The sequence below is a fragment of the Engystomops pustulosus genome, chromosome 10, assembly GCF_040894005.1.
Source record: "Engystomops pustulosus chromosome 10, aEngPut4.maternal, whole genome shotgun sequence".
NCBI lineage: Eukaryota > Metazoa > Chordata > Amphibia > Anura > Leptodactylidae > Engystomops > Engystomops pustulosus.
The window spans coordinates 11,341,422-11,413,510 of record NC_092420.1 but is presented as its reverse complement, the minus strand read 5'-3'; the positions used below and the strand labels follow the sequence as shown (position 1 = coordinate 11,413,510).

The 72,089-nt window shown below is 44.3% G+C and overlaps 2 protein-coding genes across 3 annotated transcripts; one reads left to right on the top strand and one right to left on the bottom strand.

Annotated features, from left to right (window-relative positions):
• Positions 1-18,344: 18,344 nt before the first annotated feature.
• On the top strand, positions 18,345-43,286 carry LOC140105061 (NUAK family SNF1-like kinase 1). The gene is made up of 7 exons (XM_072128939.1): positions 18,345-18,932; positions 29,305-29,425; positions 32,112-32,263; positions 36,159-36,224; positions 38,625-38,744; positions 38,913-39,045; positions 40,096-43,286. The coding sequence occupies exons 1-7, from the start codon at positions 18,663-18,665 to the stop codon at positions 41,040-41,042; spliced, it is 1,809 nt and encodes a 602-aa protein (XP_071985040.1). The 5' UTR covers positions 18,345-18,662; the 3' UTR covers positions 41,043-43,286.
• An 8,369-nt stretch (positions 43,287-51,655) lies between these two features.
• Positions 51,656-70,916, bottom strand: IHO1 (interactor of HORMAD1 1). Of its 2 annotated transcripts, none has more exons than XM_072128940.1 (8): positions 70,774-70,916; positions 69,039-69,106; positions 66,700-66,868; positions 63,578-63,738; positions 56,841-56,889; positions 56,650-56,737; positions 55,652-55,755; positions 51,656-52,821 (listed from the first exon to the last, which is right to left on the bottom strand). In XM_072128940.1, exons 1-8 carry the CDS (start codon positions 70,840-70,842, stop codon positions 51,784-51,786), a joined length of 1,746 nt encoding a protein of 581 aa, XP_071985041.1. In that variant the 5' UTR covers positions 70,843-70,916; the 3' UTR covers positions 51,656-51,783. The 2 variants fall into 2 exon arrangements, with proteins under 2 accessions (XP_071985041.1, XP_071985042.1); XM_072128941.1 differs by lacking the exon at positions 70,774-70,916 and adding an exon at positions 70,272-70,367.
• Between the last annotated feature and the right edge of the window lie 1,173 nt (positions 70,917-72,089).

Genomic DNA, 72,089 nt, shown 5'->3' with positions numbered 1-72,089 from the left:
GTCGGGTTTCCGTTCGGCTACGCCGCCCGATTTCCGTCGCATGCATGCCAGCGCTGATGCTCCACAATCCCATCGCGTGCGCCAAAATCCGGGGCAATTCAGGGGAAATCGGCGCAAATCGGAAATATTCGGGTAACACGTCGGGAAACCGCGAATTGGGCCCTTAGTAAATGACCCCCACTGTGTTCAAAAGATCTTTTAACTGTTTATGAAATATGTGCAACTCACAGCTGATATGTTCTTCCTAAAATTAGCTGCCACGCTCTTCGGGCATGGGGACAGTGGTGTCTGTCTCGGCGTCCTCCAAGTTCGTGTGCGCATGCGCAGGACGGCTGCACTCTGTCTAATCACGGTCTCGGCGTTCAGAGCTGTCAATCTCTGGATCCGAGGTAACCAGGTAAATGGAGGATTTAAAGGAAACCTACCACTTGTAGTGGCAGGTTTCTGATGGAAATACCGGGCACCAGCTCAGGGTGAGATCAGGGTGAGCTGGTGCCGGAGCTTATTTTAGTTAGTGTTTTAAACCGCGGTATCGCGGTTTAAAACACTTTTTAAACTTCATAGCCGGCGCAGGCAGGTACGCGCTCGGCGCTTACCGTGCGCGCGGCTACATAGGAAGTGAAGGAGAGCTGCGCGCATGGTAAGCACCGAGCGCGTACCTGCCTGCGCCGGCTATAAAGTTTAAAAAGTGTTTTAAACCGCGATACCGCGGTTTAAAACACTAACTAAAATAAGCTCCGGCACCAGCTCACCCTGACCTCACCCTGAGCTGGTGCCCGGTATTTCCATCAGAAACCTGCCACTACAAGTGGTAGGTTTAATTTAATGGATAATTTAATGTTCTTCCTGGTTTGTATTGTTCGTGTCTCTAAACATTATTAGCGGCCAGGACTTGTCTCTCCGTAATATTATCTCTACGGCACGTAGACGCGTTTCAGAGCCTCTTCTCGGCTCTTTCCTCAGTAGCTTCTTAGCCCAGCCAGGGATCTAGAGAGATATTATATATATTCATATGTTCACACTATGTTTCCAACTGCTATTATTAATATGCTATATCGGTTATATAATTAGATGTGTAATTCATTTAGCATATATCTATTTGTGTATCCCATTTGATGTTTTAAGTAATAAATATATTTCATATTAGCATTTATTTCTTACTTACAGTGTGAACTGGTGCTTGGTGCGATTTTTTTCTTTTTCATTTTAGCTTAATACAGATAGGCACCTGTATATCACCATTAGCACACCCACTGTCAGTTTATCCCAAGATCGATATCAGGGTAGTGCAGAGATCTATTTTTTCTTTTTCTTTTAGAATAGAAAATATGGTCCAGACATTGATAAGGTTTTAATTTATTTTTTCATTTGAAATAGTAAATTTCTCCTCCAATTTTTGCTTTCATCAGAGAATGCTCCATTTGTTGCGGTTCCAGCATTCCTGACCTTTGACCTCTAGCTGGTAATTTGCTGAGGTAATCTGGAGAAATGTCACCCCATGCTTCTAGAAGCCCCTCCCACACGTTGGATCGGCTTGATGGCCACTTTTTGTGTATTATACGGTGAAGCTGCTCCCACAACAGCTCAATGGGGTTGAGATCTGGTGACTGGACGGTTGCTCCATTACAGATAGATACCAGCTGCTGCTTCTTTCCTAAATAGTTCCTGCAAAATTTGTAGGCTTTGGATCATTGTCCTCTTGTAGGATGAAATTGGCTCCAATCAAGCGCTGTCCACAGTGTCCACAGTGAGGCTGGAGTCGCCTCTTCACTGTAGGGAGAGAGCCTGTGCGAGTATACAACATTGTAGTAATTCTTCATTTTCTTAGCAATCGTGAAATGGAATGGCCTTCATTTCTAAGAACAAGAATAGACTGTTAAGTTGCACATCAAAGTTCTTTTTTTTGGCCATTGTGAGAGTTTCATAGAACAAACAAATGTGATGCTCCAGATTCTCAACCAACTCAAAGGAAGGTCAGTTTTATAGCTTCTGATTAGCCAAACTGTTTTCAGCTGTGCTAGCATACTTGAATAAGGGTTTTCAAGGGTTTTAGCCTTTGCAAACACAATGGGGCACATTTACTTACCCGGCCCATTCGCGAACCAGCGGCGCATTGTCTGCGTTGGATTCGGGTCCGGCCGGGATTCACTAAGGTAGTTCCTCCGCCGTCCACCAGATGTCGCTGCTGCGCTGAAGTCCGCCGAGACCCCGCTGGAATGCCCGGAAATTCACCGGCCTATTCCTGGTGAAGGTAATTGCAATTTTCGCGACACATTTTTTTTTTAAAATGTGGCGGTTTTTCCAAATCCGTCAAGTTTTGGTTCGGCCATGCCCCCCGATTTCCGTCGCCTGCATGCCGGGGCAATACAGGGGAAATCGGCGCAAATCTGCTGACCTTGCTCCTAATATCGCCATTACCATGGACCACTCAAGCCCAGCGGACCCTAGAATGTGCACAGGGTTGACTAGATGTGTTCGGGACATGTCAGTATGGAGGGTGGTAGACCACTGAAGATCATCAGAGGTGGATGTGATCATAGTATTATGATGGGGACACATAGAAGTATCTCCATAGACAAGAGGTCTGGGAGGTGAGATTGGGTGTAAGATGTTATCGGGAGCCACCATGGATCTTGTTTAGAGGAGGTTGTTGTCATAGTCCAGATTCTTGCTGTAGATAAGAAACACAGAAATGACAATAAGAGAGTCCGCCGAGGAATGTCTGTCCCATTAACATGCCACCTGCTCAGGGTGATGGAGAGCTTCTTGCTGCAGGCACTTGTAAAGTGTGATTGTATTAGGGCCCGGCCTACATGACCCGAGCGGCTGACCCCGCTGATTCAGACACATTCCAGCCCCCGCAACTCACCTGCAGCTCAGACAATCCATTCTTTGCTTCTTCTTCTGTGATTCATAACATGGGATCCCTGGGAAAGTTGCGTCTGGATATCCTGAAAATACGAAACTTCATCTCACCAGAAACTGAAGCCGGGGCCATGGAGTGTTTACCGCCATATGGTGCTCTGCATGGACAGTCAGTGATTGTGTCTTTGTTTTCTTGACCTGCACATTCCCCTGTGGTTATGTTTGTATGTCCTGCAACTAAAACACCTCCAGGCATCACAGAGGGAGGGTTAGCTGTTACCTGCTATGGAGTTTAGTCTGAAGTTACTAAAATCTTTCTGGAAGTATAAGCCCCATCCAGAGGGATCATGGAAGGATCCCGGTCTATGCCAGACTGTGCCACTGCTTCACCTCCGAATTATCCAGGGCCATGCACTACCTTCTTCTTCTGCATTGTGCACCCCAGTTAGGACACATCTGTCCTTCCAAAGTATAATTTGGTCAATCACTTCTGGCCTAGCGTGCTGATCTAGACTCTCCTCCAGTTCTTTTGCTTCCTCTTCCATACATATAGAGTGAATAAATTAACTGTATGCAGGAAGTCCCTGAGCTCCTCCTAGTGGTGGCAGCAGAAAGTGAGAATGATATTATTGAACTTTACTGATGCAGGGGATTTAGATTTCAGTATCAGACTGATATAAAGATATTGGGGCACATTTACTAAGGGTCCGAATCACGTTTTTCTGCTGGGTTTCCAGAATTTTTCCAATTTGCGCTGAGTTGCCCGGGATTTTGGCGCACGCGATCAGATTGTGGCTCATCGGCGCCGGCTTTCACGCAACAGAAATCGGCGGGGCGTGGCCGTCAGAAAACCTGCGGATTCGGAAAAAACGTGGAATTTAAAAAATAATTTGTGCCGCAAGATCAGCACTCACATGCACCGGGAAGAAGAAGGTGAACTCCGGCGGACCTTGGTGCAGCAGCGACACCTGGTGGATATCGGGCGCACGACCTTAGTGAATCCTGGCAGACCCCAATCCACGTCGGAGAACGCGCTGCTGGATCGCGACTGGACCGGGTAAGTAAATGAGCCCCATTATAACAAATGGATGAGAAGAAGCCTGAATGGATTATTATGTACATTCACTGAAAATGATTGTAATATTAAGTAATATTACATAAGACTGGATAGTGAATGCTTCGTCTGAGCTCCTGGAGATGATATTGTGACCTTCTCTGTCATTGGAAACCTTTGAGGGCTCTTATCTCTTCTTCCCGCTGCCGCATCATCGCATAATGAATGATATGATCAAAGCCATACGTGTAAATGTTTCATGAGGCACATCTGTTGTGGACGGCACATAATGAAAGAGCAGAAATAATTAACCAGCGACATCAGGAATTCATCAGAATTTACCGTGGATAATTCATTAGGGTACACAATCCCTATTCCCTGGAAAGTTTCATATTGCAATGGCACACACTCACCACTAGGGATCAAATCATGCAGGAGCAGTTTTTCAGATATATTGAACATCTCAGCTGCTGCAGAACATCATATAACCTACCTAAGCTGCTGCAGAACCCCATTAAACATACCTCAGTGGCTGCAGTCACCCTAAATAAACCCTATAAACTATTAAAAGTCACCTGTGTTTTCCAAATTCTTTATAAATTTACTTAGCAGGGCGTATCCTTCTGTTGGAGGGCTTATTCCATACAATAACTCATACTAACAGCAGGTGGCGCTATGTCCCACCTCAATATAAAGTGATGTGGTTGATCTCACGCTTAATAGTTTCCTAATGCTGCAGTTTTTCCCCTTGAGACGGGCGCGTAACCTAAACATGACATTCCTCACATAACTTCGGAATAACCCAAACATATATGGGAGCTTTAGGACAATGGTTTATAAAAGTATCCAGGCTGAGTGATACCCCCATCCCCATGTATGATCTACGATGTCCTCTGGCTTGGTTTAAGTAGAGCGCGTGCCAGAACCAAGCTGCAAACCCACATTGCAGATATAATGCAGTGTACATAAAGTAGACTAGTGCAGAAATCTTCTTAGCTCCTCCTGCTCTATAACATGCTTCCTGCAGATAGGACACCATGTACAATCTGCTTAGCTCCTCCTGCTCTATAACATGCTGCCTGTAGATAGGACACTATGTACAATCTGCTCATCTCCTCCTGCTCTATAACATGCTGCCTGCAGATAGGACAGTATGTACAATTTGCTCAGCACCTTCTGCTCTATAACATGCTGCCTACAGATATGACACTATGTACAATCTGCTCAGCTCCTCCTGCTCTATAACATGCTTCCTGCAGATAGGACACCATGTACAATCTTCTAAGCTCCTCCTGCTTTATAACATGCTGCCTGCAGATAGGACACTATGTACAATCTGCTCAGCTCCTCCTGCTTTATAACATGCTGCCTGCAGATAGGACACTATGGGCCACATTTATCACTTTTGTGCGCCTAAGTGTAGTAGTTGCGCCTAAATTCGGGCGCACTGTTTTGCCAGAATTATCACAAGCTACAACCATCTGTGATAAGTATATTTCCTGCCTCTTATTAATCACTTTACTTTAAAACAGTTTAGGCGCAATTTTGGCGCAGTTTAGGCGCAATGTTAGATTCAGGCACTTACATGTCATCCTGCTACAAGCTCCTCTCTGCTTCTCCCACAGCCCAGAATGAAGATAACACTCACAGCAGCACCCAGGTGTGTGACACCCTGCACCCAGTGACCTCCTCAGCAGCACCCAGGTGTGTGACACCCTGCACCCAGTGACCTCCTCAGCAGTGGCTTCTCCTGGAGGGGATCCCCCAGTGCTGATCTCCTGCTGCACCCCTGTAATTCTGCACAGTATCCCCCTCAGACACTGGTGATACTGTGCAGAATTACATGGGGGACACTTGTTTGTAGTATCTGCAAACCTCTGCAAGCTTCTGCAAACTTGTGCAAACTTCTCTTGCTCTTGCTGTGAGCTCAGCGTTTTGCAGAATATTTAGTAAATAGAAAGTGATGAACTGTAAATAGAGTCTGCAGCTCCTGTCTGTAATGTATCTAATGTATCTATTATATGTTCTAGTGTCTGGCTGAGCTCTGCTGCTAGAAATGAGCTCTTCTGCAAAGGGGCTCAGTGCTTTCTTCTCAGATAACGCCACCTTCGGGCTGGAGTGTTTTTGCGCCTGTTTTTGCGCCTAAATGCAAAAGTCGCCCGTGATGAATATCATTAGGCGCAGCAAAACATCTGGAATAGAACGATAGATGTGGTTATTTTAGCTGCGCGGCTAATTTGACGTTTAATCGCAAAAATGGCGCAAAAACGGTGCGCCTAAACGAAAAGGCGCAAAAACAACAGAAAAAACAAGTGATAAATGTGGCCCTTTATGCTCAGCTCCTCCTGCTCTATAACATGCTTCCTGCAGATAGGACACTATGTACAATCTGCTCAGCTCCTCCTGCTCTATAACATGCTGCCTGCAGATAGGACACTATGTACAATCTGCTCAGCTCCTCCTGCTCTATAACATGCTTCCTGCAGATAGGACACTATGTACAATCTGCTCAGCTCCTCCTGCTCTATAACATGCGGCCTGCAGATAGGACACTATGTACAATCTACTCAGCTCCTCCTGCTCTATAATATGCAGCCTGCACATAGGACACAATTTACAATCCACTCAACACTTCCTGCTATATAACATGCTTTCTGAAGATAGGAAAAATGGGGCACATTTACTGACAAAACTGCAGTGTGTACTATGTGCAGTTACCTGTGTAGAGTGCATGGGGCGCCAGATTCAGGATTTCTGGCACCCGTTCTTCGTGAATCAGGCGCCCCCTGCACTGCTCCAACAAAGTGCACCAACTTTTTTTTTGGTGCACCTTTAACATGGGGCAGGCAACACAATTTGTCGGACTTTGCATGATAAATTTGGCGCACAGTCTGATTGAGCACCGAAACGCCCCCTTCAGTACAGAAATTTGTGTCACGTGAAGAATAGTGCAGCCACGACACAAATGTGGGGCAGTCACTTCTTAAATTCATGTACAAGAAGTTTGCACTAAAAAGAAAGTCCGACAGAAAACTGGCGCAAGGACCTTAGTATATGTGCCCCATTATGTATAATCTACTCAGCTCCTCCTGCTATATATGTTGTGTAAAGAGCAGATGGACCCGTGTATTTTATAACCGGTCCACTGATTATAATAGGTTTAGTTATTATATAAACAGTTCTTCATTAATAAGTGGCATAACACATTGCCCGCCCCTTTAATAGCTCTCATTGTGGAGTTATTACTGTAGTTCTCCATTGTACAGGAGACACAATTAAAGATCAATTATAATAAGATTATTGCAATTAATCCGCTCCACCTTAATCAGCTAATCACTACCTCCCGCCCCGCATTGCACATGGGATTATACAAGTTTCCTTATGGAGTGTGTAATATCCAGGTCTATGGGAAGTGAAGGTATCAAGAAAAGTTACTGAGACCTTCCCAGATGTCTGACTGGTGAGCCCATCTGTCAGCACCCAGATGTCCACATCAAACAGGGAGACTGAGACAATCCGTGCTCAGCGATGGTGTAGTCTGTACAGAACCGTAAGCGGGATGTGTGCGAGACACCAGAGACTACGGCACAGGGATAATGGGAAACAGAAGGAGAAGATAGATACATAGGAGATAGATACGAGACAGACCAGAGAATAACTAACAGAGCATTTTGAAGGAACAAAAGTAACTACAGGAGGTCCCCTACTTAAGGACACTCGACTTACAGACGACCCCTAGTTAAAGACGGACCCCTCTGCCCACTGTGACCTCTGGTGATCTCTCTGGATGTTACTATAGTCCCAGACTGCAATGGTCAGCTGTAAGGTGTCTGTAATGAAGCTTCATGGATAATCCTTGGTCCCATTACAGCAAAAAATTTTGAAACTCCAATTGTCACTGGGGCAAAAAAAAATTTTTTGTCTGGATCTACAATTATAAAATATACAGTTTCGACTTACATACAAATTCAACTTAAGAACGAACCTGTGAAACCTATCTTGTACCTAACCCGGGGACTGCCTGTACACTGATTCTATACAAAAGTTAGAAGGAACAACTGCACCTGAATCAGTGGATCCTCATCTATTAAACTATGGAGGTGTGAAAGGTCTTTAAACATGAAAACAGGCATCTTCTTTGCGTAGAAGAAATGGTTTCCAAAAAAAATCTTGTTTCCTTTTATACTTAGGGTTAAATTATAAAAGTTTATCTACCCACGGCCACCACTAGAGGGAGCTTAGTGTATTTGCGATTCTCCAAGTGAAATCAAAAGCTCCCTCTAGTGGTGGCAGTAAAAGGTATCAAGGTTACAAAATTGGAGCACTACCTATTAAGATGTATTCTATACATTGTAACCATTGAGCCTGTTCTGATACATTGTCTACATATCTCAGACACCGCACATTGTATCTTCTGCACCTTATCCATCAGTAATCTCTCTAATTATTACTGCAATTACTGTTCTCCGCTCCTCGATCACTTTCACTGGATCCGTGAGTTTTAGTTACTTTGAAGCACAACATTCCCTAGGTGTTGATGTCGAGGCTCCTTGATGGAAGGTGGGTACATTCTTTGAATTTCGCCTTACAAGATGAAGCGATGTGTGAGAGAAAAATGCCAATAACTATGCGGGTTACATAAATGCTCTGTGAGATTCCTGGCGTGTGCATTACATTGTGATGAAGAGCTCTGACAGCTGCAGTTAAACATCCAGACGAGAGAGCGTGTTTAGGCATCATCCTTACCAGTTCATGGCTGGACGACATGTCGAGAGACATCAGCTGCCGCCAGAGCCCTTTACCAGGAGACAGAGCTACAAATACATTATCAATATCTCCACCTGTACCTGACACTTGTCTAATATATCTCCAATACACAGAGAGGCAGAGATGTATGTATTACATGTATAAAAACAGCATTGTGCATTATACTTCAGAGCTGCACTCACTATTCTGCTGCTGGTGCAGTCACTGTGTACATACATGACATTACTTATCCTGTACTGATCCTGAGTTACATCCTGTATTATACTCCAGAGCTGCACTCACTATTCTGCTGCTGGTGCAGTCACTGTGTACATACATGACATTACTTATCCTGTACTGATCCTGAGTTACATCCTGTATAATACCCCAGAGCTGCACTCACTATTCTACTGGTGCAGACACTGGGGCAGATTTACTTACCCGGTCCATTTGCGATCCTGCGGCGCGTTCTCTGCGGAGGATTTGGGTTCTGCCGGGATTCACTAAGGCAGTTCCTCTGACGTCCACCAGGTGTCGTTGCTGCGCTGAACGCACTGGAGTTCACCAAGCCGGGCCAAGTGAAGGTAAGCGCGTGTCCGGCGACACTTTTTTTTAAAAATACGGCGGTTTTTCCGAATCCCTCGGGTTTTCGTTCGGCCACGCCCCCCAGTTTCCGTTGCGTGCATGCCGACGGCGATGCGCCACAAGCAAGAATCGGCGCAAATCAGAAATATTCGGGTAACACGTCAGGAAACCGCGAATCGGGCCCTTAGAAAATGACCCCCACTGTTTACATACATTATTCTGTAACACATATCTGTCTGGGTAGATGACAGATCAGCAATGTGCTATCCCTATTCCTACATTGTTTTTCTACTGACCTTGAGGTGGACTGCGGTTTGTACCCAGTAGTCTTCCTAAGCAAGCACATGGTTATACAGGAGGAAGATAGCAGCGGACAGCGTCTTTAATAGCTGCTTAAGATTATCCCAGTATACAATGTCTGTAGTTATGTCCTAAGCAAAATATTTTAGAAAAAACACTTTAAAATTTATATTTTATATAATCTTCTTTATAAATTTTAGAAATGACACAGAAATGGTTGTAATTTTCTGGTCGGCCCCTGGGGAAATTTCAAGGCATCCAAAAGAGTCTTGTCACATTCTTTTCATAGTACATTCCTGTCATTTATCAGGAGAGTTATGTAGTCATTGTCAGAGGCCTCTGTAGCCCAATACTAATCCCTGATAAGTGATCAATGTAGAAATAACCTATTTTGGACTCCCATCTATCAGTCAAACTAAGGAGCTGCTGCACAGATTGGGGCAGATTTACTTACCTGGTCCATTTGCCATCCAGCGGCGCGTTCTCTGCGGTGGATTCGGGTCTTCCGGCGATTCACTAAGGCAGTTCCTCCGAAGTCCACCAGGTGTCGCTGCTGTGCTGAAGTTCCCCGAGGTCCGCCGGAATGCACTGAAGTTCACCATCCTATACCTGGGATTTTGGCGCACGCGATCGGATTGTGGCGCATCAGCGCTGGCATGCACGCGACGGAAATCGGGGGGAGTGGCTGAACGAAAACCCGACGTATTCGGAAAAACCGCCGCATTTAAAACAAAAAATCTGTCGCGGAGCTTGCACTTACTTTCACTCGGCCTGGCCGGTGAACTCCAGCGCATTCCGATGCTTTTCAGCGCAGCAGCGGAGGAACTATCTTAGTGAATCCCGGCCGGACCCGAATCCAGCGCAGAGAACGCACCGCTGGATCGCGAATGGACCGGGTAAGTAAATCTGCCCCATAGTGTTATGGATCTGACTTCATTTTCTAGTGAAGTCATTCAAGTAGGATTTATTTAGGCAAGACAGCGGGTTGTGGGGAAAGTGATTTTAACATGGTCACATGAGGATTGAGTTGAAAAAGAATAGTTGAATATAGTTCTTTTGTATTTCTTTAAGACTTGTAGTCTGAAAGGTGGGGGGGGGGGAGTTTCTTAAATATTGTTAGGCCGCAGCTTTTCACTTTGAGCTACAGACCAGATGACCTGACACTCATGTTTTTCTATTTTATTTTGCATAATTTGAATGTTCCCATAGGCTTCTACGGGGATTACAGACCGGAAATACAAGACAAAATAAGGCATGCACTATATTTTTTTACGTAACGCTCACAGTACAGTACGGTGGGCAATACGCTGATCGAATGGATGACCATATTGCCCATTGTAGTGAATGTGGTCGTATCCTACCCATATGAAAAGGGTTGTTTCTTTTGTGTTCTTATGTATTACTATTATATATTCATTGCATGTTGTGTTGGTGTTGAGAGGTTAATGTCCAAGACTATTGCGGGAGAAATCCCTACTATGTACATGGATGAAGAAGGAGGTGTGGGGTTAAAAGTACAAAGAGACATCTACAATACCATCCAAGCATCGTATGTGACCCCCTAGAAGCTATAGATAGAATCTGACTTCCCTTTGTGCAAATCCAGTAGGAAGGAGGCTATCCATTAGGGATGGGTTGTTTCCAACCTGGTGAAGAGGAGGCCGCACAATGGGACAGATTGTTAGGTCATTAGATAGTTCTTGAAAACCTTCAAAGTGGGGACTGTTATGTATTTGACTTGATTTTATTCCATTTTTTGTACTATGGCGAGACTATATGTCTTTCGTGACGTTGAGGAAGCACATCATGTACATTCCTTACTCCAGCGCCATGAGAAGTATATATGTATACATCTCATATGCCAGTCATGTTATGCTATCCTGCTTCTGTGCAACTGCCGAAAAGGGTTGTATCTAAGGTCAACTACCTTCTCCTATGACAGATAAATGATAATAAATTATAGAATCTTACTTGGAGACTGTGGGTGTCTGGTTCTATCTACGCAACCAGAACTTAATATCTAATATAGAGCTGAGATCCATACATTGGGCCACATTTATCAAAACTAGTGATATCTGTACTATGTGCAGTTGCCTGTGGAGTGTGCAGGGGGCGCCAGATTAATCAAAACTGATGCAGGGTCTTTATGAATCTGGCACCCCCTGCACTGCTCGGAAAGTTGGCACCAACTTTTTATTTGCACCTTTATCTGGAGCGTGCGACACAATTCTTCCGAGTTGCAGTAATAAATGTGGTGCAGGGTCGGAGTCTGCACCGGACGCCCCTTGAGGTGCAGAATTTCGTGGCGCGGTGGACATAGAGCAGCCACAACACAAATCTGGCGCAGACACTTTATATTATACATGTACAAGCAGTTTCCACTTTCTTTTCAGAGCAAAGTCAGACAGAAAACTGGTGCAACACCAAAATAATAAATGTGGCCCATTACGAGTAGCTGATTGACAGTGCTTCCAGCAGGGGGCACCTTCTTTATCCCATAGGGTAGCAAATGTGAAGAACCACATGATGTGGTTTTAAGCAAAGATTACAGAAATATTGATGTTTCTGAGAAAAACACCTACATGTTTTCCTCAAAGATTACTTTAAATTCAGGGAAAAGGAGTGTTCCCTGTGTGTGTGGGAACGGAGGCCGATAGGACATGGCGTGATATTATGTGTCCAGGAGTCGGATTGGCCACTGGGGACCACTATTTCTAGTACAACACAAGCAGCGGAGATACATCCCTGAACATAGCAAGGACTCCACACTTCATTCCTGTGACAAAAAGAAAAACAAAAATAGTCAGGGTGGGGTCTGGCCAGGTCCCGTGTCACCCCCTCGGAGAGCTCCGGCACATGTTTGGCAGATGCTTCCTTCTACAAAACACTCCTTCAATTTGTAGCAATAACTGGGCAAAGCAAACAAATACAGAGCGAGTTCTACAGGAGCCGAGAGAACAGATGGTTCTGTACCAGAAACTTCCCAAACTGATGAATACTTCCAGGAAAAATGCACTTTTCTGTTATTCTTTTAAATTGTTTTGCAGCACAATGGAGAAATTTACAAAGTTAAGTTGGATCGGAAAATGTAGTTGTGTTGTAAGCCAAACGCTGAACACCCCCTATGAGGGAATTCAGAAAATCCTAAAATTTCTCATTTAAAACCCTCATTTATCAGCCAACAAATATTGCATCTTGCCCCGGAGAACCCTCTGCATGTCCTACACTACACAGAAAATGCACTAATTTTTTTTAACGACTAGTATAATGCTTCATTGGGCACATTTACTAAGAACAGCGCAGTGTGTACTATGTGCAGTGTCCTGTATACTAGGTGCAGTGTCCTGTGTAGTGTACAGGGGGCTCCAGATTCAGGTTTTCCGGCGCACGTTCTTTATGAATCTGTATTGCCCCCTGTACTGCCCCAACAGAGTACACCACTTTTTTTTTGGTGCACCTTTAACATAGAGGGGCAGATTTATCAAGCTGTCTGAAAGTCAGAACATTTCTAGTTGCCCATGGCAACCAATCACAGCTCAGCTTTCATTTTACCAGTTCTCATGAATATTTTAAAGGGTAGCTGTGATTGGATGGGCAACTAGAAATATTCTGACTTTCAGACAGCTTGATATATCTGCCCCAAAGCGTGCGACACACTTCTGTCAGACTCTGCATGATAAATGTGGCGCATGGTCTGACTGAGCACCAGAGCGCCCCCTTCAGTGCAGAAATGTGGCGCAGACACTTCTTTAATCCATGCAAAGTCCGATAGAAAACTTGCACAAGGACCTTAGTAAATGTGCCCCATTGTCTCCTCTGCAGGGAAAATTAATGCTTGTTCCAAACGGCGGGCAGGTGGTGGTGCTGGGGGAGAGGAGTAGTGGGTGAGCGCTTCTCACCCCTGCCTCTCTATATAGCGTACCGTAATATGGTGCACGTGTGTGGCACCGTTTCACCCTGTACGGCGGCGTGCACCCAATGCCGTCTATGCCTAAAGCTGATTGCCAGACATCTTAGCTGGAGAAACCCTGAGATTAAATTTTGGGAGACCCTTATACGTGATGTGTGATATATACCATGGAGACATCAATATAAAGGCTCCCATACTACCACTGACTTACCCATAGAAGTTGATTGCTGGTGGTACAACATCCCGAGCTGTGTTCTTCTGTCTCAGATGATTGATCCATCTTTTGTCTGACTTTTTACATTCTTTGCAGTGTAAACTTCTTGCCCTGTATTTAAGAAGTGTCCGCGCTACATTTGTGTCGCACGCAAACATTTTGTTTTGTGACTGTGCTATTCCTCACGCGACACAAATTTCTGCACTGAAGGGGGCGTCCGGTGCTCAGTCGGACCGTGCACTAAATTTATCATGTAGAATACGACATAAGTGTGTCACTCGCCCTATATTAAAGGTGCACCAAAAAAAGTTGCTGCACTCTGTGTGGGCAGTGCAGAGGGTGCCTGATAGGGCAGTTTGTACTGTTTTTAGTACATATGCCCCAATGTGTTTTCCTGCTACACAATAACCTCTACTCTATGGAGAAACCCCAGAGTAAATGGTCAGTTACCCTGCAGCTCCCCCGCAGGTAAAATACAGTATTAAAGTGTCAATTTATATCCAAGGACATTGCTTTTATAATGTAAGGGGCTTGCAAGCTTTTGCACCCCCACAATCAACTATGGACAGTAATTTTTAGCTGTACGGGTGTCTGGAAAACTCTTTTGATAAGTGCATGATGTCTTCCGATCCCAGCCTATATACAAGGCCAATGATCATAATGTGTATCTAGAAATAAGAGAATTATGGTCATTATTGAGCAGTTTCAGGCAGCTGTCACCCTCTATCCATCTTATGGCTATAACTAGTGGACCTCCCGGGACCTAATCAGACGGACTTAGATCTTCATTGGGTCTTATGGTGATCTAAGCTCAGGTACTGCAGCTGTAGCATAGAGCCTACAATGTGACCCCCCCCCCCTTCCCCCAATCTTCATGGCTCAGCTGTAATACCATTTGGACTCCCCTCTGTTAAAGAAAAAAAAATAAAACCTTGTTCTTGCCCCTGAAGACACGAGAGCCGTCATTATCCCAGCATGGGTCCAGGAATGTTGATAGGGTCCTGTCCCTTTAAAATCTCCCCCCAAATAATGCAATCTTAGGTAGGAAAACAAAAAAATCAGTGAATGTGGCATGAGCTTCCTTCCCAAAAATCCTAAACTTTCCAAGAAGTTTTGGGACGGGCAGGGACAGGTCTGCATACGCTCATGGTGTAGAATGTGCCCTGGATGTGCCGGATCTCTGGCAGGAGCAGCTGTCTGCCGCAGCCACAATGGCCACTTTCTTCTGCACTGAGAAAAGGATCTGGAATTTGCTTGTGGCCCCGGGGCGATAGACAATGTTTTGCACCCAGCTGTGTGACTCAATAGGTGCCTCTCTCCCTGACTCACCTCTTATCCCTGTGGCCTGCAGATGTCCTTACAGGGCAGACACAAACCATTAAGAACACAAAGGGGCACATTTACTTACCCGGTCCGTTCGCGATCCAGCGGCGCATTCTCTGCGCTGGATTCGGGTCCGGCCGGGATTCATCAATGCAGTTCCTCCGCCGTCCACCAGGTGGCGCTGCTGCGCTGAAGTCCGCTGGAATGCCTCGAAATACACCGGCCTACCCAGGATGAAGGTGAGTGAAATTTTCGCGACACAATTTTTTTTTTAAATGCGGCGGTTTTTCCGAATACGTCGGGTTTTCGTTCGGCCACGCCCCCCGATTTCCGTCGCGCGCATGCCGGCGCCGATGCGCCAAATTCCGATCGCGTGCGCCAAAAACCCGGGGCAATTCAGGTACAATCGGCGCAAAACGGAAATATTCGGGTAACACGTCGGGAAAACGCGAATCGGGCCCTTAGTAAATGACCCCCATAGGCGGAATATAAGGTATGTGTGGTCAGGGATCCGCTCCAGATAAATCGCCAAATTATCCATGACATTAGCGAAAATGAATCCCTCCCCCCACTATCCGAGACCTAAATTGTTGTAATTATCAAGCACTTTGTTAACAAAGGAAAGAAATTTGTGGTGGTAATATGAATGTCGTCCTAGGAAAGAGAAGAAATGATGTAATGGAGGGAGCGGGTTTATCTGAGGTTATAGAGAACTGCATATAAAGCAATTCCCCAAAATCTGCATATCCTGTTACTGGACTTATCACCTCTTACCTGATCTGTCCTAATAAGAAGTGGAGAGATGTCTACTAAGGTTATGGAGGGTCTGGTTCTCCTTGTGGAGATCAAGCTAGTGTAATGCAATGCAATGCTTGCTGGGAAAAGGTATGCAAATGAGCTCTCCTCCAGAAAAGAAGAAAACTGTTTACCACTAAGTCAGTCGATGTCCAGTCCATTCTGTGAAAGTGAAAATACAACAGGGTTGGACATTGATCCATGGATTATACTAAGGTAATGTTAAAATTGTGCCAGAAATCTGTGTCAAATAGCGCATCAAAATCTGCTATTGGGCTTTCTGCTACACCCTTTACATGAGGAAGAAGCACAAAATAGCCATTTTCTGACCAGACACTTCCTTTACCCCCGATATCTATGATACTATACCATATGACCATGTAAGGATGCGTTCACATTATGCATCTATATGGTGCACAGGTTCTTGCAGTTCCTCTGCTATTCAGAGGTGAACAAGGACTGAGCTATGACTCGGAGGAGTCATACGGAGCACATAATCCCCCAAAAACCCACAAAAGTAGTCACTAAGTTCTATTAGTTGCCATTTTTGGATGAGATGGTCTATTTTGGGGTTGTGATCGGGGTCATAGCGTGATGTTGCATCCTCATCATTTCTGGCTTTCCCCACAATCAATCTTCTCAGTCATCCTCCTGTGATACATCCACTACTGTCAGCTCCATACGTTGTGCAACCGGCTGCTCAGGACCGGTCTGATCCATGGATTGTGTGAGTAACAGGGACGTTGCATCAAATGCGAGACTCATGGAGGATAGATCTGACCCAGACTGTTTACGGCTAAATATCTGCCCCCTGGGTGGTGGCGTGAAGCCACATGTACAGTCCATGAATGGAGATCAGCGGCTGGTAGTGCGCATGGAGATCCCACCGTGTGTTTAGTCTTCATATTGATGATTAGTGATGGGAGAACTTTCACTATTTCCCCCATAATGAGGAGCGATTCTCCATGGTGTCAGCCCTGGGTCCATGTGCCTCTGATGACTTGTGACCGTCTGTCCCTGGTGCTGTTTTTGGCAGCCTGTCCCATGTGAATAGCATCTTCCAATGTCCTTCAGATACTGTATATAGGACGTATAGGTCACCAGCGATCCTGCAGTCCTATGTAAGGTCACAGTGACATGAACCCAGAATGTGGTCTCTGCTTCTACAACGCTGTGTTGGGTTGCTCTGGATTCACCTATAATTTTATCCACATGTTTATTGCTGGGGGTCCAACACAGAATAGGGACCACCATCAATCATGTCAATACGGTCCAGTTCCCCTGGAATGACAAGTTGAGCTTGTGTTTTGTCGCCCTATTCACTGTCTATGGCAATGGCGGAGGAAACCCATCGCGGCAGTACCATAGAGAATGAGTGGAGCTAATTTATTCACTGAAATGGGACCCCCAATTCTTGTGGTCTATGGAGGTTATAGGGAGGAAATTATAATATTATCTTCGTCAGGGAAAGAAATATAAGGGAAAGAATTTAAAGGGATAGTCTACTCACAAAGCATTGGGATTGGACCATAGTATAAGGACCCCAGAACAGATCTTACAGAAAGCCTCTCAGTTTTGGGTCATACAGTTGGGTCCTAATATGTTGTGCAAATACCCCAATAAGACACATGGGCATGAATTGTGGTAACACCTGTAAGTTACACAAGGGCAATGCGTAAAGTGGTTGTCAACTTTGTTAACAAGAATAAGAGATGTTGCACTTTTCTTACGTACGCACCTACCATGGCTGTATAAAGGTGCTTATAGGGGGCACAGAGGTGGATAAATGGGGTACGGAGGAAGCTATAGGGAATATAGAGGTATCTATAGGGGATACAGAGATACTTGTACTTGGGGTACTGAGGTGGTTAAATGGGTACAGAGCAGTGGTTTTAGGAGTATGGAGGAAGTTATAGGGAAAACAAAGGTGGTTATAGGGGTACAGAGGTGGTTATCGGGGTACAGAGGTTATGGAGGTTATCTATAGGGGGTATGGAGGAGTCTATAAAGGCTTCAGAGCTAACTCTAGGGTTAGAGAGGGGGTTATAGTGGGCACAGAGGTGTTTGTAGGGGGTACAAAGGTGGTTGTAGTGGGTACAGAGGTGGTACAATGGGTACAAGTATCTATAGCTGTAGGGGGGCATAGCAGTGACAGTCACTGCTTGGTCCTGGTGTCCTAGTGGGGGCAGTGAAGGATAAGGTATCAAGTATATTGTGGACATTGGTACAAGCTGTGCAACTTAATAGAAGCCGGGATTTAAGGGGGGCACACTGTCACCCCAAATCCATTTCCTACAGTCCGTCATAGTGTATGTAAATGTCTGTGCTAATGAATCACATGGCTACAAGTAATTACAGACTGTTAAAAAGCTCAGCGCCCCCTCCAGTCCGCGTCCGCCACTGGCTACTACAGCTAATCCTATAATGTGACAACCCATCACCCCCAGCAGCTGCAGCAGCAGGTACAAGAAGTGATTATAACATCAGTCATCAGGCGGCCGGGGACGAGGCCTCTCCCACTTCCCAAATCTGTCTCCTCCCAGTCATACTATGAGAATGCAAGGCCAGGCTCCAGCTCAGTACATACTGACACCCCGGGCTCATACACACACGAGCTCAGGAGCAAGAAGAGGAGCAATGCCTGCAGCCTGGAGACTATAGCAGCTGCTGGGGGACAGATGCTTAGGAAAGGGGTGCAGCCATAAAAGACCCTGCGCCAGGATTCAGGCACATTGGCAATTAATAGAAACAACTTTTGCAAACTTCTCCATTGAAGTTTTGCTAACTGAATCCATATTTTCTTAATTTATTCGGATTATTTAATTAGTATTTATTTAATATTATCGCTGCTGATCCATCAGACTGACGCTATGACCGGGGTGACCAGGGAGGACAACCCAAAGGAAGGGGTCATGTTAGGTAACAAAGTATCAAACGGGTATAGAAGGGAAGAGGACAGGTCCCCGAGCTGGGACAGGTGTGAGCGTCACAGGGTGTCAGACGCCGCTGCGGGGTCAGGTACCGTAAAGAAACACCATCACAAGCACAGCATCAAGCACCGCTACCGGCTCCTGGAGACACTGGGAAGAGGAACCTACGGAAAAGTCAAGCGCGGGGTGGATAAAAGCACCGGCATGATGGTAAGTGACCGCCAGGTATCACTGCTTCTTATTGTCGTGTATTGGAATTTCTCATGCTGATGTAGCAGGGCTGAATTTGTAGCAGAACCTCTAGAATTGTGCATTTTGGCAGAGCCCAAAATTATTTTAAAAATCCCATAATTTTAGGGTTTTGTTAAAAAAGAGATAAGCAGCATCAGCCACCGCTGATTCACCCAATGCAGATAATGACTTCTTCTCTGCTACATATAACTATGTCTCAGCACTGCTGGATCTAGATAGTCAGATAATCCATGGGAAAATGTTTCCCATTCGCTTTGGACGGTTACATATAGAAATGTTCCTCTAATTCGGGATGGGGGGGCGATATGTCTACAGTCAGGGGGCGCTATGGTTTTAGGGCATATGTAATTGACATATAAATGCCTTGATCTTTGTTGGGGGTAACGCCTGCTGCATGATGATGATAAGCACCAATTTGGGATAATATTTTTTGAAACTTAATATCCTTCACTAATTGTAGAAAGACCCCAATAGAAACTAGGGGGTAGATAGCAGCATGGTACCCAGTCCATTATACAGAATGTCCGGTCTGGGGTCTATATTTAGGATTTTTACTAAGGAACGATGTATTTTCTGCAGACAATTCTCAGATTGCCAGTGTTTGGGTGATTATGAGCTGAAGCATCTGCAGAATGGAGCTGGAATGCGATGAGAATGAGCGCGGCGTGCGCCGGCCCCGGCTCTGCCAACTTAAATAAACTGTTTGGCAAAGATGTAAATACTGAGTCAACTGATAGCCCTGCGCCTTTCCAAATATACCAGACCCCAGAGCAGAACAGCTGTGCGGAGCGTAGATATCACAGCGGGGATGTATGTGCCAGCGGCAGCGTGTATGGCAGGTGGAAGGGCATTGTACAGCTGAGGCTGGGGGTAACACCTGAGGCTGGGGGTAACACCTGAGGCTGGGGGTAACACCTGAGGCTGGGGGAAACACCTGAGGCTGGGGGAAACACCTGAGGCTGGGGGAAACACCTGAGGCTGGGGGTAACACCTGAGGCTGGGGGTAACACCTGAGGCTGGCGTCACCCTGTGCCTGGTCTGGGTAACCTATGGTTAGAGTTGATGCCTCTGTTATTTAAAGGGGTTGTACCAGCTTCCATTGTTCTTAACCATCTTTAAAGAGGGTGTCCCAACTTTTATCGTTAGGGGGTCTAACAATCTAAACGATGGGAGTCCGACTGCTCAGAACCCCACAGAACGGGAATCCCAACTTTAATGAATGGAGCAACAAGATGAACTGTTATTGAACTATAGGGTCCATTTATAGATAAGTGAGAACAATCAAAGTGGGTTCAACTTTCAATTACAAAGGTGTTGACCCCAGCCATAGGATACCAGAACATGCGCCAGTTATGGGCTCCAGGATTTATAGTTTATTGTACCCATCTCAGTACTGGTGGTCCTCGGGTTACGTACAAGACAGGGTCCATTAGTTTGTTCTTAAGTTGAATTTGTATGTAAACTGTAATATTTTATAATTGTAGATCCAAACAAAAAAATTTTTTTGTCCCAGTGACAATTGGATTTTCAAAATTTTAGCTGTAATGGGACCAAGGATGATCAATAAAGCTTCATTACAGACACCTTACAGATGATCATTGCAGCCTGGGACTATAGTAACATCCAGAGAGGTCACAGGGGGCAGAGGGGTCCGTCTGTAACTAGGGGTCATCTGTAAGTAGGGGGCCGCCTGTATATAGAATCATAAATAAATAAGATCAAAGTACCAAATCCATAAAAATACATAAATCTTAATTCATAAATAACAAGGCAATCAATTAACCATTAAAAAATACATATCCAAAAACCACAAACATGTGGTGGGGGTCAATTCATCAAATATACTCAGTCACAATGTAAGAACAAACTGCAAGGTACATTATATGATACAAAGAGTTTTATGAATGTTACTAATTTACAATCATTTTGAACATTCCATGAGACAACAGCTTTGAAATATGCAAATGTAAGGCGAAGACAAAAATTCCCCAAAATGTGTCATACAGCGGGCAAAGGGTGCTGACTCGTCTAAACACGCTCCGCGGCTGTGCCCACGTGAGCCACCAGACAGCTGCAGCCGGAGTGCGCCAACAACCAGACTAATTACTCAGGAATGATGCGCAAATCCACAGCAACCTCATGACCTGTGCCAGGGTTGCATCAGCTGCATCAGAGTGAGACAGAGCTGCAGTACCACATACAACCTGCAGGGAGGTGTGGCGCTGTGCTCGGAAGAAATTAGCTATGTCTATACAGTATACAATTGATTTATTAATCTAGAAAGTCTGATAATTCAGCATAATATAGTGTGAGATTTTACCCCTAAACCATCGAGGACCTATTTTAAGGTCAGATGACATTTAGTAACCCATAAGTTGCAAGAAAATCACAACGTTGCTGAAAAAGGAATTTGCTTATTGAGGGATCTATAATCTGCTGTGCCCGGCCAGTAATCCGGAATATTTGAAACTTGCGCGGGTTGATGCCAGATTACAGGGACTTTGCCTCATGCAGTGTTTTTTATTGTTTTTTTTCGACAATATATTTCCCTGATGCTGAGATCAAAGTCGCCACTTTGGGTTTATCTTAGCAGCATGAGGCTTTTTCCAGTTCTCCTTCGCAGTTTTCCCACCTTTATTCTCTCCATATTCTCAGCCCAGAATGTGCTAGAAGGAATCTGAATGACCGCGGCCGCTGCCAACATTCCAGCAGAATTCCCAGAGCAGACGGGAAGAATTTTATATAAAGAAATATTGGAGTCTGAGATTCCTGGGGGATAGAAAGAAAAACGTTCCCTTTCATGAATGGTGGTCCCAGAGATGCGGCCAGCTGTGCAGATGTCACACGGACCCCTGTGAGGCGTAGATAAATCCAGATTTACAGATAAGGACACAACAATCTTGGGAGCTGTAGATACATTGTATTCACTTACATGTACAATAGAAGCATGTATATGTGTACCCCAGAGCTGCACTCACTATTCTGCTGCTGGTGCAGTCACTGTGTACATACATGACATTACTTATCCTGTACTGATCCTGAGTTACATCCTGTATTATACTCCAGAGCTGCACTCACTATTCTGCTGCTGGTGCAGTCACTGTGTACATACATGACATTACTTATCCTGTACTGATCCTGAGTTACATCCTGTATTATACCCCAGAGCTGCAGTCACTATTCTGCTGCTGGTGCAGTCACTGTGTACATACATGACATTACTTATCATGTACTGATCCTGAGTTACATCCTGTATTATACTCCAGAGCTGCACTCACTATTCTGCTGCTGGTGCAGTCACTGTGTACATACATGACATTACTTATCCTGTACTGATCCTGAGTTACATCCTGTATTATACTCCAGAGCTGCACTCACTATTCTGCTGCTGGTGCAGTCACTGTGTACATACATGACATTACTTATCCTGTACTGATCCTGAGTTACATCCTGTATTATACTCCAGAGCTGCACTCACTATTCTGCTGCTGGTGCAGTCACTATGTACATACATGACATTACTTATCCTGTACTGATCCTGAGTTACATCCTGTATTATACCCCAGAGCTGCACTCACTATTCTGCTGCTGGTGCAGTCACTGTGTACATACATGACATTACTTATCCTGTACTGATCCTGAGTTACATCCTGCATTATACTCCAGAGCTGCACTCACTTTTCTGCTGCTGGGGCAGTCACTGTGTATATACATGACATTACTTATCCTGTACTGATCCTGAGTTACATCCTGTATTATACTCCAGAGCTGCACTCACTATTCTGCTGCTGGTGCAGTCACTGTGTACATACATGACATTACTTATCCTGTACTGATCCTGAGTTACATCCTGTATTATACTCCAGAGCTGCACTCACTATTCTGCTGCTGGTGCAGTCACTGTGTACATACATGACATTACTTATCCTGTACTGATCCTGAGTTACATCCTGTATTATACCCCAGAGCTGCACTCACTATTCTGCTGCTGGTGCAGTCACTGTGTACATACATGACATTACTTATCATGTACTGATCCTGAGTTACATCCTGTATTATACTCCAGAGCTGCACTCACTATTCTGCTGCTGGTGCAGTCACTGTGTACATACATGACATTACTTATCCTGTACTGATCCTGAGTTACATCCTGTATTATACCCCAGAGCTGCACTCACTATTCTGCTGCTGGTGCAGTCACTGTGTACATACATGACATTACTTATCCTGTACTGATCCTGAGTTACATCCTGTATTATACTCCAGAGCTGCACTCACTTTTCTGCTGCTGGGGCAGTCACTGTGTATATACATGACATTACTTATCCTGTACTGATCCTGAGTTACATCCTGTATTATACTCCAGAGCTGCACTCACTTTTCTGCTGCTGGTGCAGTCACTGTGTACATACATGACATTACTTATCCTGTACTGATCCTGAGTTACATCCTGTATTATACTCCAGAGCTGCACTCACTATTCTGCTGCTGGTGCAGTCACTGTGTACATACATGACATTACTTATCCTGTACTGATCCTGAGTTACATCCTGTATTATACCCCAGAGCTGCACTCACTATTCTGCTGCTGGTGCAGTCACTGTGTACATACATGACATTACTTATCATGTACTGATCCTGAGTTACATCCTGTATTATACTCCAGAGCTGCACTCACTATTCTGCTGCTGGTGCAGTCACTGTGTACATACATGACATTACTTATCCTGTACTGATCCTGAGTTACATCCTGTATTATACCCCAGAGCTGCACTCACTATTCTGCTGCTGGTGCAGTCACTGTGTACATACATGACATTACTTATCCTGTACTGATCCTGAGTTACATCCTGTATTATACTCCAGAGCTGCACTCACTTTTCTGCTGCTGGGGCAGTCACTGTGTATATACATGACATTACTTATCCTGTACTGATCCTGAGTTACATCCTGTATTATACTCCAGAGCTGCACTCACTTTTCTGCTGCTGGTGCAGTCACTGTGTACATACATGACATTACTTATCCTGTACTGATCCTGAGTTACATCCTGTATTATACTCCAGAGCTGCACTCACTATTCTGCTGCTGGTGCAGTCACTGTGTACATACATGACATTACTTATCCTGTACTGATCCTGAGTTACATCCTGTATTATACCCCAGAGCTGCACTCACTATTCTGCTGCTGGTGCAGTCACTGTGTACATACATGACATTACTTATCCTGTACTGATCCTGAGTTACATCCTGTATTATACTCCAGAGCTGCACTCACTTTTCTGCTGCTGGGGCAGTCACTGTGTATATACATGACATTACTTATCCTGTACTGATCCTGAGTTACATCCTGTATTATACTCCAGAGCTGCACTCACTATTCTGCTGCTGGTGCAGTCACTGTGTACATACATGACATTACTTATCCTGTACTGATCCTGAGTTACATCCTGTATTATACTCCAGAGCTGCACTCACTATTCTGCTGCTGGTGCAGTCACTGTGTACATACATGACATTACTTATCCTGTACTGATCCTGAGTTACATCCTGTATTATACTCCAGAGCTGCGCTCACTATTCTGCTGGAGGAGTCACTGTGTACATACATGGCATTACTTATCCTGTACTGATCCTGAGTTACATCCTGTATTATACTCCAGAGCTGCACTCACTATTCTGCTGCTGGCGCAGTCACTGTGTACATACATGACATTACTTATCCTGTACTGATCCTGAGTTACATCCTGTATTATACTCCAGAGCTGCACTCACTATTCTGCTGCTGGTGCAGTCACTGTGTACATACATGACATTACTTATCCTGTACTGATCCTGAGTTACATCCTGTATTATACTCCAGAGCTGCGCTCACTATTCTGCTGGAGGAGTCACTGTGTACATACATGGCATTACTTATCCTGTACTGATCCTGAGTTACATCCTGTATTATACTCCAGAGCTGCACTCACTATTCTGCTGCTGGTGCAGTCACTGTGTACATACATGACATTACTTATCCTGTACTGATGCTGAGTTACATCCTGTATTATACTCCAGAGCTGCACTCACTATTCTGCTGCTGGTGCAGTCACTGTGTACATACATGACATTACTTATCCTGTACTGATCCTGAGTTACATCCTGTATTATACTCCAGAGCTGCGCTCACTATTCTGCTGGAGGAGTCACTGTGTACATACATGGCATTACTTATCCTGTACTGATCCTGAGTTACATCCTGTATTATACTCCAGAGCTGCACTCACTATTCTGCTGCTGGTGCAGTCACTGTGTACATACATGACATTACTTATCCTGTACTGATCCTGAGTTACATCCTGTATTATACTCCAGAGCTGCACTCACTATTCTGCTGCTGGTGCAGTCACTGTGTACATACATGACATTACTTATCCTGTACTGATCCTGAGTTACATCCTGTATTATACTCCAGAGCTGCGCTCACTATTCTGCTGGAGGAGTCACTGTGTACATACATGGCATTACTTATCCTGTACTGATCCTGAGTTACATCCTGTATTATACTCCAGAGCTGCACTCACTATTCTGCTGCTGGCGCAGTCACTGTGTACATACATGACATTACTTATCCTGTACTGATCCTGAGTTACATCCTGTATTATACTCCAGAGCTGCACTCACTATTCTGCTGCTGGTGCAGTCACTGTGTACATACATGACATTACTTATCCTGTACTGATCCTGAGTTACATCCTGTATTATACTCCAGAGCTGCGCTCACTATTCTGCTGGAGGAGTCACTGTGTACATACATGGCATTACTTATCCTGTACTGATCCTGAGTTACATCCTGTATTATACTCCAGAGCTGCACTCACTATTCTGCTGCTGGTGCAGTCACTGTGTACATACATGACATTACTTATCCTGTACTGATGCTGAGTTACATCCTGTATTATACTCCAGAGCTGCACTCACTATTCTGCTGCTGGTGCAGTCACTGTGTACATACATGACATTACTTATCCTGTACTGATCCTGAGTTACATCCTGTATTATACTCCAGAGCTGCGCTCACTATTCTGCTGGAGGAGTCACTGTGTACATACATGGCATTACTTATCCTGTACTGATCCTGAGTTACATCCTGTATTATACTCCAGAGCTGCACTCACTATTCTGCTGCTGGTGCAGTCACTGTGTACATACATGACATTACTTATCCTGTACTGATCCTGAGTTACATCCTGTATTATACTCCAGAGCTGCACTCACTATTCTGCTGGTTGTGTCTGTATTAACAAAGGCTTAATAGCTAAAATCTCCCAGCATTTGAACTATAGGGTCCATTTGCTCTGGGATGTGTGGTCATTAGCAGCTGTCAAGTAGGAAACTTTGAGGCGACATCCTGATAATTTTTTTTTGGTACAAAGCACTTTTATGTTTTTTTTATATTTATGTTTATTAAGTGTTTGATTGTCAGGGGTCCTGCATCTATTTAGATATAGTATAAGAGTTGTTCATAGGATGGGGTTGTTACCGTTATATTTGTGGGCGCTCTTATACAGCGTATACAGTCACTTTCCTGGATGACTCGGAGGCTGTTAGGAAAGAAAGGAAAAGTCCTGGACCATTATATCTGGGGGAAATGATTGAACTGAATGCTTTACAATAGGGATCACAAGGCGCAGAGTTATGCTCCATTTATAGTCCTGAATTCCTCATGGATGAGATGGGAATCTTGCAGAGAAGTATCTGCGCCCCTTATCACATGACCCCGGTGACGCAGCAGACGCTGCAGGAGGATATGGTGAAGTGTTCCGGAAGTTCTGAGTAGTCTGCTGTTAATGGGCCACAGATAAAAGCTTCCTACAGCTCAGAGTCAGAGATCAACATCTGTGCAGAAGTCGCTCCAGCAGTGACACCCCGGCAGCATTGCAGCACGGCCACTGGGGGCGCTATTACTGAATAATCATAAACTACCAGGTTATAATATTCAAGAACAATCCCATCAACAAGGAAGAGCGGCTTGTCATGGAGCCTATGCCTACAGATAGGGGACTATAGGGGCACCACGTCAAGAGGCGTCACTTAAAGCTGCACATAGCGGACCCCAGAATAACCCTTTAAGATGCTGTCATTGACTTGAGAGTCACACAATATATAAGTTAGCCTCCCAGCATCTGCTCCTAAGTCATCCCTCAACCTGTATTATCCGCACAGGTAGCGCCAAACCTAAAATTTACAGACCTTCTCATTCAAGTTTAGCAAAGATTTGGTATTAGGTCATCCATTAGCTCTAGTGCTCCCAGTTATCAGCCACGTCAGTCTGGGAAAGGCTTCCTATATAAACTTTTTTATGGCCGGGTTTTATTACTGCTTATTACACCTCATTAACTTGACGGATCTTTCATTAATGACATCACTGAGGATTTATATGGTGACTGTGGGTCCATAACATCGGTTATTACACCCAAAATCCTCCAGGGACATTGCCCGTCCTGTAGTCCATGATACTAAGGTGCACTGAGCGCCATTGAGCACTGCAGGACCCCAGCACCTAGGAAATTCAACATTTCATTAGAAACCCCCTATTTTCCATCTATATTCTACTACAGCTGCATAACTACAACCCCCAACATTACCCATATACATGACCATTGAAAGTTGTAGATTCTAAGTTGGACTGCACATTGCATTTTGTGGGCGCGCCCTCCAAATTTTGCTTTCTGGTGGTACAAGGGACCCCAGTCCTACGCGGAGGTGGGAGACCACAGACACCGAGCAGCGGTCACTCCTCTGCCCGTGCCCAGCTCTGGGGTGATGTATATTTAGGCATCAGGCTATTTAGTCTGGATTCTTTGCTGCCCTTGACGCACTTGGTAAGAAATTTTGTGCCAACTTCAAGAGTAAAGGAAGTCGTCTTCTCGACAAGCAGCTGCGGTATAAACATAAAGCCCTATCTCTAAGAGCCATCAGCATCTAAGGCCTTCTCACAGCTGAGGGTTTGCTACAGTTATATGCAGCCTACACCACCCTTCATACAGTACATCAACATGCTCAATCTGGAACCATAGGACTGTGTAGTCTTGATGCAACTGTAACAAATCTTCAGCTGTAAACCGGGACTAATGTTGACAAGAATGTAGCTTTTTTTCCTGGAGGTAAACAGAGATCTGGTAAATGAGAGAAGGGAATGTGTTAGAGGTGGTGGGGGGGGGGGGGGGGGGGCAGGTTTTGTGTTGATGTGACAGGGTGTCCTGGTGTTTACTAAGCTGCTGCTGTTTACAATGAGCTTGTGACCAGACAGGGATTGCAAAATGAGGGTAAAATTAGAACCAGGGCCGGCATGACGGTGATGATGTAACTGTGTGGTCTTGTGGTCTGGCACCTGCAGAACCCCCTGCTCCAGTGTACATGTATACTGGGGATCAGCACAGGACAGGACACTCTCATGTGTCCATCTAATATATAAAGCTATGTGTATGTGTGTATGTATTTATGTATGTGTGTGCGTGTGTGTATGTATATATGCATGTATGTATGTGCGTATGTATGTATGCATGTGTGTATGTATGTATGTATGTATGCATGTGTGTATGTATGAATGCATGTGTGTGTATATATGTATGTGTGTGTGTATGTATGCTTGTGTATGTGTGTATGTATGTATGTGTGTGTGTGTATGTATATATGTGTGTGTGTGTGTGTATGTATGAATGCATGTGTGTGTATGTAAGCATGTGTGTGTGTATGTATATATGTGTGTATGTATGAATGCATGTGTGTTGTATGTATTTGTGTGCCTGCTAAAGGAATCTTGCACTGAGGAGAGGTGTCCGTCAGCAGACTCGCCATAAATCATTACATAGCAAATATATTTGATACTGCAGAAAAAACCTGGGGTGCAGATAGCAGAACCCCCAGAACTTTCACTTCACAACTTACTAATAAACCGGACTCTTGTGTTAAAAAGTTTTCTGAAATCATTTATACTTTATAAGATCTCTGCTTGCTGTCAGTACGTGTGAATGTCCTCTTTGGCCTAATACCCCTTAGAATCTGAACTCAAATGACTTACAATTTACTATGTTTGCAATCTCTAGGCTCCGGATAGTTTACTACAAGATATCGTTGCAGATACAACATTGTACTTTATGTTGTGACGTTTACATGGAAGTGTCTAGACTGGATACAATTGTAGCAAACCTCAGCTCTGTACACAGAGATGTTTTCCACTTGTATATGTAAACGTAAAGGTTTCCAGCAAACTGAAAAGAACTTTTAAGACCTTTTCATTAGCAATAGACCCTCTGGGTAATTACTTTGTTTTGCTTATTTTAAGGTTGCTGTGAAATCCATTCAAAAAGACAAAATCACGGATGAGCTGGACCGAGTCCATCTGCAGCGAGAGATTGAGATCACAGCCCTGCTGAAACACGAGCACATCATCCAGGTCTTCGAAGGTCAGTAACGCCCCGGGCGCATGTCACAGAGTGCGTCACCGGCCCAGGATTCCCCCGCCAGCATACATCCCTCTATTCAGCTGGATTAAGGGGTTCAATTGTTCATGGAGGCTCATGTCTGCCACACCAATGGTTCAAAAGTGCAGCACATTCTTACTGACCTCTACCCAAATTCTTTGACTTCTTATTGAATTTTAAGGAGTTTTACAAAAAATATTCCATAATTGTGTTACACTGGTCTAGAGCTACAATGACAATTTACCAAGATCCACTTATCAGACCCTCATATCTATATATAAGATTCAGTATCTGCCTAGGATCTGGAACAAACAGATGTGAAATGCCAAGATTACATCTGCCACCTGACACCTGGGGGTTTAAACACACACATCCCCATCAGTCACTGTTCTTACATATTACATAGAATATGTACTCTATGCTCCTATGTACAAGAATATATTTACTATAATACTGCCCCCTATATACAGGAATATAACTACTATAATACTGCCCCCTATGTACAAGAATATATTTACTATAATACTGCCCCCTATGTACAGGAATATAACTACTATAATACTGCCCCCTATGTACAGGGATATAACTACTATAATACTGCCCCCTATGTACAGGAATATAACTACTATAATACTGCTCCCTATGTACAAGAATATAACTACTATAATACTGCCCCCTATGTACAAGAATATAACTACTATAATACTGCCCCCTATGTACAAGAATATAACTACTATAATACTGCCCCTATGTACAAGAATATAACTACTATAATACTGCCCCCTGTGTACAGGAATATAACTACTATAATACTGCCCCCTATGTACAAGAATATAACTACTATAATACTGCCTCCTATGTACAAGAATATAACTACTATAATACTGCCCCCTATGTACAAGAATATAACTAGTATAATACTGCCCCCTATGTACAAGAATATAACTAGTATAATACTGCTCCTATGTACAAGAATATAACTACTATAATACTGCCTCCTATGTACAAGAATATAACTACTATAATACTGCCCCCTATGTACAAGAATATAACTACTATAATACTGCCCCCTATGTACAAGAATATAACTACTATAATACTGCCCCCTATGTACAAGAATATAACTACTATAATACTGCCCCCTATGTACAAGAATATAACTACTATAATACTGCCCCCTATGTACAAGAATATAACTACTATAATACTGCTCCCTATGACCAAGAATATAACTACTATAATACTGCTCCCTATGTACAGGAATATAACTACTATAATACTGCCCCCTATGTACAAGAATATCACTACTATAATACTGCCCCCTATGTACAAGAATATAACTACTATAATACTGCCCCCTATGTACAAAAATATAACTACTATAATACTGCCCCCTATGTACAGGAATATAACTACTATAATACTGCCCCCTATGTACAGGAATATAACTACTATAATACTGCCCCCTATGTACAGGAATATAACTACTATAATACTGCCCCCTATGTACAACAATATAACTACTATAATACTGCCCCTATGTACAACAATATAACTACTATAATACTGCCCCCTATGTACAAGAATATAACTAGTATAATACTGCTCCTATGTACAAGAATATAACTACTATAATACTGCCTCCTATGTACAAGAATATAACTACTATAATACTGCCCCCTATGTACAAGAATATAACTACTATAATACTGCCCCCTATGTACAAGAATATAACTACTATAATACTGCCCCCTATGTACAGGAATATAACTACTATAATACTGCCCCCTATGTACAAGAATATAACTACTATAATACTGCCCCCTATGTACAAGAATATAACTACTATAATACTGCCCCCTATGTACAAGAATATAACTACTATAATACTGCCCCCTATGTACAAGAATATAACTACTATAATACTGCCCCCTATGTACAGGAATATAACTACTATAATACTGCCCCCTATGTACAAGAATATAACTACTATAATACTGCCCCCTATGTACAAGAATATAACTACTATAATACTGCCCCCTATGTACAGGAATATAACTACTATAATACTGCACCCTATGTACAGGAATATAACTACTATAATACTGCCCCCTATGTACAAGAATATAACTACTATAATAATACTATAATTACTATTTTGTAGATCTCATGAGGCTATCAGTACTGTAGGAGTGGGAACAGGGATGTGCTCTCTTCTGAGACAGTGAGACCATGACAAATTTTACCAGCAGGGAATGATGATAACTTTGAGGTGTAAAACTGTATTTCACAGTCCTTGACAAACCAGAGCGCTGAGTTTGGTGGAAGTACAATACACGTCTATGAAATTACTGAGTGTCACGGATGATCTTTTCAAGTGAAAAATACTTCTTGATCCATCCATGAACAGATCTTTGCATTGAAAGTTTACGTTTTATAGGTTTCCCTTAGGGGCTGCGATATTATAGTATAAGACAGTTGTATACATAGTATTTCTCTTACATTCTATGAGGGTAAGTAATGCACTGGGTTAGATGCAGAGGGGAGTGGAGGGGATGCAGCTTCAGTTTTCTTCTCTGTGAGTGTATACAGTGAGAGGGGAGATAGAGCTGCGGATAAGAGATGTTGGAGAACACAGATTATAACAGATTTTCCTCTTCTCCTGCAGTGTTTGAGAGCTCGGATAAGATCATCATCGTCATGGAGTACGCCAGCAATGGAGAATTGTACGACTTCATAAACAACAAGCACCAGCTGCCGGAGAGCGATGCCCGCAGGTTCTTCAGACAAATCGTCTCCGCCGTTCACTACTGCCACAAGGTAAACACGTTGGGAGATGTCCCGCACTACACAGTTATGTCACAGGAGCTTTCATGTGTAGTGATGCCTACAGCACATTGCTGACAGCTCCGCTGGTCACATGATGACGGATGATGAAACTGTCAGCATGGAGGGTAACTGTCACAGCCGGACCCCCTGATTTATGTCACTGGGGGGGGGGGGTCTACTTGTTCAGATCTTCATGTTGTACTGGAAATCAGATCTATATGCAATGACTCCATGGGGGCTTATGCATTTATACCATAGCCAATCAGAACAGACAGAGCTGGCGTGTAAAATTTGTGGTTATCGATTTGCACCCTAAAAAGAAAACATTAGTAGGTCCAAGACCCATACGGACATGTATATTGAATGGCAGGATGTAGGAGGTGAATCTTATTTTCCAAATAAGCAGATTTTTAATCTTTAATGACCTTAGCCGGGTCACTTGAGGACGAATGACATCTATCTACCGAAATCTTTAAATTTCCCTTTAAGGGGTTGTCCACTTTAAGCACATTCCAGCAAATAATTGATATTGTGTATTTGTGTAAAGAAAGTGACACATATTAACAATATACTTTTATGTATCAATTCTTTACAGTTTTTTCTAGATCTCTGCTTGCTGTCATGCAATCGGAAGCTCCATTCTCTACTTGCTGTAGATAAACACGTAGCTGTAATATAACTGGCCTTGCACCTGTGTGACATCACGTGACCAGCGACCGGTGTTCATCTACAGAAAGTAAAGGATGAAGCTTTACTTTACAGCAAGCAGAGATCTAGAAAAATGGTAAAGAATGGATAGAAAAAGTATATTGGAAAATGGAAAATTGTATAACTCTTCATTACACAAAAAAAATATTAATTATTTGCTGGAATGTGCTTTAAGTGAACAACCCCTTTAATACTAAAATATAAAAGTGCTGAATAGTATAACGTCTACAATGTGCGCGTGGTACTTCATACTATAATACCTATAATAATACTATACTGTAATAGGAAGTTATGGCTGATTCCTTCCAAAAACAGCTACTCTCCTGACCATAGGTGGTGTGCGGTACTGCAACTAAGCTCCATTCATTTCTATACAGATGAGTTGCAATACCGGCACCAACCATGGTCAGGCGCTGTTTTTGGTCAAGAGCAGCCATGTTTTCCTACCCCTGATAACCTGTTTGGGGCATTTGCCCCATTCACATTGGGGACCCCTGCAGGAGCTGTGGGGCCCTGACTTTAGCAGCCAATCACAATGATGTATCGGATATGGGATGTAGTGACCAGGAGGCGTCTGCTTTACATCTGAGCCTGAGGATGTTTTCGACTCCAGATTTAAGTCCCCGGACCATGAAAGAGTCTGAGTTTATAGAAGAGACGTGTGAGCGGTGACTCAGCCGTATACAATGTACCTGCACCGCCACCGCCATGTGTGGGGATGTATATATCATGGCCGGTGGCCCAGGAAAGTTTATTTCGGGACTCGGCCCGGGAGGAATTTGTGATTGGATTTACCCAGAGTCGAGGAGACCACAAGCCATAGGACCCACCAAGAAGAAATATTCATCATCAGCCGGGTCACTTCTCCAGGGTTTACTAGATCTCCCTGGTCACGTGATGTCACACGATGACCTAGGATATACACAGGTGGCATCACATGACCAGGGATATAACGAGTCGTGCACCTGTGTGACATCACATGACCAGGGATATAACGAGCCGTGCACCTGTGTGACATCACATGACCAGGAATATAATGAGCCGTGCAGCTGTGTGACATCACATGACCAGGGATATAATGAGCCGTGCACCTGTGTGACATCACATGACCAGGGATATAATGAGCCGCGCACCTGTGTGACATCACATGACCAGGGATATAACGAGCCGTGCACCTGTGTGACATCACATGACCAGGAATATAATGAGCCGTGCAGCTGTGTGACATCACATGACCAGGGATATAATGAGCCGTGCACCTGTGTGACATCACATGACTAGGGATATAATGAGCCGTGCACCTGTGTGACATCACATGACCAGGGATATATTACGAGCCGTGCACCTGTGTGACATCACATGACCAGGGATATATAACGAGCTGTGCACCTGTGTGGCATCACATGACCAGGGATATATAACGAGCCGTGCATCTGTGTGACATCACATGACCAGGGATATAATGAGCTGTGCACCTGTGTGTCATCACATGACCATCCACGGGATGTAAACAGTGAAGCTCCAAATAAAATAACAGCAAACAGAGATCTAGAAAACTGTAAAGAATTGATAGAGAAAGTAAAATTGAAAAAAATTGTAAAGCTTTCCATTACACAAACAATATCCATTATTTGCTGAAAGTGGACAAGCCCTTTAAGGCTGCTCTGTGATTGGTCAACCAGTTTCCTAACTTGCTTTCTAAAGAAATGTTGTTCGGCTTGGCCTGTTTTGGTCTATAAATAGTTGAGGGATGAGATGGGACTTCCTAAATATAGGAACTTATTTATTGCTGAATTTGAGGTTTAGTTTTTACTTCTTTTCTATTTTTATGCTTCTGCTGAATCGTTGGTTGTTTACCTGTGAATCATCGCACACATCCTCCTCTCTGTCTCTCTGCAGCATCAAAGGGAACCCGTCAGCAGTTTTGACCATACAGACTGCAGACAGTGTTATGTATTGTCCCTGGGGAGATGTGTAATCAGACCTCTGTGTATGGTGTTAGTAGCAGCAGGACTGTGATATATGGATTTATATTGCAGGATTGGAACTTCTCTGAGTGCACTGTGGAAGTTTCCTCACACTGCTGCGCTCTCTGCAGTCAGTGTTAGACATTGTCGCTGGACAGATGTGTAATCCTGCCTTGGTGCATGTTGTTAGTAGCAGCAGGACTGTGAAAAATGAATTTATAACCGAATGGAAGAGTTTAACACATGACAGCAGGGTCAGACTACACAGGGTTTGTTTGTAGTCTGTTACCACGGAGACACATATACACAGTTCAGTTAAACCTTCTCTCTTATCTCGTTACAACACGCTCAGCACTGCTACATCTGTAGTCCAGGTTTGGGAACGTGTTTATATCTTTGCGGACATTTGCTTATCTGGAATTCTTGTCCATTTTAAGAGGTTTAGCAGCCCCCGTCTGCCGCTGTCTAGGGAAACATTACTGCGGTCTCCGGGGGAACCTGAGTGTTTATCTACAGCGACTTAGTCTTTATTTCGGTTTCCTCTCCTTTCAATCAATAGATTATGGCTCCTGGCAGAGACCACGGGAAATAATAAACCGTCTGACGCGGATAATAAATCGTCCTGCGCCGGTTATGGAGCCGCCGCACATCATAAAAGGATAATGTTCCAGCTCCGATATATAGTAACAGCATCAACATTCCGGCCTAACAATAATTGTACATCACAACCAATCAGAACGCAGGTTACAATTCTCATACTGCTCTGGAAGAATAAAAACTCAGCTCTGATTGGTTGCTCAGAAAATTAAGATAAATGGGGTTGTGGCGCCCCTGGTGAGGACAGTGATGCCCCCGGTCTGGACTTAACGTTGTGGTCTCTTCAGTATTCCGATCCCGGAAAATCCCTGAATTACACTTTATTTCCATTTTATAATCACATCTATTTTCTAAATTTAAAGGGATTGGTCAGGATTGGATTCTTTGTTCCAAAAACAGCGCCCCACCAGCTCATGTCCTTTGAGGTAGGCTGCAATACCAGGCACAGCCTACGGACAGGTGTGGCGCTGGTTTCTAAGAGGAAACCCTCAGGTCACAGGGAATTTTTAATAATCTTGCACCAATCGTTATGTCATATTTTTAAGATTTTGTGAAATGTTTTTACATTTTTGTTATTATCAGTAATAATCCCGTTACTGTATCTTTATTTTCAGAATGGGATTGTGCACAGAGACATCAAGCTGGAGAATATCCTCCTGGATGAGAACCTGAATGTCAAGGTAAAGACCTCTTACCCCCAATCACATCACAATCAGGGGGGACACCACCCAACTTTCCTAGAAACGGATATAACAAAGAAACGAGGGCCTAAGACAATGATTGGCCAATGACTGGAGATTATTTGGACTCCCGCCTCCTGTTACAGCCCCCTATTCTGTCCATGTTTTTGGGTCCTGCTCCCTATTCTGTCCATGTTTTTGGGTCCTGCTCCCTATTCTGGCCATGTTTTTGGGTCCTGCTCCCTATTCTGGCCATGTTTTTGGGTCCTGCTCCCTATTCTGGCCATGTTTTTGAGTCGCTCCCCTATTCTGTCCATGTTTTGAGTCCTGCTCCCTATTCTGTCCATGTTTTTGGGTCCTGCTCCCTATTCTGTCCATGTTTTTGGGTCCTGCTCCCTATTCTGGCCATGTTTTTGAGTCGCTCCCCTATTCTGGCTATGTTTTGCGTCCTGCTCCCTATTCTGGCCATGTTTTGAGTCCTGCTCCCTATTCTGGCCATGTTTTTGAGTCCTGCTCCCTATTATGTCAATGTTTTGAGTCCTGCTCCCTATTCTGGCGATGTTTTGAGTCCTGCTCCATATTCTGGCCATGTTTTGCGTCCTGCTCCCTATTCTGGCCATGTTTTTGAGTCCTGCTCCCTATTCTGGCCATGTTTTTGGGTCCTGCTCCCTATTATGTCCATGTTTTGCGTCCTGCTCCCTATTCTGGCCAGGTTTTGAGTCCTGCTCCCTATTCTGGCCATGTTTTGAGTCCTGCTCCCTATTCTGGCCATGTTTTTGAGTCCTGCTCCCTATTATGTCCATGTTTTGAGTCGCTCCCCTATTCTGGCCATGTTGTTGAGTCCTGCTCCCTATTCTGGCCATGTTTTTGAGTCCTGCTCCCTATTCTGGCCATGTTGTTGAGTCCTGCTCCCTATTCTGGCCATGTTTTTGGGTCCTGCTCCCTATTATGTCCATGTTTTGCGCCCTTCTCCCTATTCTGGCCATGTTTTTGAGTCCTGCTCCCTATTCTGGCCATGTTTTTGAGTCCTGCTCCCTATTCTGGCCATGTTTTTGAGTCCTGCTCCCTATTCTGGCCATGTTTCTGAGCCCTGCCCCCTATTGAACCCAGTACGTTGTACGAAGAGCAATCCTGTGCCTTGGGGTTGACTCCATTCACTTGATGTTGGTGGATGATCTGAGTGGAGTCCACGCAAGACCTGAAGCTTTTGCATCAATTTATTACATATGTGGATGCAATAGGGGGTCACACAAAGTGCCAGGACAAGGAACCTCATCAATGTTATCCTAGCTGTAGTTATACTACACAAAGGCGCTGAGGCCTTCCAGGAACCAAGGAGACTCTCCAGGCACCCCCTTCCCCAAAACAAACATTCACTTCTGCCAAAAACTTCCCAATCTTCCACCCTCCAGACGCGACTATCACTTGCAGGAGGCCGGAATGCTAATGGAGTCTGTACGGGACGCCCTGCCAGCGCCTTAATCACCATGTGCGCTTTTAGCAGATGATAAATTGTGGGAACAAAGTATCCGTCCCCGGAGCCAAAAATTAACCTATTTTCCGCATATCGAAAGAACTCAAGTGCGACCAGGCAGAAATAGCTGAAAGATTCATGGGATGGGCTAAAAATATCCCCAATCTGCCACTGACTAACATCCTGCTGGTGCATTGGCCTTTTATGGAAGGTACGGCAGGTCTAACATTGCACAGAAGAATGACGGGAATGTCTGTGTTTTAGTATCGCACGGGGCGGGGGGAAAAAAAGCGTTTAATTGGATCCGTCTTCAGCGATTCATTCTATTCCCGACATATCGCAGGATGTATGAACATTCCTGGAATTGCTCTATCAAGGAAACAATCCGGATCCTTTGTGTATTCTCTCCTGGTCCTGTTGTTGTTGATTGGTCGTGTAAGCGGCAGAGCGCGAGGCACATGGTCACCGGCAGCCGCCTTGTATAAACCATTCATTTCCTGTTGCTTGTACATCGCTAACATAGTCTGCAGCGCTGTACACAACCTGTTACATTAGAAAAACATAGCTGCTTTTTTTCAAAAACAGCGCCATTCCTGTGCACAGGTTAGGTCTGGTATGACAGTGTAGCCTTGTTTATCTTAATAAAATTAAACTGCAATGCCGCACACAACCTGTGAGTAGATGTGGCGCTATTCTGGATAAAAATCTTATTGCACTAGTCAAGCGTTCACATGCACTCTGAATAGGGGGGTGGTCCCAAATAGAGGGGAGGTGTACCCCCGAGCCAATCATGGCCACGGCTAGTAGCAAGGGGCCTCAATTTGTGTCTTTTCGTCTGCCAATCCAGCATCATGTCCGGGTTATGTGTGTGTGGCACTTTCTTTCCCATCTGATTTATGGTCTTACACGTCTTTTCTAATTTTTAGCTCGCAGACTTTGGACTCTCAAATCTCTATCACAAGAACCAGGTCCTGGAGACGTACTGTGGCAGCCCCCTATATGCATCTCCAGAGATTGTCAAGGGTCTTCCATACAAGGGACCAGAGGTAAGGACCATGCAGAAATATATGTGTCACCACTTAAAGGGGTATACTTGTTTTGTGTACCCTGAGTTCAAAGCATGTGGACCCTGCACTTGCTTTTGTTACAGCAAAGCTTCTGACGTTGCTACTTTGACCACTACTACTCCTAATGCCTTGTCTTGTTGTGTGCAGGTGGACTGCTGGGCGCTCGGGGTGCTGCTCTATGCACTGATCTATGGGAGCATGCCATTCGATAACAGCAACTACAAGACCCTGGCAGAACAGATTGGCAGCGGACAGTACAGACAGCCCCCCCACCTGTCAGGTCAGTGCCCGATGTCTCTGCTCCTCTGTCTCCTGAGATTGATGCCACCGCTGCAGATTTACTAATCTCTCTGCTATCAGGACTAAAAATTCACCACATTTATCACAGTGACTGGATAGTAAATGTGAAGGATTTTTTATACCGTCTCGTACAGCTTCACGCTACTTATTAACTGCTCCAACCCAGGACCGATGACCTGATAGTAGAGATAGCAGAGTATGTGGTGCTGAAACTAATGGCACTGATTGCTCGGGAGTTGAGATGAGAGGACCCGCAGTGGCGTAACTAGAAGCTGATGGGCCCCAGTGCAAAGTCTGTGCCAGGCCCATGACTATAATGTATGGTGTATAGTAATAGTCTTCTCATATGGGAAAGTGACACCATAAGGGCCCCCTAAGCCTCTTGGGCCCAGGTGCGACCGCACCCTCTCCACCCCCTCAAGTTACGCCCCTGCCTATAGGCGGGTTTGGCTGCTTGACCCAAACTTATTGCCGAACGCCCCTAGAAACGGATGATGGCTATGATTTGCCAAGGGGACAGACATCCCCCAAATGGGAACGCAGAGAAAAAGTGAAACTATTTGGGAATCAGTAGAACGACCCCTCTTAAAGCGTGACACTGAGTTTGGGGGTTCATTGTATCTTAAATGAATGGAGCGGATGGTCAGACATGTGCGGTCTACTCTATGGGTCTGACAGTAATAGTCAAGTACAGGGCTCCTCTATCTCTGCCAGTGCTATACGGTAGAAGAGAAGAGCAGGGCAAATGTGGAGGCGTTGGCTCTGCTCACTTTGGGGTACAATGGACTCCCATTCTTGAGATCTGTGTGGGTCCTATTCAATGGCTGGACAAAGAGAACCACATTTCTTACAAATACAGCTGGTGACAGGTACCCGTAGAGCCCTATTCTTTAAGCTAAAATAGTTTCCCTCCCATCCCCATAAAATCAGATTTATCCTGGAATAATGTGATATATCACTTTAATGTTATTAAATTCTTAATCTATTCTTAAGGAAGTTTCTCATGATAACGATTGTCTTCTCTTTACAGGCGCCTGCGGGCTGATCGACTGGATGCTTACAGTCAATCCTGCCAGGAGGGCCACCATCGAAGACATAGCCAATCACTGGTGGGTTAATTGGGGCTACGACACTGTGGTGTGTGATTGTGACCTGGTCCCTGAATGCCAGTCTCCGCTCTTGGCTCGCTACATTGAGTGTCAGAACACGCCGAGTTTCCAAGGAACACAAAAAATACATTGCAAAACACAGCAAGGGGAAGATGACGAATTTGAAGTCTGCCTGAGAAAGTCCAAAAAGGAGAACGACATCAATCACCCCCAGCAGGAACCCGAACTTATTGTTCCCAGGCAGAAACCAAAAGGGATCCTGAAGAAAAGGAGCAGCTTTGACAGTTCTTTCTTTAACTCCACTTACTCAGAAAACCTGTCTGAGAATCGCTTGGATCTCACCAGGGAGACGCAGACCACATCCACCTACGAGGCGCACAAGTCAGTCAATATCCAATGCACTTTCAACATGCCGAAAAAAGGCATCCTGAAAAAAACCTACGAGAGGGAATCGGGCTACTCGTCTTCTCCCGAGAGGTTATTAATCTCAGAAATCCAAAAGACCTACCTCACTGTACCCGAAGAGAAGGCAAGGTATGACAGGCGCTCGAAAAGGAAAAAGGGCATCCTGAAAAAGAACGGCCGCTTCTCCACCAGCTTAGACCTCCCCGCAGACTGCACGGCCCTCCAGCTGTCAGACTCCATGGAAGAGCTGGTGACATCAGATCCCCTGAAGAGCCCGAGCCGGCCATCCAGCGTCATCAGCGATGATAGTTTCCTCTCCAGCGATTCCTTCGACCTGCTCGATATGACTTCCGATACAAAACCTCAAATTTTCTCCCCAAACTCAAGGAATCATTGCTACAGTTCTGAAGAAGATGACGTCTTGACCAACAAACGGGTGGAGGCCGTTTGTAATAAACTATAACACGCGGCTTCTTGATGGAGGGACAATGATGAGGAGGAGGCAACAAAAACTGAAACACAATTGAAGTTTGCACATGTCCAGAGCTGCTCTGGATGAGACTCTGCTGATAAGCTGTATATGTGGCGGTTGTATTATATTAGAGAGATCTGTATGTTGCCATATGGTAAATTACACTTCACATTGTCTTAAATCTATAAAGTGGATAAGTAAAGTCCGATCTACCCTAAAACTGTATGTCAGACCCCACAAGGAGACTGCATTAGTATCATAAACATAATGGGGCACATTTACTAAGAACAGTGCAGTGTGTATTATGTGCAGTGCCCTGTGTAGAGTGCAGGGGGCGCCAGATACAGGATTCTTCATGAATCTGGCGCCCCCTGCGTTGCCCCGACAGCAGTTTGCACTAGAAAGTATGTGCAAAGTCGGCCAGAAAACTAGCACACGGCCCTTAGTAAATATTACCCACTGCCTTTTTCCAAAAAACAGCACCACTCTAGTACAGGGGAAGTGCCAGGTATTGTACCTCAGCCCCATTCACTTCAATTAGCCCAGCCCTTCTAACTCACTACTGGTCCTACACATGTACTGTGCTGAGGCAGGAGTAAATTTTGGGTTAAGTTGACACATATTTTTAGGTAAATTATAACATATTTGTTGACTAAAAAGATAAAAGACCCTTGTGTAAGACACAGACTATGCAAAGCTATGGAGAGATTTGGCTTTTTAAAGAAATACTGAGTCATTCATGCTGAGAGGGACCGCTCTGGGGGCGCACAGTGCGCCAAAATTCTGGTTAATGTTTGGAAAGGTCAAATACAGATGCCCTTATTTGAGTGGCCCTCAGTATGCAGTTTGCTCATGTGCTCCCCCTAGTGGTGGTTTGAAAGAAAGGAAGATTTGGTGGCTGTCCCACCAATTACACTTATACTCTATCCTGTGCATAGGGGATAAGTGTCGAACCTCCAGCAGTCAGACGTATGAGAAGCCTTCAAGTCATATAGAAACTTAGCACTGGTGTCAAACATTGCTCCATTCCCGTCTATGGGACTGCAGAGAATACCCATAGAAGTGACCAGAGCACAGTCTGGCCATGCGCCCCCTGGCTCCTTTCACTGGCCCCATCCTTGTGATTGCTTTGATGTCCTGTTCCTTTCTAGTGAATAGAACATAAGAATTATTCCAGTAATTTGTCCAAATCCAAAGGAAACTGTTCAACAAATTGTGGAAGCAGTGAGCCGGAGAGAGGAGCCGGTCTATAAATAACGGGATTAACATCCACTCAGTCCTGTCCTCAGACAAAATCATAAAACAATGGATCTGTATAAGGAAGTGAAAGGGAAACAAGACGCTGGCACGGAACGGCATCACCTTCATTACATAGATTTAGTCACAGGCTTAGCAGCCCCTTCTATGTGCCAAGGAAACATGTGATACTCCAGTCACATCCAGAGCTGCATTCAGGATTCTACTGATTTCTTGTTCCCAGGTAACAGATTTATAGGGATTTAGTATTCCAGGATTTAAATATTGATCATCCATTTGTAGAATAGGTGTACTCAATATCGCATTGGAAGGGGGTCGACACATTGGAGCTACAGTGCACGGCAACTACACACTGTACAGCCCTGAGCTAGAGACAGAGGAGACCAGATCATGGGATTGACAAGTGATAGACGTCCCCCGATCTGTCTGATAGCAAAGTGCCGGGAAAATCATAGTCTGTTTTCAAAATAATTTTGTTGCTGCTTTGTAGGTGACTAGAGTAAAAGTACATTGGAACATACCAAAACAGTCACAATCAGATGAAGTCATCCACACATGATGCTGATACTTTGTATAAATACACACAATTACTGGGCAGAAAGGAATAGAGCAGCAGGATTGTGAAAGCAGCTTGAAAGGCGATTGGAGAAAAAGATAAGACCTAACTCAGACTCTGCAAATCTGAAAAGTAAAGAAATGTTACAGTTACTCAACTTGTTATTCCAAAAATAACATTGAGCAATACTACGACTTTTTCTTTGCACAAAACAGGAAATTCTTGGCTTGAGTCTTGATTAGTTTTGTGACAATAGAGGGGACAATTAGAGGCAAAAATGTATGGAATCCCATGAATGTGTCACTACAGACACAACAAACTGGGCAAATCATTGTATAGACACAACTAAGACCACCTTTAAGAGAAGGTAGACCCTCCATACTAATTCCTAGGACACCCCTTTAACACCATAGCTGTGGGATTACTCCTCTAATATGCTTAAGGTCGCCCCCCTAGGGCATGCACATGGTAGAGACGGGACAGGTCCACTGCAGTTTTGCAGCATTGCTTTTTGTAATAATAAAATACTTTGGGTTGTGTTGATAAAATTACAACCTACTGAGCCCAGGGTGGTCCGGCTGCTGCTACTTTTGTGACTAAGTTTAGAAGGGTCCTTCATAATAACGATGATCCATATTTCTATATACGCGAACATGCAAATTGGATGTTAAAGGTAAATTTACAGTAAAGCCCTAGGGGGCGCCGTGTGGCACTGCTATGATATGCTATGGTGAGTGGCTATGCTATGGAGAGATTAGCAAAACTGACGGGAGGAGAGTTTCAGACACATGTTGCACTTTCCTTATATACTGCTCAGATTTTACATTAAAAAGGGACCGCCATGGGGGTCTAGATGGACCCTAAATTCTGGTTCACCTTTGTAATTGTCTCATAAAGCCTTTATTAAAAGTGTCTTAAAATGAAAGGTTTGGGAGTAAATGAGAGGACAGATGGATTTCCCAGACACATGGAAAGATATGGAATTGCCTTATTCAGGTAAACAAGTGCAGTAATACTGGGCATAGCCCGCGGCAAGTGTTTCTTTGCCATCAGCTGAGCTGCTTGAGCCTCTAGTGATTATCTAGATTCTGTAGGAATGAAGCTTCCCTTACCTCACGTTACATGTTACTGTAGGTCCCCTGGTTCTGATATTGCAGCTAAGCCAAGTGACTGTGCTGCAGGACCACAGACAACCTGAAGACGCGGCACTGTTGTTATATTGTGGATCTGACAATGCAGCTTATAGCTGTATCTGCTGTTGTAGGAAGACGTCGTAAACCTTTTCACCCTTAGGGGGCGCTGACATGATGCGTTTCAGATGCATTTTTGAATGCAATAGGGAAGGGTTTGGCCAGAAGACTTTTATCGCACTCTCCACATGTTCTGGAATGGGCAGCACGTCTTTTGTATTATTCACATTCATTCCCAGAACGCGTTGGGTTTCAGTGGAAAGGTATATACGTGTTCTGCCCAAGCCCCTCCCCGTTGCATTTGAGTTGCAAGTAAAAACGCAACTCGAAATGTTTATGACTTAAAAATATCTGCTGTATGTTCTCAAAATTTTGACAAATTTTAAGAATAAATAAAAGGAAAAAAAATGTCTTGTAATTATTTTTGTTTTAATAAGTGCTCACTCTTTCACCGACTTAGGAGATGGTTTACTATAGGTGGGCCCTTAGCCTCAGGGAGACCTCCCACCCCTCAAATACAACAGTGATACCTCAGAGAGACCCCCCCTCACATACAACAGTGATGCCTCAGGGAGACCCCCTTCCCCACCAGAGGTCTCTACTTCCTGGTTCCTGAATTACCACTGAGCCCATTGTTGTCTGTGTGGTCAGCAGTGCGGCCAGTGATTGGCTGAACAGTCACTTCCTGTGGAAGCAGAGACCAATAGGAGGGGGGGACAGATGAGTGGACACCGCCCTGGTCAGTCAGTTTCAAAGGGCATCAATTTGCCAATTTGGTTGTTCGTCCGTCAATCCGGCATTATGTACCCGCCGAGTAGCCAAACCCACAACCCGAACACAGACATTGGGGGTCATTTACTAAGGGCCCGATTCGCGGTTTTCCCGACGTGTTACCCGAATATTTCCGATTTGCGCTGATTTCCCCTGAATTGCCCCGGGATTTTGTCGCACGCGATCGGATTGTGGCGCATCGGCGCTGGCTTGCACGCGACGGAAATCAGGGGGCGTGGCCGAACGAAAACCCAACGGATTTGGAAAAAACGCCGCATTTAAAAAAAAAAAAATCTGTCGCGGAGCTTGCACTTACCTTCACTCAGCCCGGCTCGGTGTATTCCAGTGCGTTCCGATGCTTTTAAGCGCAGCAGCGCCACCTGGTGGACGGCGGAGGAACTACCTTAATAAATCCCGGCCGCTCCCGAATCCACTGCAGAGAACGCGCCGCTGGATTGCGAATGGACCGGGTAAGTAAATCTGCCCCATTATGTCCACTCATCTCTAGTGAGGACTTTTTTTTCATTCTATTATAAACCTATTGACAATCTCCCTCACCCTCAGTCTTGTGACGATACTTTGGGGAGGAGCGGTCGCACTTCTCTCCCAATGACAGGAATAGGCCCGCAGCTGTTCCTCGGGGAATGCCCATAGAAGTGAGAAGAGACCGGTTCATCCAGAGCCCTTAGTCCTTGTGGTAGCAATAACCATTAGGTTTAAGTTGTCATTAAATTGTGCCAAAGTTCTTAAAATATATAGAGAAGCCTTGAGTATGGGTATAGACTATTGTACCCTTGGATAAGCCAGGACTTTATAATGGCAATGCCAACCTCTGCGGGGGCCATGTTGTAGCCTCTAGTACAGTGATGGACAACCTTTTGAGCTTGGTGTGTCAAAATTCGCCAAAAAACCGAGCATAACTCGGGTGGTGTGTCACCTTGACAAAAAAACATAATTTTGTGATATTTATAGTTTAAATAACAAATATGTATAATTATTTAACTTCTAGGGTACTTTAACCCTAGGTTGTCTGATTGATCCTACCATGTACTGCAATACTACAGTATACTACATTATGGCAGTATATGGGGATTTTCCCAATCATCTATTACTATGTGCAAATCACACATTGTAATAGATCGGTTACAATCAGACACGTGAGGAAATGCTTAGTAACCTGTGAACTTTCTGTCATGAAAGTTCACAGGTTATAGCGAGGGTGCAGGCGCCGCTGTCCGCATCTCCCTCATGCCCTCTTGGCATGGAGAAGGTGTGCAGAGCAAAATAATCACAATGTCTGGCGATTTACAAGGCGTTGCGATTATTTCAGGGCTTGTACATCACAAAACTGATACACAAGCCCTGATGACTGTCTTCTATCATACAGTGCACTGACCTTGCTTACTATATGATGGTAGTGGTTGTCCTCCCTTGCCCCTGCTGTGGAGATGGTCAGTGTAGAGGTGGCAGCTGCTGGGACATCACACAAGGCAGCAGCGATGTGACCTCTTACTGTGTTGCCATCCTACCCCCACCACAACTATCAGGAGCTGCAGAGGAGCCTCCTGGGTGTATGGCCGGGTCACCTGTCCTGCTGTGCCCTGTGCTGATACCTGTGCTGACTGGAGACACTAGGCACAGCTCACACATGGGGAGGGGCTGGCCCAGGGGAGGAGGAGGAGGGGGAGTGCTGGAAGCTCAGTGCAATCTCTCAGCCTCCCGGCTACTGCACCTGGTCATGTAGGATGAAACTTAACTCTCAGGCAGCCGTGTGTCAGTGAAAATGGCTACGCGTGTCAGCACTGACACGCGTGTCATAGGTTAGCCATCGCTGCTCTAGTACTTGAGGTCGCTTCCTGTACCAATCATTATCCCAATGTGGACCAGTAAAGAGCAATATAGGTAAAGAGAGTCCTCCAGGCCGGATCACCAATATTAACCCTTCTTACACCAGCATACCGTTACTTCTCCAACCCCAGACAATGCAGCTGAGATGTCTTCATCTCCCATGTATATCTCTACAGAGGCGTGTGGTCTGCAGGGAGGGATGCAGACGGGTGGTCTGTGATTTACTAACTGTTGTAAAACTACAACTCCCAGCGTGTTGTGACAACTACAGTTTGGTTGATATACTGTATGCAGGATGAATCAGCGCTAACGGGAAGCGGCCTCCTCACCCGAGAGCAATTCTTCTCCAGGTTTACAGTAGAGGACAGACCTATAACAAGCCGCAGGCATCAGACACGCAGCATTGCCTGGAAGGCTCCGGCCTGAGCTCAGTATTACACTAAGAGGGGTCTCCATAGGTTGGCAGAACACAATTTGTATTAGAAATTCCCTGAAGAATCTATATAGATACAATGTTCATTTTCTATAATGGGTTGGATATGTTTAGCTATGGACTTTCTACAAAGTATCTTCCTCTTCCATACAATCGCTAGGCCATTGACAATCGCCTGATTATAGACTGGACCCATGTTGGATCCTCCAGGAATCACTTATAATAGCCAGGGAATTGACAGAGCAGTAAGTGTTCAGTTTCCCCACAGCACCACCACAGGGGAAACAAGGTATTACATACATCCTATTCAAACATATGGGCTATTCCTGTAATACAGATGCACCACAATGAGAGTAGTCCATCACCTCTGTGGCCTAACAGGAGAGACACCCCTCTCTGATTTTAAACATAAAGGAGTTTTCATACGAAACAAGTTAGGCCCTATCCACAGGAACTTGCTAATTTTCTGATCTGATCGGTCTCAGCAATGGGACCCCCACGAAACACGAGAACAGGGGTCCGATGTACCTCCGTCAGAGACTCTGTAGCACCAGCTAGATGGCCGGAACAGCTGACGGAAATTGCCAAGCGCTGTACTCACCGATCTCCGTCACCTCCAAGGAGATGATCGGGGCAGTCCGACCATGCACAACCATCAGCTCTAGCCATCTCAGTGGTGCTACAGGGGGTGTGACAGGGGTACATCAGACCCCCCATCTAGTTATCAGTGGGGGTCCCATGACTGAGATCCTGTGGATAGGGTCTAACTTGCTTTGTGGGAAAACCTCTTTAAGTTATATGTTATCCCTATCCACCGGAATAAATGAGAACTGAGTCTTGTTTCCCCAAACACATAGAGTGATAGTTTGGGCCTGTGCACTACTGTTATATTCACTGCTGGACATGTATCAATTCCTGCATTTTTCCCTCGGGTGTTGATACCCCTTTACCCCAGTGCAGCGTGAGCCTAATTCAATCTCCAACATTTCCATCAGCTAGATTTTACCCCATTAAGGGTAGGAAACACAGATGCTTCTATCTTTAGTCCTATAGCACCTAGAAACATTTTGCTGTTGTCACATCAAAGATAACATTTCTGGCTTTCAGACTGTCTTTAGGCTTGTGGTTTTGTGAGCTTCAGAACCAGAGAAACAAAGAGTTAAAAAAATAGCAGGATTGGGATTTTTATCTGTAGCTCGCATCCCCAACTATGCCTTTGGATGTCTGTATCTACGATTCTGTAGCTTAAAGAACCACAAGCCTTAGCAATCTGCAAGATGTGCTACAGGGAGTATGTTTCTAGGTGCTATAGAACTGAAGATAGGGGCATCTGAAGTGACTCTCCCTCTGCAATCCCTAAACTTGACTCATCTCCAGCAAATATGACTCTTCTCTCCATATCACATGATTTAATAGTAATAATAATAATAATAATAATAATAATATCACATATCAGAGGGGATTCTAGACAGGACATTTCATCCCCTACCTGAAGGGGCTGCTAGTATAATGAGGTAAAATAAACACGTTGCCCGGAGCGCTCCTTTAACTGAAATGTCAGTATTTTACCTTATTTTCTGTAGCGGTGTTCTGCAGAGACATCTCATCCTGTTACATACTTTTCGATGCATTAATCCTGATTTACATGTTGAAAGTACAAGAAGAATGTAGAACTTCTAAGTCTTTACAATGTAATCTCCAACTTTTCTAAATTATTATTCCCTGTATTTATAGCGCGCGATATTCCCGGAGACCTAAAAATACCGATCTGTGTAAGGTAAGGAATTTAGTGTTATTCTAGGAGTCACATACAGACGGTGCACCCATAGCGCCGCCTGCACTGTTATATGGGACATTCTTGTGGTCTATTTAAAATCGACAGGAATAGAAAGATTTGTTTTTTCTTGTAATTTTTTCTTCGCATTACAAGGCCGGGGGAGGGTGATAAAAAATGGTGACGTCATCCTGGTGACAGGATTTGGGGGTCTTCACTTACCGCGGCCCCTTTATTAGGTCTTGCAACAGGTTTAAGGATTCAAGCCAGAGCAGCGGCAGACGCTCCATTCGGGGGATTACCCATTGCTGGTACCAGAGAAGCATCACATGGGCTACAACACTCCTTACACTCACTTGGAGTCCCCCAGAAGGAGAAAAAGTACCCCCCAGGCATAAGATAGTTAAAGATGTTACCCTCTGAACAGTGAGGGTAGAACCACTGGGACCTGCATCAATCACAAGAACAGGGGTCCCACTTCCACTAATGGAGGGAGAAGCGTATGTTCTAGCCCTCCATGCACTGTCTACGTCTTTCCTCCGGACCCTAACAGATCCAGCATTAGGTCCCTGATTTCCCTGATCTTCTCTCTGGCTCACCACCGGGTCTCTGTCTGTACACTGCAGAACCCGGCAGGCGAAGTGACATCATCACAACACGACTGCCGGGCGTTGCTGTAGTACAGACGCAGTGGAGGAGGAGGACGGCAGCCTGGAGACGAGGAAAGGCGAGTACAGATTATTTATTTTTATTCAGCAAAAAAGGGGCCACAAGAGGGGGAACAAATAGAGTGGGTGCAGAAGCGGAGAGTACAATAAAAAGGAGAAGAGAGGGGGGCATAGTAAGGAAGGGGAGCAGAGAAATAGGGACTAATGAAAAGGGGGGGGGGAGCCGAGAAAGGGACCAAAATAAGAGGGGAGTGGGAATGGGGCATTGTACAGAGTGAGAATATATTGTGATAGAGCCATTATTCTAGGTATTATACTGTGTGGGCATACTAGGGGATGAGGGGTGGGGAAAGGGGCGTGGTTTATTATGGAAAAAAATAGTTGCGCGCTTCACATGCCACTCTTTTAGTCCCTTTTTTTTCAGCCCAGAATTTGGTAGGCTGGGTCTATGTGACTGCTGAGCACAGCGCCCGACCATCTTTGGCGCTGTCATTCATTGGAGATAGATTCTGGAACTATTTCTCAAGTCGTGCACACATTGAATAGAGTGACAGGACACATGCTCAGCCTCCGCTCCGTGCAATTGTATGTTTGGGACTCCTGTTCTTCTGATCCTTAAGGGTCCCCGCATGTCGTACTCCCTATAATTAGATTGTTATCCTCTATCCCAGTGATGGCGAACCTTTTAGAGACCGAGTGCCCAAACTGCAACCCAAAACCTTATTACTTATGGCAAAGTGCCAGTACGGCAATTTAACCAGAAAACTGACGGTTTAGTTTAGAATCAATTTACACAGGACTGCCTGAGCTGGGATTCCAGCAGTCCTATACACACTGAAACGCCACTTTTACACCATTTTACATCACATAAAAGAGTAATAAAAAGTTATCAAAAGGTCCCGCAGACCTCAAAATGGTAGCAATGAAAACAACGGCTCATTAAGCAAAAAAACCCATACCTCCCCAGCTCCGTGCACTAAAGTTATTAGCGTCACAAGATGGCGAAACTATTTTCTTTTTCGTACACTGTTTTAATTATAGAAAAAGCATTAAAACACAATTAAACCTACAAATCTGGTATCACTGCGATAGGACCGAACCAAAGAATAAAGGAGACAAATGATTTGGAGCGCACAGCGAAAGTATTAAAATCCAGCTTCCCAGTACACGACATGGAATAATAACTGAGAAGTAAAATATGTTATGCAAAAAATAAGCCCTCACACAGGTATATATAAATGCACATATAAATATATAATATAATATGCATATACATAATTACATACATAAAAATACATATGTTACTTACTCTTGCTCAGGTGTCTGTTGTTCCGGGGGGGGGGGGGGGGGGTCGGGGTGCAGCATCTGGAGTTCGGTTCAGTGTGGTTATGAGGCATGAGTTCCAGGGGAGGGGGTGATGGGGGGCAGTGACCGGAGTTGAGCGGGGGAAGGGGGGGGGGGAGTGAGAACGGCCGGAGTCCTTGCGGGGGGGGGGGGGCGGCGGGTTGCGGTAGCGGGCATAACAGGCTGGGGTTCGGGCGCGCCGGGGGGGGCTTGTGGTAGCGGGCGCAGTTTGGGCCGTGAGTTTCGGCCCGGTTGCGGGCGGAGTTTTATGGGAGGTGCGGGAGCGGGCAGGATGCGTGGATGCGCTGAATTAAAAAAATAAATACACTCACCTCAGACTCGTTCCTCCGGCTGATCACTGCAGCGCACACGGAGTAAGGTGCCCAGCGCTGGCAGCGTAATGACATCATTTCGCTGCCAGCGCGGGGATGCTTACCGTCCTGTGCGCTGCAGTGATCAGAGTGACAGCAGGCAGTGTCAGCGCCCTGCTCTGTCATGGCTGTTAGCATTATCGGAGCGCAGCTCCGATACTGCTAACAGCCATGACAACCAGGTGTGGACAGTGGTTGTCCGCACCTGGCAGTGGTTGGGAGGATGGGGCGCGTGCCAGCAGTGAGGGCTCTGCGTGCCCTCTCTGGCACGCGTGCCATAGGTTCACCATCGCTGCTCTATCCTATGAAGAGGGGGTGAAATTTAACCTTTAAAGAATAGTTTGCAAATTTCTATAAATGAATAAGAAACAAAAAACCTGTGAGGGTTCTTATCTTCCTTTTATTAATCTAAGAAGTAAAACTTTAGAGATGGAAGGATGAAAGTCTTGTCCTAATCTCGTGGTTTGTATTTTCCTGGACGTCCCTTTAAGGGGTAAGTTGACTCTTTATTCTCTGCCCTTTAATCAGTATCATCACTGGTATCAAAAAACAAGGCGAGAAGATCCTTCTCTCCCGTCTCCTGTGCAGAATATGTCAGGCTATGGCCGTGTAAGGGACTGGAGGATGGAAACCAGACCATGTTATCTTCTTCACGCTCTCGGCTTTTGTCACTATGCGGATCATCGGCGTCCCGGGAGGTGACGTCACATTGTCCGAGTTCTCGTTCCGCTTTGGCGAATCTGACGCAGTCGCCCGAACTGGCAACTTTTATTTCGGATCGTTCTATTATTTGCTGAGATCTGAGGAGTGAAAATTTCAAACTTTTCTTCGCCTGCGTCTTGCGGAGCGGCGTGGGGGTGACAGCCTGACATGACGATCCACAATCCTGAGAGAAGAAGGTGGAGGAGTCTTGGTTGGCGGTGACAGGAGTGATGGCTGGGGGTGCGTGTCTTGGGTTGTCAGGTCGGGAAGGAACCTGCGCGCTCATCTTTGCCGTCTTTTTCTTTAGCCCTTTCCTTCGCTTGTAGGATTTTGGCTTTTTTGCACTGTAACTCTTGCCCTTAGACCTGGTTACAATTACCCGGTGTTCCTCCTCGATGTGTTGCTGAATCGGCATGAAGCTCTCATCCTGACATAGATGTTGGAGATTACGTGCAGATGTTACCGTATTATCTATAGTTATTACATTCTTCTGTCTTCTTTGATCGGCTGAGTTATTCCGGCCGCTCCCTGTGGATGTTTCACTACCTGTTCCATGTGTAATTCCGGGATTTCCTCTGTGCTGTATAGTAAAGTTGTTACTAATCCCACCACATGTGCAGGGGGCATTAGCGGGTCCATATGGACAAGTGATCATTGTTCTACACTCACATGTGACACGTTCTCTAAGAGACAGGTCTGGGACAACTATGGGGGAAGTCTGTGTAGTTTTGTCTATGGAGCTACAGGAAAATGATCCGGACTGTCGGATTTCACGTAATACTCTGTCCTCCGATGACTGCAAGGTTGTTAGGAGCAGCTGGATGTTTGATTTTAGATCTGTCACTTCTGAATCTTTCTACAAAAACAAGAAGAGGTGTCACTCGAGAAGCCTCGGATACCAGAGAAAGCGCCATTTGTTCGGTCTGGAAATGATCCTCCGGGGATGAGAGCCGCGCGGGGTAATGCCGACAGGGCTTAACATTGGCTAATGGAGAGGGGGATGTCAGGAGGAATCCGTTCTTACTAAACAAATGTTCTCTTTACACCAGAGAAACCTGAGCAGATGGCAGGAACTTAGAATTTACGGCAATTTGGGTACAGGGGGTCAGCAGCGATGCCCAGCTGGCTGGAGGGATTCTGGGATGTGATTAGTACAGGAGATAGAACAACCTTTCCCGCAGAATTATGAATGTAGCTCTGGGGAATAATATAGGCTCACAATGTATACTAGGTGGGTAAGGCCCCTTTCACACTTGCGTTTTCCACGCGCGTTTTCTGCGCGTGCTTTTGAAGCGCAGAGCTTGCATTGCACTCTGACCCATTGTAACCAATGGGTCTTTTCAGACTCGCATTTTGTTTCACGCACACACGCGTTTTTTTTAAACGCGCGTTTAAATCTCGACATGCTCTACTTTTGCAAGTCACGCGCGTGAAAAACGCACCATACAAGCCTATGGAGAGGCATCAAAAACGCATCGCACACTGAGACAGCTGCAAGTCCAATGCAAGTGCAATGCGTTTTTCACGTGTCAATTGCCATAGAAAAGATAGAGCTCAGTCCTGAGTCCATTTCACGCGCGTTTTCTGCGTGTGAAAAATGCATTGAAATTGCATCAAAAACGCGCGTGAAAAACTGAGCAAAACTGAGACACTGAACAAACTCTGACTGAAAACTGATTGCACTCTGATGTAAAACTCTGATCGCACCCTGATCAAACTCTGACGTGATCTGCAACGCAAGTGTGGAAGGTGCCTAATGTAGTTACTCAGGATATACAATCAGTCACCAATAAGATTGAGGTCTGACTCAATCCTGACAATCAGCTGGGATACTCGACGCCTCTTCCCCTTCAGTATTCACCATCGTGTGATTAAGTGCTCCTTCTGGTATTGCGTTTTCCACTATGGGGCTAGTACGTCATACTATAGATGGTGCTCTTTGCCCTTGCTGTGTAGTAACTGAAGGGGGCGCATTACTTGCTGGTCACAGTGAGGATGGTCTTTGGGGAAATTTGTAAAGGCTTTTTACAGGTGGGGAAAGGAATATATCTTTTAAAAGGAAATCTACCATCAAAATCCATCCTGATAAACCAGAGATGTTACTTATAGATCCAGGTGCCGTGACTGTGGGAATCTTCTTATATCTGGTATTCATTACTCCTTACTTCTATAATCAACTTTGAAAACAATGCTGACCAGCTCTGGGCTGCGTTACCAGATCCCCTCCGTGCTGCAGTTCTGCACCCGTCCCATTTTGTGAGATTACATCAGGCAGCGGGAGAGGGGAAGTGTTGGGGGAACAAGTTAGAGGGTGAGACAGTGTAACATCGTCTGAAGCTACAGCACAAAGGGCTCTGGTAACACCCTCAGAGACCCTCAGGGTGAAGACACACATGGCGTTTTTGGGCCGTTTTTACTAAGTGCGTTTTCAGATCGTTAAAAACGCATGCGTTTTTGTCCGTTTTTCATTGCGCAATTTCGGAAAAACTGACAAAAACGGTTTTTAAAAACCGGATGCGTTTTTTAACGCATGCGTTTTTAACGATCTGAAAACGCACTTAGTAAAACAGCCCGAAAACGGCCCAAAAACGCCATGTGTGTCTTCACCCTTAGGGTGCGGTCACACGTCGCGTTTAAAAACGCATTGCTACAGCTGAAGGGAGATTTGCCTAATTAAACAGCTGTTAACACTTGCGTTTACAAAACGCAAGTGTTAACGCATGCGTTCACATCGCGGTTAACGCATGCGTTTTGTAAATGCAGGTGTTAACAGCTGTTTAATTAGGCAAATCTCCCTTCAGTTGTAGCAATGCGTTTTTAAACGCATGCAGTAAACGCGACGTGTGACCGCACCCTCAGGCTCATCACCATAATTTTAAAAGTTCATTTTCAAAGGAAGGAGGCCACAGATAACAAATATAAGAAGATACCACAGTCCCGGTGCCTGGATCTATGAGTAATGTCACTGGTTTATCAGGATGGAGTCTGATTTCCTTTAGGCTGCATTCACACGTTCCGTTAACGCATGCGTTTTTAACAATATGTTAACATTATGTTACCACATGCGTTTTGTAAACGCTATGTTGACAGCAACGTAATTAGGCAAATCTCCTCTTCTCAGCTGATCTGATGTGCTTGAAAATGCACGGGTTTACTCAAACTAAACGCAATGGGGGACATTTACTATGGCGTTTCCGCCAGTTTTGTGGCGCTCTCACCACATGTTCTGCTCTCAGACCTATTTATTAGCTGGCGGCGCCAGAAAAAGTTACTTTTTCCGTCTGCTCCGACTGTTCTCCGAAAAGGGGCGTGGCTTTGGCGGAGTGGAAACTCAGACACAATTAATATGTGTCGCAGCCATTTTTAGGCGCTGTAAACTGGCGGAAAGTAGACCAAAAGAAAACTGGTCTAGCAGGGACTGTTGGACATATTTCTGGTGCTCGGGACAGATTTTGGTCCCAGGGACAGAAAATGGTCTCGGCGCCAGAAATGTCTCTGCACAGCTCTACAATATTAAATGTGTATCTTCTTTCCCAGAGCAGGTCGGTAACAAAGCCAATGCAGACACCGACACTTTAAGTAAATGTCCCCCAATGTGTGAACACAACCTTAAACTGTTGTTAAATTGGGATTCAATTGTTGGGAGGAACCTTATATCAAAAATAAAGTTCAGACGTTGAACTCACCTGCTGTATTTTCTTTTCCAAGTTGATAATTGCTTGTTCCAGATCTGATTTCAGGGGCACAACTTTTAATATGGATTCGTGAAAGGCTGATATTTTCTCCTCCACTGAAAGACAAAAGACATCAATACATATACTAATTGCAACACAACTAGCAATCACTTTCATGTAATATATCTACGCAACACCTAAAATGCATTGAAGAAGTCTTATGCAAATGTTGAATACCCTTGCAAGCGCCCCCACGGGTGGCCTGGAGGCATTACACAATGCTCACAGAAATCAGTGGACCATTTGTGTTATTGCAGGGTATGATGACAGGTTAGATCTGGCTCACCTTGTCCTCTTACATGGTCCAAAGACTGGCAGCAACAACAAATAGAAAAAAGGCAAAGCCATCCATCAGATCCACCAAATGATCTGTGCCAAAGGGGTGGATACTCTTACCTCATTCTATGTGTAGGGACAATGATTGGACCGTTGGACCATTTTCCTTTCCTATGTGTGTATTACATTGGTCTTTTGGAGCTATTGCATTGCGGTTTCGGTCAGGGATCCTCCGCTTTAAGATTCAATTTAGGGTGATGTCACACATGGCATCCGTTTTTGACCATTTTCAATCAAGATAATTGGTAAAACCTGTAAAAAACTGATGCGTTTTTGGCATTTTGGGGTCCGTTTTTAAGCATGTGTTTTCAGTCTGTTTAAAAGCGGACCAAGAACACACTGTGGCTGCGGTCACACGTGGCGTTTTGAACCCGTTTTTGGCCTGTTTGTAAGTAGTCCGTCAAAAACATGCGTTTTTTGACCAGTTTGAATTAAGATCATTGGTAAAACCTGTCAAAAACGGATGCGTTTTCAAAAAAACCGTGTGACCGCAGCCTGTGACTGCACGATAACTGTGTTGAAGTTGCATTGATCTAGGCTCAAGCATCGGCTGACTATTATGATAATTGACAGAACTAATGCGCCCTCTACTGGTGAAAAATGAATAAACTCACTTGCTTTAGACACAGCCTCAATGCTGTCCAGTATGGACTGACATCTGAGATTTATATTTTCCTCTATATTGAAAAATGGTAATTTTAACTGGGGGAAAAAAAGAGGAAAAAGCTAAATTAATAAAAAATGTGATTATTTTAGGTTTGTGAATACTTCTTAGATTTCTTTATAGAGGATAATGTCTACTCACATCCTGCAAGGTCCCTTGAACGTTGCAAATCAACTGGTGCAAATGTTCACTAAATTAAGAGGAAAAAGAAGTTTCAATAGTTACATTTTTCTGCTTTACACTATGGGGGTCATTTACTAAGGGCCCGATTTGCGTTTTCCCGACGTGTTACCCGAATATTTCCGATTTGCGCCGATTTCGCTTGTATTGCCCGTGATTTTGGCGCACATGATCGGATTGTGGCACATTGGTGCCGGCATGCACGCAACGGAAATCGGGAGGCGTGGCCGTACGAAAACCCGATGGATTCGGAAAAACCGCCGCATTTAAAAAAAGAAAAGTGTTGCGGAGCTTGCACTTACCTTCACTAGGAATAGGCCGGTGAACTTGTGTGCGTTCCGATGCTCTTCAGCGCAGCAGTGCCATCTGGTGGAAGTCGGAGGAACTGCCTTAATGAATCTCGGCCGGACCCGAATCCACCGCAGAGAACGCGCCGCTGGATCGCGAATGGACCGGGTAAGTAAATCTGCCCCTGTATGTTCTTTCTAGTGCAAACTGCTTGCACAGATTTAACCCCTTCTCGCCACAGCCATGTACAGAGCTGTGTGACGGCTTATTTTCTGCGTAACAAATTACACTTCAAAATGATGGAATTTAATATTCCATGCCGTGTACTGGGAAGCAGGAACAAAATTCCAAATGCAGTGAAATTGGTAAAAAAGACGCATTTGTGCCGTATTCTTATGGGCTTGGATTTTACGGCTTTCACTCTGCTCCCCAAATGACATGTCTACTTTATTCTTTGGGTCGGTACGATTACGGAGATACCAAATTTGTACAGGTTTTATAATGTTTTCATACATTTACAAAAATGAAAACCTCCTGTACAAAAAATTTGGGGGGGATTTTGCCGTCTTCTGGCGCTAATTACTTTTTTATACTTTAGTGTACGGAGCTTTGGAAGGTGTTGTTTTTTGCGGCTTTTGGTGACGTTTACAATGTTATCATTTTTAGGACTGTGCAACCTTTTGATCACTTTTTATAGAATTTGTCTTTTTTTTTTTTTAAATGGCAAAAAAGTGCCATTTTCAACTTTGGGCGCGATTTTCCGTTACTGGGTTAAACTCCGGTGAAAAAACGTTATTATATTTTGTTAGTTCGGGCATTTTCGGACGCGTCGATACCTAATGTGTTTATGATTTTTACTGTTTATTTATATTTATATCAGTTCTAGGGAGAGGGTTTTTTTTTTAAATTAAATTAATTAATTTTTATTTTTACTATTTCTCAGACTCATTAGGGTACTTTAACCCTAGGTTGTCTGTACGATCCTATCATATACTGACACAGTACAGTATGGCAGTATATGGGGATTTTACTCCTCATTCATTACAATGTACTGATAGCACATTGTAATGCATGGGTTAACCCGAAGCAGCCTCGGGTCTTCAGAAGACACGAGGCTGCCATGGCGATGGATCGCCACTCCCCAATGACGTCACGGGGAGCGACGATCCTCAGAAAGATCCCTATCTAAATAATTTCAGATCCAGAAAGTGTATAGTGTTCTCATTTTTTTCATATTTAAATTTTAAATTATACTCGTTGCTATTTATATACATTACAAACTCATCCAATTCTTCATTTCTTAGCGGTAGAAAAAAGTTAAAACACATTGGCGGGGAGAACAGATGACTGTAAAATTAAGTAGAAGGGAGGGTCACTGGATATATAAATTGGGCACTTTAACACTGGGAGGGTTAAATATTGATTTTGAATTAAAATGTTTTTTTTTAAAAGAGTGCTAGGAATGGTTTTGGGGATATAGAGTTAGGCTGGATTCACACGACCGGTGCCCGCCGTACCGTAGCACGGCGGGCACACGGCAGTGCACGGCGAGAGGAGGAGGGGGAGAGCGCTGCTCACCCCCGCCCCTCTCCATAGGGATACATGGCGCACGGCGCCGTATGCCGTGAAAAAATAGGACATGTCCTATTTTTTCACGGGGTACGGAGCGGTACGGTGCCGCACGTGTGCGGCACCGTACCGCTCCCGTAGGGCGCCGCGCGCCCATTGCCGTCTATGGGGGACGTATATCGGCCGTATATACTCGGCCGTATATACGTCCCCCTTGCGGTCGTGTGAATCCAGCCTTAGTAATATTCTTTATAAATATGGACGTACACGGAACACTGTTCGTTCAAATGAACTTGCGGGGGAATGTATTATGACAAATGGTTGACATATGTTTTATAGATATGTCAATGAGAACAATATTGGTAGCATTGGGTTTATCATTGGATACATGACGCATGTAAGACATAAGATAGAATGTAAGAAATTTTGTATAAACAAAATATATAGGGGTGTAAATATAGTTTAAAAAGAAAGAAAAAAGTTTCTTTGATGCTTTGTAATAGTTGTGCTTGTTAATTGGAGAAAGCCGTTTTGATCAAACGTAAGAACTGTCTATTGGTCCGATGAGGTTATCAGGGATAAAGGAGAGAACGAATATCCCGCGGAGTAGCCTATTGGCTCAAATGGGCCCTTTAGATTGGTCTAGGACAGTGATGGCTAACCTATGGCACTGGTGCCAGAGGTGGCACTCAGAGCCCTTTCTGTGGGCACTCAGGCCATCACCAGAGAGGACTCCAGGTATATTCCTGCAGCCTCAGACAGCCCAGGACTTGCTGTGCACAGAGCTATTTTAAAGTGACAGCTGTACCTGGGACTATTTTCTGCGTTATTGGTGTCCTCATAGTACTGGTATCAATGAAAACTGTGACAGAGAAGGGAGTATAAATCACAAATTACATTTCTGTGTTGGCACTTTGCGATAAATAAGCGGGTCTTTGTTGCAGTTTAGGCACTCGGCCTGTAAAAGGTTTGCCATCACTGGTCTAGGATTACGTGAGAATAAGAGAAGGGATAGGAGGAATTGAATATCCCGCCTAATAACCCATTGGCTGCAAATGAACTTCGGTTATTGGCTTAGGGCAGTGGTGGCGAACCTATGGCACTGGTGCCAGAGGTGGCACTCAGAGCCCTTTCTGTGGGCACCCAGGCCTTCACCCCAACACAGAGTTTGCCAGATTGGACTCAAGGCTTCCTCCTGCCGTCCAAGATAGCCCAGGACTTGCCATTTTAAAGCAACATCCTTGGCTGCCGGGGCTTCATGAGGAACAAGAAGATGTTGATAGAGACAGATTATTGTTGAAGCTCCTGCTCTGGGAACCCTGATTCTTCCTCTTCAGGGGACCCTGGTGGGAAGCTACGATCTAAATTTCTCCATCATCATTCTATTGTATTGGTGAACTCATGATGCCAATACGATTGAAACCTGGGATGCAGCAGGGATCAATAGTTTACTGCTTAAATTGTCATGTTGGCACTTTGCGACATATAACTGGGTTTAGCTTGTACTTTGGGCACTCTATCTCCACGAGGTTGGCCATCACTGGCTTAGGGAGATGAGCGAGAAGAAGGTGTGAACATTTCAGACATTCCTGATAGGGACATTCATACTTCCCTGCCTTTGCAGTGATTGGAGGAAACATTAGGGCTGGAGGATTCATGAATGAACGAGGTCGCTGCGGGAGTTACCACATAACGCAGGGAGAGTACGCAATATTTAGAACGGTATGTGATTGTGAAAGGGGTAGTGTGGAATAGTAGATCATTTATGAATGAATTGTTATCGTCCTGGTTAGATACAAAAATATAAAGTAAGATATGGTATAGATAATGTTGCCTTTGTAGGTATATCTTATATTTGTGTATATATATTGACAGTCACATGTAGCGCTATTGTGTTTTGATGAAATAAAAGCTATGTACAGGCAGTCCCCAGGTTACATACAAGATAGGGTCTGGAGGTTTGTTCTTAAGTTGAATTTGTATGTAAGTCGAAACTGTATATTTTATAATTGAAGTTCTAGACAAATTTTTTTCTTTTGTCCCAGTGACAATTGGAGTTTCAAAATTTTTGCTGTAATTGGACCAAGGATTATCAATAAAGCTTCATTACAGACACATTACAGCTGATCATCGCAGTCTGGGACTATAGTAAAGCATCCAGAGAGGTCACCAGAGGTCACAGGGGGCAGAGGGGTCCATCTATAACTATGGGTTGTCTGTAAGTCAGGTGTACTTAAGTAGGGGACCGCCTGTATTTGGGATATGTGTAGAATATAAAGAGGCTCAAAGAACATTTGCCAGCAACACCCTGGAAGAAGCCGTGGTAGCGAAACCCTGGGTCGGGGGCAGAAGCGAGACTGGCGTTTGCATTGTGGATTATATATGCGCGTTTTTACCTTTGTTTGTGAGTATGTTTTTACTGAATAAACTGTAACCTGGTTGAACATACTATCGTTGCTTAAATCTTTTCCAGCAACCCGCAATATTTGTGGTGGGTGTAAAGGATGAGGAAACGCAGCGGAGCTGTCTGAATAGCGCTCTATTCTCATCAGAGTATCTTTTCATGTGGAAACAAACTCGAAAAAGATTTTAAAGAGTGGAAGCGGAAATGTGGGAATTTGTGGCGTTATCTACAGACAATAATAAGGACATTGAAGGAGCTCTGGGTCAGATTGTTTTAATTACATTGTTGTCAACGTTGTGTTTACATAAACGCATGCAATGTTAATGCATGTGCAAAACCCCTGCCAACGTGTAGGCAAGGGAGTGCTTGCGAATGAGGCCCTCCATCTGCAGTATCCCTCTAGAGGAGTCTGATCAGCTCACTTTTAGGGTAATACAGTTCTGTAAAGGCAATTAGAAGCGGTAGATTCTGCATGGACAGGCAAGGGTTAAAACTATTTAATGTTTGTCATCCAATTGTATTCTAATCTGTAAGCTGGAGTGTGATTGGAGAGCGAACACCACCTGACCAGGGTTTAATAAAAACCCCTGGACAGGAAGTGGCAAGTCCTGTTTAGGCCCAGCTCCTGACTGAGGAGCAGCTCTTGAGTTCCAGAAAGATCTTTGAGCAGGGGCTCTTACTACAGGCCTCCTAGGCCTCAGCTCTTCTTCCAGAACACACACTGAGTGACCAGGGACAGAGTATCCGTGCACCACTAGCACAGGCACGCAGAACACCCAGGACAAAGCTGCAGCTTCCAGAATTGGACACAGCTACCTCCCAGCCTGCACCTACAACCAGGCTGGTGAATCTATTCCTGAGGATCACTCTCCATGACCACTCCAGTAATGCAGACTTCTCTGATAATCCGGCTTCTGTTCTGAAATCGTTTGGCCCGTTGCCTGCAGTTGTTCCAATAAAGAACCGTGAGTTCCTTTTGCACACCGTTGCCTCAATCTGGGCCCTACACCAAGGGCGTCTCATCCATTACTCAGGGACTCATACTATGGACACTAAGGGGTTGCCCCAGGGAGATTCACTACATCAACCTCTCCCACTACATTTTCTTGCACACACCACCTGCTGGAGAGCTGCCAGGCTGTAGGACAGCCCTCCGGTCCCCTATACCAAGCACCATGACATCAGCCTGCCCTAGGCCGCACTAACCAGCCACTCCGGTATTCTGGGCCCCGGCTGCCTCTAGGCCTCAAGAAAAAGGCTAAGCCCCGGTGGGGAATCTTGCACATGTGTTAACATTTTGTTAACATGTGAGTTTGTTACCTATTTGTTAATGCATGCGTTAATATCGCATTAACTCTTGAGTTTTGTAAACACAATGTTGACACAATGTAAATCCCCTCTTCAGCTGTTTGAAAACACATGCATTAAACACAAAGTGCAACGTGTGACCACAGCGTTAGGGTGATGGCACACGTGGCGTTTTGAACAAGTTTTTGGCCCGTTTTTAAGCAGTCAAAAAACGCATGCGTTTTTGACAGGTTTGACCAATTATCTTAATTCAATCTGGTCAAAAACGCATGCGTTTTTTGGCGGACAGCTTAAAAATGGGCCAAAAACTCGTTCAAAATGCCACGTGTGCCATCGCCCATAGGAACACAATTCAAGAGCAGTAGCAGATTATTTCAGTCCGTTTAAAACGTGTGCGTTTCTGACCGTTACTATGCGTTTGGCTGCTTACAACACTGTTTATCTATTAAGATAATGGGGAAACACGGTCAAAAACGGATGCGCTTTTAAAAAGCATGCAACGTATGGGTTAGCCTCCGTGCAATCAATGCTGATTTTTCCATGCTCACATAGTGGGTGAAAATCATAGAAATGCCATCAACATAATGGGGCAGATTTACTTACCCGGTCCATTCGCGATCCAGCGGCGCGTTCTCTGCGCTGGATTCGGGTCCGGCCGGGTTTTAATAAGGTAGTTCCTCCGCCGTCCACCAGGTGGCGCTGCTGCGCTGAAAAGCATCTGAACGCGCCGGAATTCACCGAGGCCGGCTGAGTGCAGGTAAGCTCGTCCCGAGCGACACATTTTCCGTTCTTAAATGCGGCGGTTTTTGCGAATACGTCGGGTTTTCGTTTGGCCACGCCCCCCGATTTCCGTCGCGCGCATGCCGGCGCAGATGCGCCACAATCCGATCGCGTGCGCCAAAATCCCGGGGCAATTCAGGTACAATCGGCGCAAATCGGAAATTTTTGGGAAACACGTCGGGAAAACGCGAATCGGGCCCTTAGTAAATGACCCCCAATGTGAGAAATCGGATTCTCGCTGCAGATTCTAAGGCCGGAATTCAAACTTTGCATTGAAAAGATTGATCCCGGCTCCTCTGCCCGTCGTCTTTCTGCAGATGCATGTCCCCGGCCTTTGTTGTTTCTTTACCTGTCGTGTTTCTCTCTGGCCCTTTTCTTGCTTTCTTCAAACTGGTCTATGATATCTTTGGGTTTTGTCAGCCCAAACTGATGGAATGCGTTCCTGTCGTTGGGGTCATCGCTGCAGAGCGGAGGCTTCATCTGGTATTTCTGATAGATACTTGGTTCACTCTGTGGACAAGATGAAGTTTTCCATGAATCCTAGTATCCTAATAGATGATGCCTGATGATGGGACCCGCATCCATATAACAATCTGCATGACTGGGAATGTATACCCATCGTGATATATGAAAGGTTTTATAAACAAGTTTTAAACTTCAGAAAATGATCCAAAATGATGAAAAGTGACCTAAGTTTCTTCACCCATATGTTCTCATGGAACGTTCCGGCTCATTACCTTCAGTCTGTTCTAAACCAATGGAAGGTAATGAGCTGAATTCTTGTATAAGAACATATGGGTGAGGAAGCTTAGGTTACTTCTCATGATTCTGGAGCACTGCCAGTTTTGGTCTTTTTGGAGATTGTGCCCCAAGAACATACCAAGGACTCTGTATTTATTCTCTATTTATTCACAAAAAGTAGTTGATAAACTTTGTGAATCCTTTGTATCACTTACAATGACAGTCATGCATCAGAGCGTGTATGATAATATGGAGCTGCATTATCCTGCAGGCTTCAAAGCTGAAATCTCTAAGCACCCCCTGTGTGTTCAGTCTGCTCAGACCTTGTTCTGGTTTGGTTTATATTGCGGAAAGTATAATATTTACAATTAAAAAAAAAACTAAACTAAGTAAAATAAAAAAATAAAAAGCATTAAGGGGTTCATCTAAGCGTGTTGACTATTTCTAATGTCTAAAAGAAGAATAGTGAGTGCAGCTCTGGGGTATAATACAGGATGTAACTCAGGATCAGTACAGGATAAGTAATGTCATGTATGTACACAGTGACTGCACCAGCAGCAGAATAGTGAGTGCAGCTCTGGGGTATAATACAGGATGTAACTCAGGATCAGTACAGGATAAGTAATGTCATGTATGTACACAGTGACTGCACCAGCAGCAGAATAGTGAGTGCAGCTCTGGAGTATAATACAGGATGTAACTCAGGATCAGTACAGGATAAGTAATGTCATGTATGTACACAGTGACTGCACCAGCAGCAGAATAGTGAGTGCAGCTCTGGAGTATAATACAGGATGTAACTCAGGATCAGTACAGGATAAGTAATGTCATGTATGTACACAGTGACTCCACCAGCAGCAGAATAGTGAGTGCAGCTCTGGAGTATAATACAGGATGTAACTCAGGATCAGTACAGGATAAGTAATGTCATGTATGTACACAGTGACTCCACCAGCAGCAGAATAGTGAGTGCAGCTCTGGGGTATAATACAGGATGTAACTCAGGATCAGTACAGGATAAGTAATGTCATGTATGTACACAGTGACTCCACCAGCAGCAGAATAGTGAGTGCAGCTCTGGAGTATAATACAGGATGTAACTCAGGATCAGTACAGGATAAGTAATGTCATGTATGTACACAGTGACTCCACCAGCAGCAGAATAGTGAGTGCAGCTCTGGAGTATAATACAGGATGTAACTCAGGATCAGTACAGGATAAGTAATGTCATGTATGTACACAGTGACTGCACCAGCAGCAGAATAGTGAGTGCAGCTCTGGAGTATAATACAGGATGTAACTCAGGATCAGTAATGTCATGTATGTACACAGTGACTGCACCAGCAGCAGAATAGTGAGTGGAGCTCTGGAGTGTAATACAGGATGTAACTCAGGATCAGTACAGGATAAGTAATGTCATGTATGTACACAGTGACTGCACCAGCAGCAGAATAGTGTGTGCAGCTCTGGTGTATAATACAGGATGTAACTCAGGATCAGTACAGGATAAGTAATGTCATGTATGTACACAGTGACTGCACCAGCAGCAGAATAGTGAGTGCAGCTCTGGTGTATAATACAGGATGTAACTCAGGATCAGTACAGGATAAGTAATGTCATGTATGTACACAGTGACTGCACCAGCAGCAGAATAGTGAGTGCAGCTCTGGAGTATAATACAGGATGTAACTCAGGATCAGTACAGGATAAGTAATGTCATGTATGTACACAGTCACTGCACCAGCAGCAGAATAGTGAGTGCAGCTCTGGGGTATAATACAGGATGTAACTCAGGATCAGTACAGGATAAGTAATGTCATGTATGTACACAGTGACTGCACCAGCAGCAGAATAGTGAGTGGAGCTCTGGAGTGTAATACAGGATGTAACTCAGGATCAGTACAGGATAAGTAATGTCATGTATATACACAGTGACTGCACCAGCAGCAGAATAGTGAGTGCAGCTCTGGAGTGTAATACAGGATGTAACTCAGGATCAGTCATGTATGTACACAGTGGGGCTTATTTACTAAGGGTTCGCGGATCGCATTACCATCGGACTTCCCACCTTTTTGGGATTTGCACTGTGACAGGTATTTTGAAGGGATTGTGGCGCAGTGGTGCCGGCTTTCATGCAACAAATGGGGGGGGGGGCGCGTCGGATGATCTGACTGAGCGCAGGATTTAAGACTAAAATTGTGTCGCAAGACAATGCACTTACATGCACCGGGAAGAAGAAGGTGAACTCTGGTGGACCTGAGCGGGGAAGCGACACATGCAGGATATCGGGCGCACAATCTTAGTGAATCGCGGCACAGTGCATTATCGTCGGACAATGCACTTTCGGGATCTCCTCCGGACGGGTAAGTAAATGTGCCCCAGTGAGTTCAGTAAATAAATACATGTAGCACTCTTCATCTGGTTGTAACATTTTAGGTACATCTAAGTGTCCATCACATTGTGGTCATGCCCAGTGCGGGCAGCAGGTGGCGCTGTGTATCTGGATATGTTGCAGTGATATGTTTGTGTCTGTGTGTGTTATGTAATTCTATGAGACTGAATAACTTATTGTACTGGATTAACCTCGTTGCTGATTGATGCATACAAGTTCCTCCGCCATCATGTTACATTGTATCCATAACTAGATCTCCTTAATTTGCTCTAAATCAATGTTTTACGCTGTCGCCTGCCCCCATCACCTGCTCGCCTCGTTATAAGATTATTACTTACATCCTGGGAATTTTGATTGGAGTTTTTCTGATATCTTGTCTGTGAGGCATAATCCAGGGATCCCTGCTGAGAGCCATCAGGGCAAAACTGGGAACTGAAGAGGAACTGGGAGTCGCTGAGGCTCGAGTGTTCGCTCTGCGCAGGATTTCGGTTTGCAGATTTACTAATCCTGTAACAATCCATCATTTGTGCATTAATATATATTAAATAATACTTATATGTGGTATATTTTTTGCATTGTTGAAGCACATAAGCGACTGACGGTGCTCAGCAAGACTTCAAAAATGGAGCAGTCACATTGTAGCAGGTTAGGAAGACGACAACTGTCTTCCTAAAACAGTGCCACACCTGTCCACAGGCAGTGTGTGGTATTGCAGCCCGCCCCCATTTACTTCAGTGGAGCTGAGCTGCAATACTAGATAACACATGGCCTAAAGAAACTGTTTCGTTAAAAAAAAGGATATGTTTTTGACAATCCTGGACGATCCCATCAATCTAAACAGAGGACCCCCATTATCCGTGGGGATCCTAGCATCCATCTTGTGAATAGATGACAAGTGTTGGCCATTTATGACCTTCATATGGCTTGTATTCTGCTGTGTATAGCAGTTTTCCCCTATGCAGGATCTATGTGTAATTCTCAGGTATCTCAGAGCAGGGGTACACAAGTTGAGCCTCTTGCCTCAGACAGTATCAACTGCAGCAAGATGTAGGGAAGAATTAGGGGTGCAGTCACCTAATACAAAGCAGGAACTGACACTCAAAAATAGTCACGCCCAATGTCAGCATAGGTGTGAGCCGCTGCATGGAAAACCCACTTGCTAAAAAAATAACCTGTTATATAACTACTACTATAGGACTGTACACTGGAGACTATATGCTATGATGTCTCCCATACACAGAAACTCTCTCTTACTCAGAACCTGCAGCTGGGTCATATAGAGCATCACAGAGAACTCCTGATGTGAACTAATGGGAATTAGCTACTTGCGGTGAGATAGAAAACTTACTATTAGCCGCAGCTGACTCTGACTGTGCCCGTATCTATCCTTTCTCACTCATATAGAGCATTATAGAGAAGTACTGACCTGAAGTGATGTGAATTAGTTACGTTAGGTGAGATAGAAAACTTACGATATGCTGAAACTGCCTCTGACTGTGCTTGTATCTCTTATCTTTTCCTCAGAAACATCAGCAGGATCATATGGAGCATTATAGAGAAGTACTGATGTGAACTAAGGGGAATTAGCTTATTAGGGTGAGATAGAAAACTTACTATTAGCCATAGCTGGCTCTGACTGTGCCTGTATTTATCCTTTCTCACTCATATAGAGCATTATACAGAAGTACTGTTGTGAACTACTGTAAATTGGCTTATTAGGGCGAGATAGAAAACTTACTATTAGCCATAGCTGGCTCTGACTGTGCCTGTATTTATCCATTCTCACTCATATAGAGCATTATACAGAAGTACTGTTGTGAACTAATGTGAATTGGCTTATTAGGGCGGGATAGGAAACTTACTATTAGCCATAGCTGCTTATGACTGTGCCTGTATCTATCCTTTCTCACTCATATAGAGCAAACTACTGACCTGAACTTATTGGAATTAGTGATTTGGTGGTGAAATAGAAAACTTACTATTAGCTGCAGCTGCCCCTGACTGTGCTTGAATAGATTATAGAAAAGTACTGACTTGAACTGATAAGACTTAGTTACTTGAGTTGAGATAGTAAACTTACTGTTGGCTGCAGCTGCCTCAGATTGTTCCTTTATCTCTCCTTTCTCCCTCAGAAGTATCAGCAGAATCATATGATACGTTACAGAGAAGCACTGACCTGCACTAGGGGTTAGTTGGAAAACTTACTAATAACTGCAGCAGCATGTTTTCATGTGTATGGGAGCATGTAATATAATACTTTAGTGAGCTTTTTTGGGGGGATATTGATGTATACGAATGAGTCAAAAATATGCATTTACAGGATAATCGCTCTAAACCTTTTTGGCTGCTCTGATTATCTGAATTGGGGCCAAATTTAGATTTTGGTAACACTTTTTAACCTACATCATCTTATGTCCAAATCATGAAACAAACTGAATAATAAATGAAGGTCGTCGCGTGTCCTTAGCGTTTGTGATGAACAGATGTGACAAAAATTTGCCCTCAGCATCCGGTGTCGGAGTCGCTTCCTTCAGCAGAGACTTATGTGACGGTCGCCATGAGAAACAAGCGAAACCCACGAGGCCGAGGCTCCAAATCCTTTTATTTCCATGAATTAAACCTGATGCTGTAGCAACTGGAAAAATAAATTGCATTATAAATACAGAATCCGCCTCACCCGGCTCCGGGAGGAACGCTGAACATGTCTTTGATGTTCCAAACATTCAGATTCATTTTTTTTCGGGCCTGGAGGAAAAGTAAATAAATGAAGAAAGAAAATCGGTTATTTCCGGATAAAACTTACACATCCATTAGTATCCGGGGACAATAGTAAGACGCCTGCGGACGTAATATAGACTATGGAATATGTAACGCTGGGAAATATCCTTCTACCTGTCTATAAATTATACTTCCGATGTCAGAACCTGATGATTGTACGCAGATAAGCGGCACCAAATGTGGGAACTGCTTATCTCATCCGCTTTGTGGCAGCCATCATTATCAAAAACACCCCAGAACTTCATTATACACTCCTAAGTTACCGGGGAGCATCATAAAATATACCACTGCTGCATTATCTGGTGTATCTATCCTTAAGGCATGTATAATGAGGTTCTGCAGCAGCTGATGTGTATATAATAAGGTTCTGCAGCAGCTGATGTGTGTATTGTGAGGTTCTGCAGCAGCTGTGTTGGGTATTATGAGTTTCTGCAACAGTTGAGGTGTGTATTAAGCGGTTCTGTAGCAGCTGTGGTGTGTATTATGAGGTTCTGCAGCAGCTCATGTGTGTATTATGAGGTTCTGCAGCAGCTCATGTGTGTATTATGAGGTTCCGCAGCAGCTCATGTGTGTATTATGAGGTTCCGCAGCAGCTGTGGTGTATTATGAGGTTCCGCAGCAGCTGTGGTGTGTATTATGAATTTCTGCAACAGTTGAGGTGTGTATTAACGGTTCTGCAGCAGCTGAGGTTTTGAGGTCCTGTAGCAGATGAGGTGTGTATTTTAACTAGAGCACTTGAGGTGCATTTTATGAAGTTCCGCAGCAGCTGAGGTATTTATTATAACTGGAGCAGTTCAAGTGTGTATTATGATGTTCTGCAGCAGATTAGGTAGGTTTTTTTCTGTTCTGCAGCAGTTTAGTTATGTTTTATGTTTTATGCAGTTCTGCAGCAGCTGAGGTGTGTATAATTAGAAAAAGATCACCTCAAATTTCTATTACTACATATTATAGTTATCAGGTTTTTTTTTAACCCCAGTACCACAGAAATGTAAAGTCCACACAGGGGTCCTGACATAATAGTTGTGTGTTGGGTTGTTTCACACAATACAGACATTTCTGTGAAAGAAACATCCTAGAAGTCTCTTCTCTATCCACCAGTCTTGGCCACACAGTCTCCATCCCAGCTACTCACAGCTAGTGACAGAAGACGCCACAATCAGTTCTGACAGACATTTACAGAGCCAAGTTCAGAGAGGGAAAACTAGGGCTTCCCAACCAACCAATCACATCATGGCTTACTTTTGCTGACCTTCCCTTTCATCATCAAAGCTGCAATCTCATTGGTTACCAGGGGCAATACCACAGCTGTCCTTTTCAAACATGAACTCACACATTTAAAATGGCTTCAAGTGAATAAAATGGCCGCCGAAACGCTCACTTTACCTCAAATCACAGATAGTAAAGATTAACCATATTACATGACAGGATTATTGATTGAGGTTTATGACAATGACACAATAGCCTATTTTTTTAAGTAAATATAGAAGTGAAAGTGGATAATATTATGTGATATCATGTCCGCTGCTTCTAGGAGAGATGCCAATATGTTTTGGAGAAAGAATTTACAACTACAGATGTGTGCCATGCAATGCTCAATGTCTGCCTGTCACTTTTATGTTAATATGGTAGTTTACCTCACATAAAAATCTAAGGAAATGTTGTGTGTCAGGATTAAAACCATTTTGCAATTTAATGTCGGCCATGACTTTAGGATGACTGATAGTCCAACCTCCACATCACTAGTAGTGGTTTCAGTCAGGTAAATTTAAATTGCTGCTGTGATGTCACAGGTATTTGTCTATCAAGATCCGTGACATCACAAATGGGTCGCTGTTTTCCGCCACTGTGACATCACAAGCTTTTTTCAGTCACATATTCCTTTGTAAATAAATGAGTGGGTTTCTGACAGGTAAAACACGACTGTATCATCATAACTGTGTTCGTATAAGATGAGTGGGTTTCAGTCATGTTTGTCAATGTGATGTCACAAGTAATTTTCAGTCAGGTGAGCCGCTGTGACATCACAGTTGGGTTTCAGGTCAACTTATCAAACACATGAGGTAATTGTGATGCTAATTGTATATTGGTGAGATAAGCGACTGTGACATGGCAAGCATATCATACACAGACATGCAATATCACACTGTGATATCATAAGTTGTCATGTGAGCTGCTATGACATCACAATTAAGTCTTTTCATCACAAGTAAATTTCGTTTAGCTATGCAGCTGTGACATCAGCACTGGGTGTGGGTCAGTTGTGACATCTGTAATGTAATATTACAATATTAACTATTTATATTAACTGCAGAGGCTACTGGGGCGTGGAGTAGCCTCTGCAGTTAATTTACATATTACTAAAATAAAGGTTTGAACCAATTAGGTTAAATTCCGGGATTATTAAATTACAGATTAGAGCAAAGGCAGGCAGGAGAAATCTGCTATCAGATACACTTGTGGTGATAGATTCTTCATGGTAGATTTCCTTTAAATGTATCTTCTTGCAAGTTACCAGTCTAATGATTGGTTGCCCCACCCCCCTGAAAGTTCTATAACATAGAGATTATCAATTTTCTCTCTCTGCCTGGACTTCTGGATCTTAGTTTGAAAACTTGGTCATTGTCTTTTGACTGATTTTTACTTATTCTAGGTTCCTGTGTCTCTGTATGCGGCAACCACAGAGATTGTTGTTGTGCTGCTGTAGCAGCGGAGTCACCCTGGCTCCATAGAAAATTCTGTCCAGCAAGCTAACCACACTGGTCCACACTGACGTTCCTGCCAGCCAACAGCACTCACTTCTACCACAGCCAGCCAATCTACAGCCCTACTAGCCCCTACTAGCCGGCTTTTTGGTGCTGATTGGATGAACCCAAGGCTCCCGTGACACCTGCAGCCACTCGGGTTCCCGTCTTCTGCTTCCCCCATAATAATCCACACCACATGTCATGTA

Coding starts and splice junctions, on each gene's coding strand:
- IHO1 (XM_072128940.1), bottom strand. CDS start 70,842: ATGGCCGACATTAAATTGCAAAATGGTTTTAATCCTGACACACAACAT. Junction 66,869..69,038: donor AGCGTTCCTCCCGGAGCCGG/GTGAGGCGGATT, acceptor GGATTGTTACAG/GATTAGTAAATCTGCAAACC. Junction 56,738..56,840: donor TTCAAGGGACCTTGCAGGAT/GTGAGTAGACAT, acceptor TTTTTCCCCCAG/TTAAAATTACCATTTTTCAA.
- LOC140105061 (XM_072128939.1), top strand. CDS start 18,663: ATGACCGGGGTGACCAGGGAGGACAACCCAAAGGAAGGGGTCATGTTA. Junction 29,426..32,111: donor CATCATCCAGGTCTTCGAAG/GTCAGTAACGCC, acceptor CTTCTCCTGCAG/TGTTTGAGAGCTCGGATAAG. Junction 32,264..36,158: donor CCGTTCACTACTGCCACAAG/GTAAACACGTTG, acceptor CTTTATTTTCAG/AATGGGATTGTGCACAGAGA.